Raw genomic sequence first — 72,089 nt, forward strand, 5'->3', positions numbered from 1 at the left:
CCATTAATATTATACTCTATAGCTTAGTTGTACACAATAGTAGTGAAAAAGCGTGCATCGAAAAATTTTCTACTTCACTAAAATGCAATGTATTTGTCGAAACTTTTTATTTAGAAATTGTATTAGCCTAAAATAGGAAATGTTTTCAAAATTTCTTAAACTATTCGGAGTCCGCCTGTGAAGTTTGAAAAAATTGCAAACCCTCTGGAAATTAATCTATCCTAAAATACCTTGATTTTGTTAAACAATAAGATTTATTCATTTTGTGATTTAATTAATGTATAGTTAGTTTCAAAGATCGCAAAACAATGCAAAATAAGTAGATATAAAAAATTGTTGGCAAAAGCCTAAGTTTTATTAGACTTAAGTTGAGCGGCAGTCTTTACAATTTCAGAGGGCAGGTCTTTAATTTCAATGTCTAGAAGCATTTGGGCAAAACTTTTTCCTTGTGGATCTGTTCTTAATGAAGCTATTCCACCACCACCAAGGCAATTTTTCAGGACATAATTAAAGCCTCCAATCCCTGGTAGCTCATATCTAATTACTTGATTTCTGTTGTCTTCATCAAATAATGTACGAAAATATTCAAACACAGACTTTGAAGTTAGGTGATGACGTATATATGGTATAAAAGACGGATGGCGAGCGATAACACCAATATTTGCATTGTTACCTTTATCACCAGATCGTGCCCATGCAAGATCTTCTAAACATAATTTTTTATTCCCAGTTTTTATATTGTCGAAACTTGCCTCTTCTAAACTCTTATTAGCTTTTTGTTTACCGCTCTTAGATAAACGATGGTTTACTGAAAAATATTTTCTTTTTTTAGTAGAGTTGATAGTGGTAACTTTAGCAGGTATTTCTGTTTTTGGGTAGAGAAATGAAAATAACTTCAACACTGGAGATATCTTAGGCCTACCACCAACAAAAGCACACAAGCCAGGAGCCATACCTGCAAATATTTCATTTATAAATTGTAATATACAATAATTAAATAAGTCAGGGTTGCCACTCGTTTTTTCAAATTTTTTTCCAGGTTTTCCAAATTTCTTCCAGGTTTTAAAAGTAAACATTTTTAAGTTTATTTTTAGTTTTAGGTTAATTTTTATATAAAAAACTGTATTAGATAGTATAAAAACATTGAAAAGATACTGTGAAGTTACTTTAATTGTGTTTTTAATAAAAAAATGTTTGATGATGACAAAGAAATTTTATTTATATGATAGATTTTTTGTGTCAAATCGAAATTTTAACACTGATAATGTTAAAACTATTAAAAATTCCAGGTTTTTCCAGGTTTTATGATAAAATTTCCAGGTTTTTCCATGTTTTTTTCAAAATTTCTCAAAATCAAGGTTTTTCCAGGTTATTTTCGCCTAAATTGTCAAATTCCAGGTTTTTCAAGGTTTTTCCAGGTAAAGTGGCAACCCTGATAAGTACAGTAAAGTTAAATGTTTAGTTAGTGAAACTCAAAATTTTCTTATTTTAATCTAAATACTTACATATTAGATCTAAAACTAGGTTCATTTAAAAATTAATACAAGCATTCATAAAACCGCATTAACGAACCACTGATATAAAAGACTTAGTTATAGTTTTAAAATATGTGTACCAATAGATATTAATAATAATCGATTTAAAATTATAACTTCAAAACTTTTCAAGCATAATTTGTAACAAATTTGAATAACCAAAGCTAATATATTTGGTGCAACAGCTATGAAATTTCAGCAAGCTCAAATATATTATCGAAATTTCAGGTATATGTAAATACAGTGCTTCCTCACTTATTCGGTTCCTCGCTTATCCGGCCGGCTATAGTCAAGAAATTGATTTATTAAATTCAGCTAAAATCAATGTTTTTGTATATTCTAAACTTTTAAGATTAAAATAAAATTTCCGAATTTATAAGTAAGAAGAATAATATCTATAACATTATATTTAATAGTTTCTATTTGAAAATATATTATTAATAACTAAAGATCTCGCTTAAATTTTTAAATGAGTTAAACATTGTTTTGATAGTATAATTTATAGTTATTTGTTTTAAATAAAAATTATTGCCTAATTTACTGGAATTTAAAGAGCTTATTCAAATTTAAAATTAGTGCAAATTAAATATTTTATTCAGTACCAGGTTTCAGTGACAAAAAAATTTACGACCTTGTCAAGTATAATAAAATAGTTAACTTCTTTCCTTTTCTTAAGTATACACTTCAGTTTGTTACATAAAATACTAAACTAACTGCTTAATTATAAAGAACTCAATTATTTACTTAAACAAAAAACACTTTGATTCTAAAATTATGCTAGATAAACTTTTGTGTATATATCACAGTTTCACTATGGAAATGTCCTTGCTACAGATCATCAATACTAAAATGCTTACAAAATCTGCTTGTTCAAGTAGGGTACTTGTTCAATATATTAATAGAAAAATTTAACAGTTTTATAATGGATGTTTATCAATTTTTACCATTTGAAGGCTTTAGAAAATAAGGAATTTTGTAAATTTAAACTGACAAAATCTGACTTTTTTTTTTAATTTCAAATTTCCTGACTTTTTTCAAAACCCTCCATTTTCTCCTGACTTTTGTCATTTGAAAAAAACTCCTGACTTTTCCTGACCATGTGGCAACTCAGGAGAGGTCTTTTTGCATATCCAGGTCCTTGAACCAAAAAATTTGAGCAATTTTTCGTTTTTGTTTAAAAAACCGCTATTAAAAAAAATACAATGTTTGTATTTATGCGGCCAAAATTACAATAAAAGCTTGCCCAATATTGCCGGATAAGTGAGGATGCACAGTACAAATAAAAATACTACTTAATTAAGTTAAGAAATCTTTAAACTAAATTTATTATTTTTCATTCACAACTTTCTAATAAAAATAAATAACTCGAAGAGAATTTTAATTAAGTAAGATCTAATTAAAAACAAAAAAAAAACATTTTAATATAAAGAAACTTTTTAAGTAATACGGTAGTAATTTTTGTTTGTTTAAAATTGTACAACTACTAAAATTCTAATTTCTAAGTAATTCATTAGTAATTTATGTTTCTTGTCAAATCACACAACTATTTAGTAATTCGTCAAAGTAATAGAAGCTAATAAAAATTTAGCTTAAAAATTTTATAAAATAATATTAAACGATTAAACCTATATTTTTGAACAGTTATAAAATATTATAACGATAAATTACGGTAATTTTCTACTAATGTATTGTGCATAAGGCATGTATCATTTTATAGTTTCTATAATGAATTAATTTTAAAATATAAAAATTAGCATTTTTTAAGTTTTCAGACGTTTCGGCAAATAAAAACATTTTTTTTTTATTTGAAGGAGTTAAAATTGGTTGAATGCGTATATATCGGCATTGTCTTTCGAATACGCGTTAGCTTTAACATTCCGCTCTGCCTTGTGCCGCTTTTAAGTTACGATCATCGCATCATCAAATGAAGTTTGCATGATCTACACATATTAAAATGAAAAGCAACTACCAGTAAAGCAGCTGACCAACTTAATAATATCGATCTAAGAACCAAACGCCGTTAGTTCCTTCGTGTAACGATCTTTTCGTTAAGACTGTTAGTCTTCTACTATTGTTAATACTTTTTATAGTCTTTACTTGTGTAGTGTTTCGAAAGAGTTTCTTTCACATTAATTATAGCTTTTATTTTGTTTTTAAAGTACTTCAAATTGATTTTAAGATTAGCTTAAGTGCTTGTACACCAGGTATTTAATCTCATAAACAAAACCTGTGTTTATTTTAAAAATATCCTTGTGTTTATACTATTATAACCTCACATGTTAAAAAAGCTGAATTTTATATATATTCATCTCGTTGATCAATTGAACTTGCAAGGATTAATTTAAACTTATCAAGCATATACAGCATTTAATAAAACGAGGTTGTATATAAAAAATATTACTTAAGTGACCTATATCTGTTTTTAAGCTTTAGAAAGCTAGATAAAATTAAAATGCTATAGATATTCGAGTTTATTAAAACGACATGTTAGATATAGCGTTTAGACATATGTTGAAAAACTAACGTTTATTTGGACCAAAACCGTGAATCATAATTTAAAAAGTACCCTCTATGTGTAACTAACAATAAAAATTACACTGTAAACATTTTTATTTATAAAACTTGGCACGTAACTACCACATGCCTGCCGACCCCTATACTAAGCTGTTTTTTTTTTTGCTTTAAACAAGCTAATGTTACTGTATATATTTTATTTTATTTCGTTTGACTAGCTTAAATACAGTGATAATTTTTATGGCCAATTAAGTATTGTATGCAAAACTGAAGCTTAGATCGTAGTGTAAATTTTTTTTTTTAAGTAAGCCCTAATTTCAACTAATATTTAACTTATAATTATAATAAATTTTAGCTTGCTAATAAATAGCTTTTTTAGTTCAATAAATTTAGTTTGTAGAGCTAAATTTTATCTTTTAAACTCATCTGACAATTCACTTTTTAAATATTTCTTGTTTTACTCATTGCAATTTTTTAAATTATAATAAATTTTCCAGTTAACTAAATCTAGTCTGTGAAGCAAAAGTAGTAATCTAACATGTAAGCTCTCACGGTTTACCAAATATTATCGACAAAGGTTAACTATTAGTTGCAAGTTTATGTTTATTCTTCATTATAAATAAATGTCTCTATAACGATATGTTTTAAAAAAATTTAAGTTTCGATCAATAATGCTCCATGCATAAAAAAAACTCATTTTTAGCAAAATTTAATCCAATTAAATTTAAATCAAAGTAAAATTAAGCCGCGCAGATGAGAAGTTTAAAAAAAAAATTAATATAACTTTTCCCTTTCGTACTTTACAAGACTTTTATTACCAATTACTATTTTACTTTACTTGAAAAGGTCGCAATTTTTTGCCGCCGAAACCAGGTTGTAAATAAAATATTTAATTTGCACATCTTTATCTAAATAACCCCTTTACATTTCAGAAAATTGAGCAATCTATTTTAGTTAAGACAAATAACTATAATAGCAATTACTAAAACTTTTTCAGAATGCATAAGTTCTTAACTAAATAACAATACTAGAATCAGCGTGGATTTCAAACTTAACTTACTGTACAAAAATCTTCAATACCATTACTACGTCACAATATTTATAAAACTTGTAAATTCATATTCTGTAAATCTTATCTAATAAACTAAAGCTTTTCTGAGGGTTATGTGAGATATTTCTATCTGACATATAAAATAATTGTAAAAAACTTTCCTATATTGTATAACTAAATATATAATGATATATATAGTATTTTAGTATGTAAAACTAAAACTTGATTTGTTTTTTGTTAGATAATAGCTTTACTCTTTTGGGTCTCTACTTGCTATCATGCATTTTTCATGACTTTAACATTATTTTAACTTAATCTATAATATAATAAATATAATACATAAATTGAACTACCATAAATTTGATTATGTTAAACAATTTATGTTTTTCATATTCAATTTTTTTTTACTTTTTAAATATTTTAGTTTATTCTAAGCTTAACCATTTTTAATAATTAATTTAATTTAAAATTGTTTTAATAGCATATGAGAACTTTTCTTTTACGCAACAACATCATAAACTGTTTTGCTTTTCCACGTTTTTCCAAAAACAAACAAAAGTTAATCAACAACTATTTTTAAACAATTGTGTGTACATGTACTTGGTTTTGTAATTAATTTAACTAAGTAAAGCTGCCATTGGGGTAGAGTATAAGTAAATATTTAAATGCTGTATATTACAACTAAAAAATCTAATAAGACTAGAGTCAAAAAATTAAAAAAAAAACGTAAAATTACCAATTTTATACCAAATAGAACGAAACAAAACTGATTTTAGTTTATCAGTAATTTATTTTTAAGGTCGTTAACTAAATCACTTTGTTTTTACAATAACTTTAACACTTTAACTCCAGCATATCTTTTCACATTTACAAAAACAGGGGAATAGTTTTAATATAATAGCGAAATTTTAACATAAAGTACTAGAAAAACTATTGTTTTTAAACCCCGAATAAATTACTTTCTAAGTAATTATTTTAACAACAATTTAAAAACCTTAAAAATACTGAAGAAAGAAAATTATGAGGAATGATCATAGTATCTATTTAGTCAAAGTCTTCACACAAAAAACTTAAACAAGATATTTTATGAAATAAAGCTACACAACTATACATAAAAAGCAGGGTAGCCACTAGTCTTAGAAAAAGAAGTATGAGTCAACTTTTATTAGGTTAAGTTTTTTCGTCTTTAGTAATTTAACTTTATCTAAAAAAATATATAACTACATATTCTTTTAAAGAGTAACAAACTTGATATTGATAAATACCCTAATGTTTTAAATATTTGAATTATAAAAAGAAAGAAGCAATTTTATTTGTTACGTTTTTACATAATTATTACTATCTCTAAAATCTTTCAAACAACAAGTTAAGGTAATACGCACTACTACTTTTATCGTCTTATTTATTATGATTATTTACTCTTATTTATTTTTGATTTTTTAACTTTAACCAACAATAAGCTCGATAACTATTTTTATTTTCTTTATAAAGTATTATAAAACATTAAATCAAACACATCAAAGTTTAACAATTTAATTTCATTTAGTCCTTTGTCTTTGATTTGATTTTATTTCTTTTTTTCTTTTTTTTTTTATTTAATTTTTGCGAGTTTAAACTAGAGATACTAATAAGATTTACTATTTGAAAAACTTTTCAAATTTTCAAAGCCAGGCGTTTTAAAACAAAGTTTACTTTAAAACTTGATTTATAATTACGTCATAATATACTTTTTTTAAACTTTTTATATGCAAGAAAATTTTGAATTAATTCAGTTCTTATTTAATTGCCTACTGAAGAAGAATTTTTGAAAGTACTCTAGGCAATATAACGAGTACTTATAAACTTGTAGATTTTTTTGTAAAATAAAAAAGACTTTTTTACTTAAAACGATTTTGATAAAGACAAAAAAATCACGAAGAACAACACACAACCAAGGGAAGATTTGAGATACTTAAAACTATAATATTTTTACAGCAAAATCTTTCAAAAAATATGTTTAGAATTTTGGACACCTTCGGTTGAGTTATTCATTTAATAGTACTAAACCTATATAAAACTTTAAATACAAACTTATTAATTAAAAAGAGCTTATAAAAAAACCTTAAGTTATGAAAATCAAGTTAATTTAAATTCTGGTATCTTAAATTAAGACATATCAAGTTCCGATACCTCAAATTGCAAGGTATTAAAATACAAAAGTTTTTTTTTACAAAAATTAATTTTGGCATTTATATAAAAGCTTTAAATACAAACTACAAGCCAGTTTTTATAGAATTCAAAAATATCGTTTAACATTTTGAGATGTTTTATTTTTTGTAAAAAGTTTAGTAAACGAATAGACCGCAAATTTTTCGGAAATTTTTTCGGAAATTTCAAAATTCACTAAAAATCTATCTCCTCCTTCATTTTTTAAGCAATCTTCTTCAAATTTTCAGGAAACGTTCCTTAAATTAAAATAAAACATTATTTTTGAGTTTTGATAATTAAAAAAATAAAAATCTTATCACAAAAATCTAAAAAAAAAGTGCTTTTTTTCAAAAAAATAAAAAAAATTACATTTCCAAAGTAACGTTTTTTTGTTATTGTATAGAAATTAGACTGTAAAAGTTTGAAGAAGATTGCTTGAAAATTGTAGGAGGAGATATATTTTAAATAAAATAGTCTTTTTTCGCTGTTTTAGTTTTCCCTTCCCATAGGGAACCTATTATGCGGCCCGACTTTGACTGGTCATATCTCAAAAAATAAGTCGATTTTTTTTTAACGATAAAAAGTATCTTGAAGTTTAGAAAAAATTCTATAAAATAATATCAACTTGTAAAAAACATGGCTTACCAAAAATAGTCAATTTAGAAAACTCAAAAAACTTAAATGTTTTCTATTTTTTAAAATCTCAATTTAAAGCAAAGCACAATTTCTTTTCTTAAAAATCAATTTTAGTTTATAAATTCCATAACATTGTTATTTGTTTTAAATCAAGCATTTAAAAGTTCTCGACTTAATTAGCTTTAAGGAGATTTTTATATATTTTTAATTTTTACAGTTTATTATCAACAAAACAATGGGATATAGGAGATCATCAGTTGTAATAAACAAACCTTAAAAAAATTGAACAAAATAAATGGAATTTATGTAAAATACATAACTTCTAAAAGTTTATAAATTCTATAATAAAAATGTCGATAAAAGATTGTTTACTTAAAAAATATATAAATAAACGAAAATAACCTGTTCCGGCAGCTGCTATTTCACGAGTAAATAACTTTAGTGCCTCTTTATCATCATGCTCAACAGCTAGCCAAATCATAGTTTCTCTCATTGGTAATTTTTTACGATGAGAACTATTAAAAAGACTTTCATCACCGATAGCTTGCACATTCACTCGTTTAAAGTCGTTGAAACCAATAGATTTATAAATTCTTCTCACTCGTTTTAATATGCTTTCTGAGGTTCGATAACCTAACATTTTAAAAACATATTGCAAATTTAGTCATGTATAATTGTATTTTGTATTATCATTGTAATTTATTTCTAAACTTAACAATAAAAAGTTCAAAACTTAAATACATTTTTATTAAAAATTTCAAGATTTTATTTAACAGATCTTTGATTTGAGACACTATTTTCTCTACGTTCATCAGAGCTTGTCAGCTGTAAATTAAATATAATTTAAATAGATATTTTCAATTTTTTTAAATTCAAAAAGTTGATACATGTTATTAGAATTTCAATTAAGTACAAAAAATTACTCACAAATATTTTTTAACAAAATAAGGGGTAGAAACAATTTTTATGTCTCCTAATAGTTACAAAAACTATCAGTAAAAAAAAGAATTGTCCTACAACTAGGAGTTATAAATTTTTTAATCAAATGACTTTTTAAAGTATATTCTTTCAGTTGGTTAGAACTAGTTTGTCGAGATATTTACCAAGGCTATAGGGTAGAGTAGGCAACATTTTCAGTCAGCGGGCCAGATGTGAATAAAAACTAGTTCTTGGAGAGCAAGAGCATTTCAATTTTAGTTAATTCGCGATAATTACTCAATTATCAAATTCAGCTTTAAAAACCATTCAAACTTTAAAAATATAAAATCTATTATATATAAATAATGAACTTTAATATATATTTACTAAAACTAGGGTAAGTTTTGACCCTCCCGTAAACTGTACCTAATACGTTTCTTTGCTCTTCATTTTAAATCCAAAAATATTAGTGTAAGTTTCAAAATTTGGTTTATCGGACCAGATTTACATGCTTGCCGCCCACATTTTACCTTTTGAGGACCGAATTCCAAATAAATTGTATTAACATTGGCGGGCCGGTCATTTTCACTCCGCGGGTCAGACTTGACCGCGGGCTTTAAGTTGCCCATGTCTAGTTTACACGGTTGCCACAGATCAAGCTGAGAAAAACTTCCTGACTTTTTACCAAAATTTTCCTGACTTTTCTAAATCAAACTCTTAATTTAAACTTATTCTAAAATATGTAATCTAACACTAAAAACTATACAAAGCTTTCAATCTAATTTTAATACAGGTTAAAACAACAGTTATTTTGCTGAATTCAATCATCAAACTTCCATTACATAACTTGAACCATCTGTGTATGATTGATGAATTTGCAATAAACAGCTCTATCAGCAAAATACTTATATTATTACCTTATAAACACAGCTTGTCTGAAAAAACACAAAACTTTTTAGAATTTTCTAGCATAAACGTATCTAAATAAACGATCTGAAATACTGATCTGAAAAAAATAACAATGGTTAGTCAGAGTATAAAAACCCAATACAGTAACCTCTCGGATCTTTACGCACTCGTGACGTTACGCACTCTCGTTTAGTTACGCATTTCAGAATTCTATAAAATTCAGAAAATAAAAATTTTAATTTTTTATAATATTGCACAAATTAGGTTTAATGTATATTTTTAAATTAAAATATGTTTTTGAATGCTAACACACCTCTCTATACCTTTGGACTTTGTAAATTTATGTTACTTGACTAATTGATAAACATTTAGTTATACCTCAGTATATCAGAAAGTTTGTTAACAATAAGAGATTAAATCAAAATTCTGAATTAAACATGACTGTGTTTAATAATGAAAGTATAATGTAATAATGAGAGTTTAAAACACAAAGAAATAATACAGCAGTCTTGCCCTATATATTAATAAACACCATTTGATAATTGTAAAGAAATGCTTAATTATAAATTGAATTTGCTAAGTTGAATAGAATATAAATGTCACATATAAACAAAGATAAAGATAAGTTCTACTTATTATTAAAATAGTAAAATTATTTTTACTCGTATTATTATTATTTTATAGAAATTCTAATCCTTTTTTTTAATATATGAATAGTTTCATCTGTTGTTTTCATATTTATAAATGAAGTAAACAAATAGTTAAAAGTGGGAAAGTGCCCAGTCTGCTTTTAACTAGAAGCAATATTAAAAACATCCATTATTTTTCATAAAACATTAGTATATTTGGTACCTCTCGTTTCTTTACGATCTCTCATATCTTCACGCACTTTTTCTGTGGACACAATGTGCGTAAATAAGCGAGAGGTTACTGTACATGAAGTAAAAGTTTTCTGTACAAATAATTCTAATCTGACACCTTAATACGAAAAATAAATTTACTTTCTACCAGTAATAAGCTATTTATCTAACTAAAAAAGTAAACTTTAGTCAGACTTAGCATAAAAGTTGTAAAACAACCTAGAATAGGGGTGGGCAACAAACGGCCCGCTGGCCGGATCCTGCCCGCAGATTGAAAATGACCGGCTTCCGACCGTTCTTTAAACTTTAATGGGATCCTACCCACAAATGAAAATGGCCGGCTCGCGATAGAAATGACAGGCCCGCAAAAGAACTGTTTCACAAAATTTTTATAAAACTTTGTATCTTATTTTTACAAAACAATAGTGTAAAAACTTGACTTTACAAACATGCTAAAAATTATTTTTATAAATTAATGTGCACTAATGAATTCATTATTTAGTCCTAATATTTTGTGTTGTTCTAACTTAAATGGAATATCTTTTTGTCAAGTAACCCAAAGCAAAGTTATTTTTAATTACGATATTTAACATATGTACCTTTGTCAATTCTATTTATAGACGTTATTTAAACATCTGATATGTCTCAATCTACATCTTATGTTGTCAGAGCTATTAAATATTTCTTGAAATTGAAGGATTCAAAAAGCGATCAACTGTATCATAAAATTAGATTCCAGCCCGATCCAAAACTTTTAAACAAATTAAAGTCTGGCCGTATCCGGATCTCGACTTAAAATTAGTATCCAGTCGGATTCGGATCTAGTTAGTCATGATTCGGCTAGATCCGAATACTGGATCTGGTATATCACTAATTCGAAATGCTTCGGCCCGTAAAAGACTGATTTTTTCCGAGTCCGGACCGTTGATTTAAAAAGGTTGCCCACCCCTAACCTAGACGGTAAAAATATCTAATAATAAAAAATATTTACTTAAAACATGTTTTACTTATATAAATTGTTCTGTTAGTTTAACAGAATACTACCCAAACTATTTAATATAAACTCTTTAAACTAAAAAGCAACTAAAAAAGAATATACTTAACTAACTGTAAAAAAATACATAAAAAAGTAAACTATATATCTGTTGTATAAAATATTTCCTCTTATCATTTAGTATAAAATTTGTAAAAAACAAATATACTCTTATTTATTTTAAAAACATAAGTTATTCTACAAAAATACAAATAATAAGTAAACTTTATCTTGACATATACATGTCTTTTAACTTATTTTATAAATTTAAAGAACTTTTAAAAAATATAAATAGGTTAAGTATACACATCAGTTTGTTACATAAAATACTAAACTAACTGCTTAATTATAAAGAACTCAATTATTTACTTAAACAAAAAACACTTTGATTATACAATTATGATAGATAAATTTTTGTGTATATATCAGTTTCACTATGGAAATGTCCTTGCTACAAATCATCAATACCAAAATGCTTACAAAATCTGCTTGTTCAAGTAGGGTACTTGTTCAATATTTTAATAGAAAAATTTAACAGTTTTATAATGGATGTTTATCAATTTATACCAGATGAAGGCATTGGAAATTATATAATTTTGTAAATTTCTAGGAAAATTTTAGAATTTTTTCTGACTTTAAAGGATTTTTTATCAATTTTTATCATTTGAAGGCTTTGGAAAATAAGGAATTTTGTAAATTAAAAATGACAAAATCTACTTTTTTTTTATCAAATTTCCTGACTTTTCCTTACCATGTGGCAACCCTGAGTTTAATACATACTTTATTGAATGCGCAAACTAAGAAAGCAAAAAATAACAATTGATTTAAAATCTAAAGACTCCTACAGTTTTCAAGCAATATTTTCTAAACTTTCACTGTTTGTATGCTTTTAGTTTTAATAGCAACAATTGAAGTTTTGAACTTGAGTTCAGGAAGGTAAATGCAAATATACTGTTTCAGAAAACTCTGTTATAAAATAATGTTTCACTCTATTAGAGGTCTTCAGTTATAATTAGGTTCTGAAAGTTAAAAAAAACATAAAGAAATTAATTTTAACTTAAATTTTAAACTATATTAAAAATATTATATAAAAATAATTAAAAGTATTTTGAATCAAAATATTAAAGAGTCTGTATAAAAAATTACATCAAATGTTCCAGTACTAGTTAAAACACTTTGAAGTTATATATATATATATATACAATAAATCATTCAAAAAGATTTACAGTTTAAGATTGTTAAAAGTTGTAAATAAAAAACTAATGAACACATGACATTATTTACAGAACTATACTGTAAATTGTAGATCGTATTTAAGATAAAAATAATTATGACTTAAATATAAACGACGTGGATTAAAATAAAATAACATTGAAACTTTGCAAACTTTGGATTGTTTCAAATTATTTTTACATTTACTTAAATATGTTGAAATATATTTATTTATTTAATTAGCAACGTTATTTTATGAATGCGCAAACTAAGAAAGCAAAAAATAACAACTGATTTAAAATCTAAACACTTCTACAGTTTTCAAGCAATATTTTCTAAACTTTCACTGTTTGTATGCTTTTAGTTTTAATAGCAACAATTGAAGTTTTGAACTTGAGTTCAGGAAGGTAAATGCAAATATACTGTTTCAGAAAACTCTGTTATAAAATAATGTTTCACTCTATTAGAGGTCTTCAGTTATAATTAGATTCTGAAAGTTAAAAAAAACATAAAGAAATTAATTTTAACTTAAATTTTAAACTATATGAAAAATATTATATAAAAATAATTAAAAGTATTTTGAATCAAAATATTAAAGAGACTGTATAAAAAATTACATCAAATGTTCCAGTACTAGTTAAAACACTTTGAAGTTATATATATAAATATACAATAAATCATTCAAAAAGATTTACAGTTTAAGATTGTTAAAAGTTGTAAATAAAAAACTAATGAACACATGACATTATTTACAGAACTATACTGTAAATTGTAGATCGTATTTAAGATAAAAATAATTATGACTTAAATATAAACGACGTGGATTAAAATAAAATAAATTGAAATTTTGCAAACTTTGGATTGTTTCAAATTGTTTTTACATTTACTTAAATATGTTGAAATATATTTATTTATTTAATTAGCAACGTTAATTTCTTTACAACATTCTCTAAAACAATTGTTTATTGAACAAAAAAAAGTGCTCAAATATTTGGTCCAAGGACCTAATGTACGAAAAAACTTTTCGGTTATCGAGTCATACACCAGGATACAGTTTAAAGTCATGTCCAGGACAAAATCATCAACTAAAAATTTTCAACTATTCGCTAATAAAACAATAAACCTTAACTACCGAAACCTAAGTAAGTATAAGAAACTTGAAAATAATAACATAACCAAAGCTTACAAAACCTCCAAAAAAACTTAATCGAATAGGTAAATTATACATGATAAAAAGTACAAAAATAAACATCATAAATTCAAAACTCACATTCTCGGAAGTGATTATAACAATTAAAACCATTTACATTTTGATATATAATGCAGACAGCTCAACAAATAAGAAACGAATTAGTTAGAATAAGCAAAAACATATTAGAATGAGTTGTAACCGAAACAAGAAAAAACTCGCAGCTGTTCAGTAGAAAAATTCATTTCTTTTCATTAAAGGGTTTAACAACGTCAAGAACAAAACAAAAATTCTTCAAAAAAAACAAACTGTAGTAAATCTTAGTAAAACTTTTCCAGCATGGCAAATCATTTTAAAAAAAGCTCTCTAGCTACTAGCGAATTTAACCTAATAGTATATAAAAATTTCGCTTTATTGGTATTTTCATTAAGTATTAAACCAGATCAAATATCATTTTTTATAATTTTCATTCAGTTTTCAACATTGTGCTTACAATAGTTTTAAAATTTGCTCATGTTTTTCTAAAAATTATTGTTATTTAGAGTTTTGTCTGGTATAAAAAATGCAATAACCACAAATATTCGTTGAGAGTTGATTTTTTTTTATTAAAAACGAATAAAAAACAAGTTGATGAAATTGTTTACACATTAGTGGTTATTAATTTTGCTTTATCCTGAGGTTTAGCACTTCCTTTCTATCCTTCTCAATAATTTGTAGATTGTCTTGAAACATTACTCCATTTCTTGAAGAATTTTATAAAACGCTACCCAGTTTAACATCTTGTTTAGCAACATCATTGATAACACTCATATAATTTACAAAAGATTTGCCCCTAAATATTCTTTCTCCTTAATCCATTATTCTAGAGTAGGGGTGGGCAACGTTTTTCAATCAACGGGCCGAATCCAGAAATATTTAGTCTTTTGCGAACCGGAGCATTTTGAATTAGTTATTTACCGGATGCAGTGTCAGGATCCAGTCGAATAATGACTTTTTAGATCCGAATCCGACTGGATACTAATTTTAAGTCGAGATCCGGATCCGGTCGGACTCTAGTTAAAATATAAGTTTTGGTTCCAGCCGGAATCTAGTTATATTGTTACAGTGAATCACTTTTTTAAATCATTAAAATTCACAAATCTTTCTCAATTCTGACAACTTAAGATATATATTGAGACATGTCAGATGTTAAACAATGTCTATAAATATAATTGACATTGTAATTGACATATGTACATATGTAAAATATCGTATTTAAAAAAAACTTTGCTTGGGGTAACTTGACAAAACGATATTCCAACTAAGTTAGAACAACACAAAATATTAGGACAAAATGGTATATTTATTAGTACACATTAATTTACAAAGTCATTTTTTAGAATGTTTTTAAAGTCAAATTCTTACAGTTTTGATTTGTAAAAATATGATGCAAAGTTTTATAAAAACTTTGTAATATTGACCCTTCGCGGGCCTGTCACTTCGCTTGCGGGCCGGTCATTTTCATTTGCGGGCAGGATCCCATTAAAGTTTAAAAAACGGTTGGGGGCCGGTCATTTTCACTCTGCGGGCAGGATCCGGCCAGCGGGCCGTACGTTGCACGTTGTATTCTAGAGATTTGATTAGAAAAAAATGACTGCAGTCTAGGATTTTTTTTTAAGCATGGAAACTATTTTAAACTAGTGATCTACCGAATCCAAGATTTTGACTCGGATTCGGTCGAATCGTAATTTCAAAATGAGACTCGGATTTGGATCCGGTCGAATCCTAACTTCAAAATAAAATTCGGATCCGGTAGACAACTTTAAACTTTTTGAATTTAACTCAATTGTTTGTCAAAAGTTAAATGAAATGTAGGACTAATTAATAATTCCACACTTAAGTTGATAAAACAGTGCTTCTTTCACACTTATAAAAGCCTTCTCAACTTTGATTTAGAGTTTTGCACACAGTGTAAAAACAATAATAAATTATTTTTGTCAGATTCTGTAAAAAAATTAAGTACATAATTAAGGTGTTTAATCTCAGCTTTTTGGATAACCGCTCTTACTTATTCATCATATGTTTAGTTTTTTATGTTTGCTCCTGAACCTATTTCAGTTCAAATAACATTTTGGATTTTTGAATATACTTGTAGGTAATTTAATTTATTTCATTTTGGTAAGATTAATTTTTTATTTAAAATTTGTCACTTGAGAGTGAAACTCAGTTTTGAAAAGCTTTGTGTAATAAAATATAAAACAAAATGAACAATCTAATGATATTAAGTTGAAAATGGTATATAAATACGTTCAAAAACCTTCCTAAATTAGTAATTAAAAATAAAAACTAGTTAATAGTAGTACTGGCTAGTATATTTTAAAATCAGTCTGATTTTCATATCTGATGAATCAGCAAAATAAACTTTTTTATGTTTAAAGAAATTTAAAATAAAACTTAATTTTTGATTAATTTTTGGTATGTTTAAGTAAGGTGGGTTAGGGATAAGGGTCTAAGTTTGAAAAATAAAAAAAAGCTTTAACAAATTTGCTGACTCAGCAAATGAGCAACTCATACAGATCTTTAAGTATACTTTCCGTAAGTACTAGACCAAGGTTTCCCAAAAAGGGCCATTTCAGAAATTTAGGGAGCCATAAACTGCAAAGGGCCAAAGGGGGGTGGGTAGTAAAGACGCCATGATGTGACAAATTGAAATTTACACCAGGTATTCTGAAGTTGACGGTGAAGAGCAAAAAAATGTCCTAGGCGTATCTATGGGTAATACTAAAATTCAAGTACTAGATATTATATAGTTGATGATGAAGGTCAAAAAAATAAAAAAGGTCTTAGGCGTGTTTAATGTAAATTTTTTGAGAGAAGGGGCTTTTTTTAAATCTTCAAAAGGGGCCTTATGAAAAAAAAAGGTTGGAAACACTGCACTAGAATGTCTGTTCTTAGTGTTTACTGTATGATGGCGAATACATCTAAGCTTTGCTGACGATAACTGAAATATTGTCACTAGTTACAATCAACAAAATTAAACTCCGTAAAAATGTTTTACTTTATAATTAATTAGTTAATGGGTCATTATTAATTTTGGTACATAAGTTGTTGTACCCTTTTAAAGTTTTCAAAATTTGTGCAGCTATACTATCATTTTTAGCTAAATAATGAAGTTATAATAAATTTGCTTGGACGACTAGTTAATTGAAAATTATTTTGTTTTAAACAAATTTCACCAATATATCTAACCTTTTTCAATGGCATTTTTTCCGTTTAAAAGAAATACAGCCGTACACCTCATTCCATCGAGATAGGTGGCACAAACTTTGAAATTGTTAGTTGGTGGATTTCCTTTGACACCAACTACCTCAACTCTATCTATGCCAGATTGACGAATTTTTACATTACTAAAATCACAAGAAACATCAGGTAGGAGATATGCGGACGGATCATCGATTTCATAAACAAGCTGTTCAGCTACAGTTCCTACAGAAACTTTTCCTCCTGTAAATGTTATTGATTGTCTAATACGGTGTATATTTGTTTTATTCTTTATATACATTTCTCTATATGTGTACAACTTTATACACCTATATTTTTCTCAAATCAAATTTATTTCATTAATTTACTACTTATGGTTTACCATCATTTCCGACCCGATCATATTCAACCCGATCACTTCTAACCTGAAGATTTCTGACCCGATTACTTATAACCCGATCTTTTCTGACCCGATTATTTCTAAACCGATCATTTCTAACCCAATTATTTGTAACCCGATCATTTTTAATCCGATCAGTAAAAATTTATTGCGTTGTAGTTTTTTTAATCGGTATTTATTTAAAATTTACCTTAACAAAATTGTTCTTATATCAAAATACAATATACGTTGTTTTAACAAAAACGTAATGTTTATTTACTTTTATTTGAAATAAATTTTCAACAATCATTTTATTTCAAGCAATAATATTTTCAAACAATTTTATTTCCTTGTTTTTACTTTGTTTTCATATCAATTTGCTCCAATCGATTTTTTTTGACGGAATAGATTTACTAGATTTTTTTTTGTTTTAATTCTGCTTTGTTGAATTCTTAAAGTAAGCTTGTAAAAATACATTTAAGTTAAACCTTCTTGTCATTTACATAACAAAAATATATTTTAAATACAAGTAAATTAGAAAAGTTAAACCTTTACAAATGTAATATTTAGATATAAATATCTGCATATTGCAGTCTATAAGCTATGGTGTAAGTCTAGCGCAAGCGTTGTATAGTTGTTGACTAATCTCTTACTATCGATAGTCGGTAAGTTTTTTCTTTAAGCTTGAAAACTTGCACAAAATGGTTTACAAGTGGAACAGACCTTATGAAAAAGAATTTTTGCGAGCTTTTGCTCGTAGTTATACATAATTTAAAAAAAAAAATTGTTTTCTTTTTAAAAGTTCTTTATTTTCGTTGTTATTTCGTTTGTGCTTCCGTTGTTTTAATTAATGTTAAGAAAATGAAAATTAATAAATATACTAACTAAGTCGTAATTTAAATGTAAATAAAATAAAAAAAGTAAATTGAAACACCATAATTTTCATATATTGTATAAACTGAACAGAAAAATTTAAAGATTAAGTAGAAGAGATTTGGTCATCCTAGCACGTGTTGCATTAACAAACAAGTCTGTTCAAATGTCATTGATTTTATGCTCTAGGTGTAGGTAGATATTCCTTAATGAAATAAAAGGTAGACGGTCAGTCGACATTACATGCTTTTTCGGTTTGTTAGATGACATAACTGTTTTATACGTTTTGTTTAGAAAGATTTTATCTAAAAATTAAGATTTTTTTATATATAGAACATAGATTTATGCAAACTATACATTTTATTCGCGACCGGTTTCGATGGCAAAAAATTGCAACCTTTCAAGCAAAAATAAAATATTAAACGTAAATTTAATAAATAGAACAAAAATGTTCAGGTTCGCTTAATGTTCGTTTTAATTTCATTGTCTAAATAGACCTGGGTAACTTGTAAAACAATTTGTGCAAATTTTTAAGCTAAAAATGGAAACTAATCGATTATAAGTAGTAATAGATTAGTCATTAACCATAGAAAGTTTCCACTAGACTTACAGCATAGCTTATTGACTGTGCCTGAATATGTATTTTAGAGATATGCTACGCAGACTAAAAAGAGCTAAAATATTCTACATTTACTGAGCTCTAGCACTGACCCAATAAACCAAGAGTAAAAAAAGTATAGTTTATTTTAACTGTATCATTTAGCTAGTAAACTTTATTAAAATTTTCTTTAAGAACAAAAACATGTAGTATGTTGAAAATTTCTAGTGGAGTAAAATTTCTCAAATTTCCCTTTTTTTAAATGATTGTCGTATAATAAATCTTTAGTAAATAAAGTAGAACTATATAAACACCTAATTTTGTTTACGACTAAATAAACTTAAACTAAAATATATGAACAATTTTGTAAAGATTAGTTTATTTTAAAACGAATCCTGATTAAAAATCTTAAAATAAACAAATTTTTACTGATTGAGTTAGATATGATCAGGTTAGATATTATTGGCTTACACTTTTTATACATACCATTTTATTTGTTTTGCAAGCCTTTAATACAACCTAAAAATAAAACGGTTTACTCTAATTTCTAACCCGCGATCATTTCTAACCGAATCTTTTCTAACCGGTCTTATATAACCCGATAATTTCTAATCCGATTAATTCTAACCCAATCACTTATAACCTGATCATTTCTAACCTGATCATTTCTAACCCGATCATTTCTAACCCGATCATTACTAACCCAATCAGTTTTTTTTGTTTTTTAGATTTATTTTATTTTTGAAACCAAAGTTATGTTAACAAAATTGTTTTTATATCAAAGTATAGTTTAGTTTGTATTAATAAAAACTTATTATATTACGCTTTAACTTAAATTAATTTTAAATAATCATTTTATTTTAACTTATTATAATTTCAAACTGCTTTTATTATTTTTGGTTTTTCTTTATATCAACCTGCTTAAATCGAACTTTTTTTTTCGTTAAATAAGATTCACTAGATTTTTTTTATCATTCTTTGCTTAATTCTTAAAATAAACTTTTTTTATTACACCTAAGTTATATATTCTTGTCATTTAGGTGTCTAGAATATTATTTTAACACAAGTAAATTTAAAAAATTAAACTGTAACAAATGTACTATTCAGATACAAAGATTTTCATATTACAGCTTTGTTGTAAGTCTAGCGCATGCGTTGTATGGTAGCTGACTAATCACTTAGTTTCCACTTTAAGCATAAAAACTTGCACAAATTGTTCCACAGCTTGCAAAGAACTGTTTAGATAATGTAATTATAACAAACAATAATCTATTTAGTAAACTTTTGTTTTATTTAATGGAAAACCATTACTTTTATAAATAACCACTTAAACAGATTAGTCTCTTAATATAACAAGTCCGAGGGTTATCAAACTTTTGTAGTTAATCTTGTTAAAAACTTTTACTAAAGTTTATATAACATCCAAAATATCTTAATTATGACTTGAGTTAGTAATTAATTTGATAAATTAAATTTTCTTTTTAATAAATTTACTTTATAAAAAAAGAGTTCTTACGACCTTTTGCTCGTAATTATAATTATTTAACTATAAATATTTTTTAATATATAAAACTTTTTTTTTCGTTGTTATTTTGTTTATGCTTACATTTTTTTTAACTCTTTTAAATAAAGTAAATAAATATATACATATATCACTACAAGTTTTGATTTAGTTGTACTTAAGATAATTAAAGTGTCTTAAAAGAAATACTTTTCATATATTATATAAATTTAACTGAAAAAGTTAAAGAAGATTAACTAGACGAGATTTGATCATCCTCGTACTTGTTTCATTAACAAAAAAGCCTGTTTTAGTGTCACTGATTTATTTCCTCAAGGACTAGGTGGATATTTATTAAAGAAAGTCGACATTACATACTTTTTCGGTTTGTACTTTTTACAAAAACGTCTATAACTTAAAAACTAATTGAAACTAATTCATTCTATAAAAACTGACTTGTACTTTACAGTTTAAGCTTTCATAAAAAAGCCATTACTAATTTTAGTAAAAAAATAATGTTTGACCCCCATCTTTGCCTTTAATAGCAACAAAAGAATTAATTACTTTCTTACTTAATTACCTTAGAAGATTCAATTTTTTCCGGAATACTGCTTAAAATTCTTACAATTATTAAAAATAATTAGTAACTCATCAAACTTAACTTAAACAAATAATACGTTTAGTTTATTTGTTTATATAGATCACAGGGTTTTCCAAAGTGGGCGGTACCACTCCCCTGGGGCGATTTTAGTAAGTTGGGGAGCAGCAATTTAAAATTTTGAAACTTACACTAGATATTCTTGAGTTGCAAATGAAGAGCAAAAAAAGGTCTTAGGTGTTTTAAATGGTAGTCTTATTGGAGGGTGCAATAGTCTTCTTAATTTCTTCAAAGGGGGCAATTTGAAAAAAAAGTTTAAGAAACCCTGATATAGGTATTATTGTCTACTATTCAGGGTTTCCACGCAAAATTTTGTAAATTTAACCTGAGTATTATCTTTCATCTTATGTACGCATTTTAAGTACACATTTTCAGTTAAATACGCATTCTCAGCACGCATATTTTGATAAGTATATACTTTGAGAACACATATTTTGACAAGTGCGCATGTTAGTACGCACTTCTTATTCAGTACACATTTTTGAACCAAAATAAAAATTTCTATCAGGTTTCTTTTTTATTTGAACTAGTAATTCCTAGCTACAAAATTTCTATTGAGTAGCTGCTGTGTTTAGAAAGTGTACTTCAGCGAAAAATAATTGTAATGTTAAGTTATTGAAATGTAAAGCTAAATAATATAAACTTAACTATATAAAAAGTTTGCATTGAACTAGGTATACTTTTTCTCACTGCTTACCTCTTTGCAAAAAAATCTCTAAGTGTCACAAATGTGAAGTTAACTACTGGCAAACATTGTTTAATTAAAATACTCAAACTAAATCATAATTAATTCAGCAAAACGAAAAATGGTATTAAAATTTAAACATTTGTAATAAAATTTGTTAAAACTTATGAAAAATATATCATGATGTATCATGTATACTAATAAAAATAGCCAATATTTTACATAAAATATTTATTAAACCTTACAAAAACAAACGAAAATAAAGAAAACAACACATGTAATGAAATAGTAACCATAATTAATTAAAAAGCGTATTGCTCGTTTTAAAAACTTTTTTTAAATGCAAACTTTAAACTAATGTATACATTTATGAAATCATGATCCATAAAAATAAAACTCTAACTAAAAAACAGTTTTAAGTGTAAATGTCCTAAAAAAGATTTATAATAGAATAAACTGTAAACTAATTAAGTGTCCTTGCCACAAATAATCAATACTAAAAAGATTAAATACACAAATACTTGTTAAAATAGGGTAATAGTTCAACATGTTTCTAGGAAAATTTTGCAATTCTAATCTGACTTTACAAAGTATTTTTTATTCAATTTTACCATTTGAAGGCTTTGGAATTTAATAATTTTGTAAGTAAATTTCTAGGAAAATTTTGCAATTTTAGTCTGACTTTAAATATTTTTTACTATTTTAAGGCTTTGAAAATTAAGGAATTTTGTAATCTAGAACTGACAAATTCTGACATTTTGCCATTTTAATCTAAAAAAAAATGACTTTTAATCAATGTTTCCAAAAACTGAAATAACCTGACATTTTCAAATTTTTCCAAAAAACTGACTTAGATTGACCCGTGGCAACCATGACTATTATAAATTTAAATCAATAACAACAATCCTTAAAATCATTAATAAAGATAAGCTTTTAAGTTGTAAATTGTTATTTAATGACTGAATCTTTTAGCATAATATTAAACAAATATCACTTCAAAAAATACTACAAAACATATTTCATTTTTTTCTTAAATTTTCTTTCGTAGTGAGTTATATCAAAAATTGTATCTTACTAAATTAAACTGAATTAAAATTAAAATTAAATTATACTGTAGTTTAAAGTTTTAAAATATAAAATGACTTAATAATTAAATGTAAAAATTAACTAAATTCTTATACTATAGAGCTTTGCTGTAATAATAAAACTTGTTAAACTAAAATAAACCAGTGATAAAAGTGAAAATAAAACTACACTTTTAAATTTTTTTTACGAAAAATCATTTTCTTTAAACTATTCAATATAAGGATTTAAAAAGTCTAGTTTGGTATACAGACTCTTTCTGCTTACATAAACTGGGTCATAAAGATTGAATGCATAAGGCTTCTAGAATATGTAGCTGAAAAGAGTTCTCCGCTCTCATTAAAACTGAAAAGTTCTCTTTTTTATAGTTTTTAGCACACTCATGATTGTCCAACAAATGTTGCCCAATCGCCGAGAAGTATTTTTTGGTAGATTTCTCCGAGCGACCATCAAACCAGCTTTTCAAGACCTTCGGAACATTATGATTAATTCTTACGTGAAACCTTTGAGATGTTTTCCCACGTAGTCACTACCACAGTGACAACTAAATTTATAGATGATGTTACTTTTTTCTTGGGTGGGAGAAACTTATTTGTAAATTCCACTTAAAGGACGATCAGTATACAAAATTGTTCTTAAACGAACAGAGCTGAAAACATGGTTTATTTCCTCAGAAATTTTCTTAGAAAACCTCTGAGAAATATTTCCAAGGTAAGGAAGTTTAAAGTATACTGGACATTTTTTGGACAATCATGAGTGTGCGAAAAACTATAAAAAAGAGAACTTTTCAGTTTTAGTGTAAGCGTAGAACTCTTTTCAGCTACATATTCTAGAGGCCGTATGCATTCAATCTTTATGGAATAGTTTAGGTAAGCAGAAAAAGTTCGTATACCAAACTAGACTTTTTAAATCCTTATATTGAGTAATTTTAAAGATATTGGTTTTTCGTTAAAAATTTTTAAAAGTGTAGTTTTATTTTCATTTTTATTGCTGGTTTATTTTAGTTTAACAAGTTTTATTAGTACAGCAAAGCTCTATAGTATAAGCATTTAGTTAATTTTTACATTTGATTATTACATCATTTTATATTTTAAAACTTTAAACTACAGTATAATTTTAAATCAATTTCAATTCAGTTGAATTTAGTAAGATAAAATGTTTGATAAAACTTACTACGAAAGTACTCAAATAAATTTAAGAAAAAATTAAACGTGTTTTGTTATATTTTTTAAATAAGTTATGCACCGGAAAAAAGCTGTTCAAATATCATTTCAATTATTCTAACTGAAGGTATGTGTAAAAAAAAATATTTTTTGAAAGAAGCTTTTAATTGCTAATGTTTGTAACTAAATGTAAAACTTGAAACTGATAAGTTGTTCAAGATTTTTTACTTAACAACTAATTAGATTTTAATATGAAATTCTATGTAAAGCTTAGATTCAATGTAAATTTAATATAGTAAAATATTAAATTGTTTCAACAATTGACAGAAAATTAATTTGGTCATAACACTAAAAAACAAAACATATAAAGAGAAGAGAGTAGGTAAATGAATTACAATAAATAAATAGTTAAATTACAAATTAAATATAAAACCTATAAACTTAATCAACAGAAAAAAATTACAGAAATTTATACAGTCATAAGCAGTTACATGACAATTCAAATTCCGATAATTCAAATTTTTGGAAAATTTTCAAAAGGTAACAACTCAAAAATTTATGTATATTTAAATAAAATTAATAAACACGTATTTGGGTATATTAATACCTAAAAGCCATTTTTGATTTATTGAAAAAATTTAAATACAATTGTAGATATGGCTAAATTGAGTTTTAAAATACAATTATTTAAAGTAACTTATAAGGGCATTAGGGGGGTCCGACATTTATTTTTACTAAAAATAACATTGTATATTAAATGAAGGCTTAAAGTACAAACTACAAGCCAGTTTTTATAGAATTGAAAAATCTTATTTAACTTTTGAGATATTGTAATTTTTATAAAAAGTTTCCAATACAAACGTATGGACCGCAAATTTTTCGGGGTCAATTTTCTCGGAAATTTAAAAAATCACTAAAAACCTATCTCCTACTTCATTTTTTGAGCTAGAGACCTCAAACTTTCAGGAAACGTTCCTTTTGTAATTTAGAAGACTTTGAATGTTGGAATTTCGAAAATAATAAAAAATTAAAAATTAGGTGGTTTTTTTTAATAAAAATTTTATTTCTCAAAATTAAAAAAATTCCTGCATTCAATCTCTTAAAAATTTAGTAATACACCTCCTGTGAAAATTTGAAGAAGATTGCTTAAAAAATAAAGGAGAAGATAGATTTTTAGTGAAATGGCCTTTTTTTCGCATTTTTAGTTTGCGCCTTCCATTAGGAACCTATGGAGGTCACCGACTTTGATCGCTCATATCTTAAAAATACTTTAAATTTTTTTAAGCGGTTAAAAATGTCTGATAGCTCAGATAAAACTCTATAAAATAAGATCTACTTGTAAAAATCAAGGTGGACCCCCCTATGCCCTTAATTAACTTAAAAAATATATAAAATTTTACAAAAAATAAAAAATGGCTTGTAGATATTAATAAGACCTAAATACATACTTTTTTTTATTCAAATATCATTACTTTTTGAGTTGTGGTCTTTTGAAATTTTTTCCAAGAATTTTAATTGTCGGAATTTGAGTTGTCCGAATTTGAATTGTCGTGCACCTGTCATAAGCATACTTGTTGAAACGAATTGCATTTAATTACAAAAATCATTTAAGCGTGAAAATCTTAACAATCAAACATTCTTTTAAATATTTAGTATTCAGTTGGTATAGCAACAATATCATATTGCTAATCGTAAGTTATAGAGCTGTTGTTTACATAATTTGAAGTTAAATATCTTATTTTTACAATAACTAGATGATTTATACGAAACAGGCTGTGAGTAAGAGATTAAAAATGTAGCTTTTTGATATTGTAGCGCAATAATCAAACCTAAATTAGGTCTTGTCCAGGGGTCACCAAGCTGCGGCCCGCGAGCATGTTTTTATTTTAAATGGGATGCGGCCCATTTAAGATAAAACCTGCGACTAGCAAACATGTAAATTCGCCCCACAAACGAAAACTTAACCTACACTAGATACTCTGGGATTCCAAATGTAAAGCAAAAAAAGGTCTTAGCTAATTTCTCAGGAAATTCAAAACTTACATTAGATATTCTGGAATTCGAAATGAAGAGTAAAAATATAGTTTTAGGTACATTTTACAAAAAAAATGAAACTTACTCTCTAGGTATTTCGGGTCTGTTATGAAAAGTTAAAACTAAAACTACAACTGCGGTCCGTGAATATTTTTATTTTAGAAACTTGGTTCGCGACCACCAAATGTCTGCCGACCAGAGTCAGACAACATTCTTTATATGTTTTTGGAAATCCATAAAGTTCAGGACATTATGTTGGTCTTATCAGTTCATAAACTTTTATAATAGAAAATATTTGGTGTTTATTTGTATTACTTAAGTGGCCGATTCAATTTTTACTTTGGAGTCAAATTTCTCCTGTGATTTAAAAATTTATTTTCGTCATTTAGGACAGCTTTTATTTTGATTAAATTATCTGTCTTATCAATTATTACAAATGATGTGCATTTCCTGTTTTTAAAGTAAAGATGTTAAGGTTATAATGGAGCAGTAAATGTTATAACTTATAATATCTATTTACTGCATAAAAATTTCCTTTAGTCTTTTTGATAATCTACCTAACAATATGTATTACTCAATGTGATGTCTTCTTTTTACATTTAAGTCTACTTACAAATGTGCTTTGTGAGCAAACCATTAGTATTTATTTGGAGTAAATGTATATCCAAAATTAATTCTACGACAAGTTTCAAAACATGTTTGTCGTAGTTTATTAAGTGTGTCTATCAAAAATAATGAACCTAAACTTAATAATGTTATGCATAGTCAAACTGATGGCGTGGAGATAGGCAGTCTTTTAGGGGCAGTTTAAGCTAATACATTTGTAGGCAATAAAGCAAAACTTTTATAAAGCATTAGCTTATTTCATACATTATATACGTAGATTACATTTTGATAGCTACATGAACAGTTTTACCATAGAAATGTTTAACAATAAAATCTCAAACTTTCATAAAAAATTCTATCAATATTTAAAAAAATTATACAGGCTATTGCTTTTTAGACGTTATCTGCGACAAACATCTAACTCTCCAAAAAATATGTCTATCACAAAGTATGTGTATTGTAAACCAACATTCGTTGGTCAGTAAATTGACATTCTGTTAGTCGAAAATCAAAAAAAAGAAGGTTATACTTAGTTTCAGTTTTAAGTGCCATTAAACTTTATTCTGAAACTAAAATAGAAAATGTGTTAAGTAACATCAAGAAAATTTTTGGTTTGTTAGGCTATCCACTTGATATAGTTGATAAAATTTTAAGAAAAACAACTTAGTCTTGACAGCCAAAAAAATATAAAGGATCAGAAAAACTTCAATTATATATTTGCCTCCCTTATTTAGGTCGTGTCAATAGTTTTCTTTAAGACAAAGTAATATACAAAGTGAGAAACGCCTTTGTTGCGGTTATGCTAAGAGTATTTTGACAACTGTATAGAATCTTAAAGGATGTCACTCTCGTCCAAGAAAAACACAATATAAACTATCATTTTTAATTTAACTTTGATAGGGCTAGTATACTTAAAGGTCAGTTTGATTTGCATATTTTCTGAGTCAACAATAAAAAAAAACTTTTTTTCATGTTATTTTTAATTATAATTATTAAAATTTTATTTTTGATTAATTTTAATATGTTTGAGTAAGGGGGGTTAGGGATAAGGGTATAAATAAATAAAAATAAAACAAAGCTTTAAAAAAAATACTGACTTAACAAATATGCAAATCAGACTGATACTTAAGTATACTTTTACTTTGATAGTGATAATGTCGGAAGGAAAATACGGATATTTTATATTTGGAAGGACAAACCTGTGAATAAGTTTTTCAGAAACTAGTTGCTAAATGGAAGTTAACAACCGGGAAACAGTCCTTTTTCCATTGCTGAGCATCTACTTGACAATCCGTGATGTGCGAAACATTAAGAGGACAAAAAATTCTTTTTTTGGCTACAGAACGAAATGCATTCCATTCAAATGTTCTCAAGTCTCTCTCTGTATATTTAAGCTTTGAAGTCCAAATTAGATAAACAATAGCTCGTATACAACTCACGACTATATAAGCTACTGTAATATTAGTTGACTTAAGGCCATAGAGGGGGTAAACCATGTTTTTTACAAGTTTTTATTTTATAGAGTTTTTTCTAAGCTTCAAGATGCTTTTTATTGTATTAGAAAATTCAAATTATTTTTTGAGATATGACCAGTCAAAGTCGGGCCGCATAATAGGTTCCCTATAGGAAGGGAAAACTAAAACAGCAAAAAAAGACTGTTTCATTTAAAATCTATCTCCTCCTACATTTTTCAAGCAATCTTCTTCAAACTTTCACAGTCTAATCTTTATATAATAACAAAAAACGTTACTTTGGAATTAAAAAATTTTTTGTAAAAATATGTTTTTTTTGAAAAAAAAACACTTTTTTATTTTTTTTATGACAAAATTTTAATTTTTTTAAATTACTAAAATTCTAAAGTAACGTTTTTTCCTTTTATTATAAGGAACGTATCCTGAAAATTTGAAGAAGATTGCTTGAAAAATGAAGGAGGAGATAGATTTTTAGTGTTTTTTTAATTTCCGAGAAAATTTTTACAAAAAATTAAATATCTCAAAAGTTAAATGATATTTTCGAATTCTATAAAAACTGGCTTATAGTTTGTACTTCAAGCTTTCATATAAAAGCTAAAGTTAATTTTAGTAAAAAAAATGTTGGACCCCCCCCCCCCCCCCCCTATGGCCTTAATTGTTGAGTGTGTAATTTAATTATGAGATGAAATGATTTTCAACAACTTATTATAAAAAAACTTATATTTCAGTTACTAACATAAACAATTGAAAAGCATTTCATTTATGAATATCTTTTCTTTATTAAACTGCTTTTTTAAATTTAAATATGCAATAAAGTAATATTCTTCAATTTTTAGATTTGATGAGCACAACGAATAAATTATAATATTTAAATTATACTACCGATCTAAAACAACTTATAGAATATAGAAAATGTTTAAAAAATAAATCTTAAACTTATTAACTTACATACAGAACAACTACAAAATAATACAACTTAATTGACAAAAAACAATTCTTTTATTGCTGAAAAAATAATAAATAAACAAGATGAATTTAAAATATAAGCAGGTTTTAGTAATTGTTGATGTATTTATTTTTTCTCTTTTATGCTCAAAAAATAATAATCCTACCCGTATTCTTTGGTTTCGTAATAAAAAAAGTTCCATTTTCGTAGCATTCAGCTATTGGAAATCCTATATTTTCCCAGTTTAAAACTTCTTGCCAATCAGTAAAAATTCCACCAGTGCTTTGTGCTCCACATTCAAGAAGATGACCTGCTAAGCTTCCACATGCTAACCTAGTAATTTAAAATCTACCTTACACTTAACATAGTTATAAAATAAAAGATAAATACAAAATACTTAGGTATTCGCTTACAAAACTTACATGGTGTCACTTATTTTTGTAAGGTAATTAAAATAAATCTGTTTATAACTTGTACTTTTTGTGATAATTACAGAACTACCATTAAATTTTTTTAAATAGACAAAGGCATTGAGAGAAAGAGATAATACAGGTCTTCTTAAAAAGGAAAATAAAATTTTTTAAATTATACAAAATTTTATACACTTTTTTAACCATTTTTAACCAATGTGTACAGCATTTGTTTTATTTATACACGGGTGTACGGACAAGTTTTCAATAATGATTGTAACGAAAATTGTTAGATACTAAAATCAGCTAGTTGTACTCAACTTAATTTTACTTTTAAGGACATAGGATGCCCACTTATTTTTTACAATTTGTTTTATTTTGTGGTTTACTCAGTTGCTTTCTCAGATACTTTTTACAGTTTAAGAAAGCTCAAAATAATATTTGAAATATTAGGGATAAAAGATTAAAGAGTCCAAATAGTTTTGTATACAATACAAACTTAAAATGATCAATAAAGTCTATTTTACTATAAAAAGTTATACTTCTATAGTTCCTTAGCAATCATCTTAAAGTTTTTACATTTTATTCAAATGTTGAAAAAAATAATTATTAATACTTTTGTTAAAATATATCAGAACAAAACAAGTTCATTGGAAGATAACTAAAACAACAATTTGCAAAGTACTTGCTTTATCAAAATGATGTTTATTTCTTTCACAAAAAACTTTGAATTAAATTAGAAGGATTAGATATGTATAAATATATACTTAAAATAATGTGTGTGTTCGAGTAAAATAAAACTAAAAGATAAACGTATTATCTAAAAAAAGAATATTTTAAGAAAATAATTAGAAAAAAAAATGTTTTTAACTACTTTAGAGCTATTCAAAAGCATAATAAAACTTTAAGCCTATAGGGGTTATAATGGTTAATGACATGGTTATAATTCAAAAAAAATATCACTACAATTATTTCAAGTTAAGCACTTAAAAGCTTTATGAAAGTTAGTTTATCATGTTTAATTTTTTATTAATTAACTGTTTTAAATTGGTTTAGTAATTGTTTAAGGTTTATTATATAAGTATCATACAATACATTTTAAGTGCATAGTTAAAGATTATCAATCAATGTTTGTCAATTAACACTGTTTATGATTAATTTATATATATATATAAACATATATATTAAAATTATTATTACTAATACTCTTATAGTTAATATAAGAAAATAATAATAACAACTATTTGGACATAGAACCATTAAATCACCCCTTTCATTATTTAACTTAAGTAATGTATCTTCCTCAAGAAAAAAACGAATACTTACAGTACTTTATAATACAATCTAAATACTTAAAAACTTATAGAAGTTTACTGTACATACATAAAATTTATTACTTGTCATAGTCTTCCAATGACCAGTTAAACTCATGCAAAAGCGGACCAAGTACTAAAGCACTATCAACACATCTTCCAGTTATAATAACATCAACATCTTCATTTAAAGCTTGCTTTATAGGATAAGCTCCAAAATAAGCATTCATACTCATTATTGTTTTAGGAATTTTTTTATTATTGTTCATATCAACTATATTTTTATTCTTTAAAATATCAAGCTTGGGTACCATATCATCACCTAAGTTTTGAATGTTATTTATATATTTCTTAAATATCTATAATCAGGTCAGCTTACACAACTTATTTTTATTGTCAATCCTTGTACCAAAAAAATACAAAGTCTAAGTTTAAAGGTCTAAGTTTATTACATTGTACACTAGGCAAGACAGCTGCTACGCTTGTATTAAATACAATCAACGAAGACACAGGCAAAAGTCTACAGAGCCTTATCCTAAACTTTTGTATGCTGTGAGGCAAGCTCAAATTAACATAAAATTTGACCATACTATATTTAACTTAATCTTGAGTCATGGCATACAAAATTCCAGGCTCTGAAGACTTTCACTGATGTTTTTGTTTAAAAACTCAATAACGGATATACTGAGAAAATTATTAGGTTCTACCTAACAATTAATTTCTACTTAGCTTAACTAATAAAATTAGAGAAAACTCATCAAAAACTTAAAAAACTGCTCATACTTATGGCTTGAGTTTAGTTTGTGTTTAAACTTAAGAATTATTGTTTAAGATCTTACTATAAGAAGAATTTTTAGTAATGGATGCATATGTTATGTCTTTCTAAACTTTTGTTTAATTAAAACGTATGATATGTTTTTTTTCTATTTATATCTATTTAGGTGCAGTGCATTACAGCAATTTATATGAATTTATCTCTTGTTCTTCGTATAACGACTCATTTTATGTTAGTATTAATTTTTATCTTTTAAATTGCATAAAAATTAAGATAAATATGTTGCATTTCTTTTGTTTTCTTTGTGATTGTTGATTTATGATTCCAGATTTCAATTCAAGCTATCAACCCTACAACATAGTTCGTGCGCGAAATTTTTTCATTTAGCCTGACTGAGACCATTTTAGTCTGACATTTTTCAAAGTAAGGAAAATTCCTTTTAGAAGTCATTTTATTAGTTGGGGGTCTTGATTAGTTATGTTGTAGTCTCCGACTTCAACCAGCTTTATCTCAAAAATATTTTGAGCTTTAAAAATCTGTAAAAAAGAAACTCATAGATTAGTTACAACTCAATAAAATAAGACTAAATTGTGAAAAAGGTGATTGACCCCCCTATGCATAACAAATTTAGTGATAAACTTCAAAATAAGTGTTGTATCTAATCTATTACTAGTTTAAAAATTTAATATATTAATAGCGAATTAAAAACATTATAACCAGAAGATTTATAATAAACGACGTGCATTGTTGTGTTTTATTAAAATTTAAAATGAAATGCTTACACACCAGTATTAAAATAAGTGTAATATTAATAAAAAATGTTTATTATAGTATTTTGACTAATACTTAAAATTGATACATAATTATAAATCCTAAACTCTAAATAAATAAAGTCATTGTTGATGTCATATCAGATTTAAAAAGCTTGCACTTAAATTATTAAAAAACCTTTAATATTTTGTTCTTGTAAAGAAAAATGAATTGTACCTAAAATTTGTACTCCCACAAAACTTGTACTTATATCTTAAAGCTAAGTTTTAGTGTTGTGATTATCTTTGATAACTTTAAACAAACAGTAAAATATATGAATAAACTGTAAAGAGTTTTAATCTTAAAAGTATTTGGTATAAAGCCTTTAAATTAGAAAATAGTTGAACCAATCGAGCTCTAAAAAACATAGCTGATGTAAAAAAATTTAAAAAACAGCTAAGTTGTTGAACTAAACTGTAATGTTTAAACTGTAATTTTTTTATGATTTTTCATAATTATGACGTATATAATCTACTCAAAACAAAATAATGAAGATTCTTAAAAAAAATTTAGAGATTCAACATAAGGTTTTAAGCATTTATTTTTACAAATACTGACTGATTTTGTCTTTAATAACTTAATCTTTATTTAGAAATAAATTCACATCCCAATTTGATCTTAAAAAGATTTCTCTATTTTTTTATCAATAATTTTCAAACATTTGAACTGAGAAAAACTGATATTCTCAAATATTTAAATAAAAAAAACTGATTTAACCTGACTTAGCCTGATTTAACCTGACGTGCACGAACCCTGCTACAATAAACCAAACTCACAAATTTTTTAAGTCAACAATAGTCTTTATGACCACCCAAAACTGTCAGAAAAATCATCCTTAACAACTAATTAAAGACTCATATAACTTTCAAACTACAAGAACTCTTTCAGTAACTTCAAATAAACATACAAAGATAACTTTACTTAAATTTAGCCAACTACATATACAATTTAGTCTTTAATCAAAAAAATTACAGCTAAGAATATTAATTAAAAGCAAAAAATAATTTATCTTAACGCCAGTTTAACCTTATTGTCGTAACAAAAACAGGAAAACAGTTCATAATCCTTGTAAATATGTTTGTTGGCGACAACCATTCATATAAAAAAATACTTCAATAGTAAGACATAAAAATCTGACAGCTAACAGTTTCAGAAACAATATAAAGGATTGCCAATTACTTTTTAAAAATTTGTTCCAAGTTGAAAAAAAAAGTTTTTTGGTATTTTTTTGTATAAAATAAAATTTTAAATCGAAGCTAAAAAAATTTGTTATATAAATGTAAAATTATTGTTAGCTGTATGAGCTACTTTAAATGTTTTTTTTTATAATAAAAAAATTATAGTAAGAGCTTAATTTTTTTTTTTTATATATTTATGTACTATTTGCAACTAAGAATGTAGAGATTACTCACTTTATTTTTATTACACAAACGTTTTCAGAACTACACTGAGTTTCATTTTCAAGTGATAAATGTTAAATGAAATTGAAAATATTTGATTTAAAACAGTTAAAAAAAATCAAACTATGATGTATGGATAAGGAATAAAGGATTTAAACAAATACAAATTTTAGAGTTTAGCAATCAAAACGTAAGTAAGGATATGTTAATATACTAATAAATTGTAAATAGTTTTGCATTTCCATTTAATGTTATTTGTGTATTTAATTATTCCTCATTCAATATTAATTCTAGACTGCAGAGTTTGCTCTAATTACATTGTTTAAAAATTTTGAAGTTTCATACTATGTCAGAATTTTGGCAGTGTGTGCAACTAAAAAGGTGGTCAAATATCGCGCTGTTTTTATCTGTTTTTACAGTAATCTACAATTTGCAGGAAGACTTAGTGTAATGTCGCTCCAATGGAGATGTTCTGATCTGCAGAGCAGTATAAATGACATTTGCATCAAATATTTTCGAGCATTTACTTTTGTTGCTGAAATAGTCAGAAACTTTTTTTCTGGTGTTGGCCGCCCTAATAACAATTATATGCTTTTGAAATATAGATGCTATGTGTTTTATATATATATGATAGACTTTTTGTATCTTATCAAAATTTATTAACTTGATATGTAAAAACTCTTTATAATAACAGGTTTTTACTGATTTTTGTTCGAAATTCCAGGTATTTTTACTTGATTTGTAAAATTCTATGTTTTTTTAAGATCCTAGGTTTTTTTAATATCCTAGGTTTTTTTTAAACCGTGAATATAACAATAACAACAGAACATAACAATATAATTTAAAACAAATAAAACAATACTAATACATCTCAAAAATTACACAATTGCAAAAATAAATATCCCTGATAAACAACCATTGACTACGGTCAACCTTCATCAATAGGTCTACAGTTAAATAAAATAAAAAATAATTTTTATATATGGTCAAAAGAAACATATTCAAAGTAAGTTTCCACAATCATAAATCAACATTTAAAAACAAAAGACATGCAACTAAACAATGTAATACATCTAGAATTTAAAAGATTTAAAACTTATATTAAACAAAAAATTGATTCAGAGTGTGCAACTTTAATAAACCTTTATTGGCTTTTTATTGTGTACCTTTTTTAGTTAAGTTTGTTATAATTTTATGTAAAACTAAGGTTTGTTCTAAAAATGAAAGAATATAAAATATAAAAGTAAGTCTGTTGCAGTTAAGCTATTGAAATAAGCAAATTATCAAAAGTTTGTACAGAAAAGTAAGTCTAAAGTACAGCAATCATTTTCAAGATGGTTTTTAAATAAATAACTTATTTTCTTAAGTATACTTAAATTTCAGTTTTAAAGTTGTTATAAAACTTAAAAGTAACTGGAAGATCAAAGATATATAAAAGCAAAAACTGTAAAAATTCAAAAATTCATTCTAACAAAAAAGGATTTTTATATTAAACATATTTTAAAGGCCATAGAGGATACAACATATTCAAATATATGGTTAAAACAGAATAAACAAAGGAATTAATGCAAGCTAATATACTTAATACTAAAAAATATTTATTATATATTAAGGCAGCTACTAATTTTTGGATTTTTTTTTTTTAATTATCATTGGCCAATACTTGAAAGTATTATAATATATATAATAGAAAATGGTTCTGGTAGATCAAAAGAGTTTAATAATTTTTGAAATATTGTCAGTTTTGTACAAAATTTTAATACAAACATATAGAACATAAAATTTTCACTTCTAATTTTCTCAGAATCTTATAAATTTACTATTAACAATCTTCTCCTGTATTGTATATTAAAAAATAATCTTCTTTAACTTTTAGCAAAAAATCGTTCAGGATTGCAAAAGTTTTTTGTAAATTTCTTCAATATTTAAAAAAAAAGTTTTTGGTTAATTTTTAGAATAAAATTAAACTTGAGATTAGAAAAAACTTAGTTAAATAGTATAACTACATTAAAAAGATTCTGTAGACTACTTTAAATGTAATTTTTAATTAAAATCTTTTAAGTAATAGAAATTGATTTTGTTATAGACTTTTTGTATCTAATTGATTTTTTTTTATTTGACATGTAAAAATCATTTTAAATTCCAGGTTTTTAATGAATTTTGTTCTTAATTTCATACTTTTACTAAATTTCTCAAACTTAAAATTTTTTCAGGTTTTTTTGCATAAATTGTCAAACATCAGGTTTTCCAGGATACCAGGTTTTTTGGTAACCCTGTAAATATTGTAATAAATTTTTAGGGAATAGGTTTTTGATATTAAAATTTATAACTAAAATAAATAAAATTCTGTTAATTTATAATTAAATAATAATTATTTAAAATATTTGGTAATTAACTAGAATAATATTGCACCAATATTGAACTGAGATTATATTGATATTCTAATTATTATTTAGGCTGTAAAGTTTATAGTCAATACTAAACCATAATTTTAAAACGTGCTTTTAACAAAATAGAAAAAATGGTAAGATGCGCATCTTATGAAGTACGAACCAGCGTAAAGTAAAAGTACATAATAAAAATTATTTACTACAAGGTTTAAAATAATGCATGCACACTTATTTTTTATATTTAGGTGTTTTTATGAACTTAACAAATACCCAATACATATAACTATTTACAGATTGAGATTAAGACAAGCTTTTTAGAGCAATGATAGAACTCTTTAACTTCTGCATACCTTCAACTTCAGTTGACATTTCTTCCACATGCAAAATTTTATCTTGACATAAAGAGAAAATTATAAATATGAAAGAGTGTATTTATTTTAAACTAAAGTTGCATTAAAAAAAAAACAAATTTGTAACATTCATAACTTAAACAACATATATATTATTACTTACATAAAATTTACTTATCTTAGTACACAAACTAAAAAAAAATTAATAAAAAAACTTTCTTATTAAATCAATTTATTATGGAATTCAAAAAAGATCACTAACTAATATCATAAACTTTGCAAATTGAAATAAAAGTTTATTATTTTGTTTTAATTAACATATACATGGATTGTATATTGTTTATTTAAGGACAAAAAAGGGTCAAAAATTTTAAACCTAGGAACTGGAGCACAAAGAACCTTTTGGTTATTGAGTACCACAGATACATTTTAACATCTTGTCCAGGATTAATGCTTTTCAAAATTCTATCCTTTTAATTGTAACAAGAAATAACATGTAAAGAATTAAATTAAAAGAATTATAAAGATTTTGTAACAAAACACACTTGTATTATAACATAAACTGGAATAACAAAATCACCACATGAATAACTTACCTATAATTACTTATTTAATTTTTAAAAAAAGTCTATTTGATAAATAAATTAATTGTATAATCATAAAAAGAAATATTGTTAAAAAAATGAAAACAACAAAAAATACAAAGAAAATAATCTACTTTTCTTTATAACTAAACCATAAGTTGATTAAAATTTTGATTAAGTTGTTATTTTATGATTACAAATAGACGAACAAACAGTTATTATGCTTAATAAAACAGTCAAACTTTGAATGAATTGTTTTATTGCTTAAAAATAGAAACATCTAAAAAACTAAGTTATGTTAAACTTAGATTAAGGGCATAAGGAGGGGGGGGGTCCAAGATTTTTTTATACTAAAAATAACATTGGATCTTATATGAAAGCTTAAAGTACAAACTACAAGCCAGTTTTTATAGAATTAAAAAATATTATTTATTTTTTGAGATATTGTATTTTTTATAAAAAGTTTCCAATACAAATGTATAGACCGCAAGTATTTTGTGGTCAATTTTCTCGGAAATTTAAAAAATCACTAAAAACCTATCTTCTACTTCATTTTTTGAGCTAGAGACCTCAAACTTTCAGGAAACGTTCCTTTTGTAATTTAGAAGACTTTGAATGTTGGAATTTCGAAAATAATAAAAAATTAAAAATTAGGTGGTTTTTTTTTAATAAAAATTTTATTTTTCAAAACTAAAAAAATTCCTGCGTTCAATCTCTTAAAAATTTAATAATACCCCTTCTGTGAAAATTTGAAGAAGTTGCTTAAAAAATGAAGGAGGAGATAGATTTTTAGTGAAATGTTTTTTTTTTGCGTTTTTAGTTTGCGCCTTCTATTAGGAACCTATTGAGGTCATTGACTTTGACTGCTCATATCTCAAAAAATGTTTTGAATTTTTTCAAGCGGTTAAGGCCATAGGGGGGTCCACTTTGTTTTTTACAACTTGATCTTATTTTGTAGAATTTAATCTGAGCTATCAGACACTTTTAACCGCTTAAAAAAACTCAAAGTAACTTTTGAGATATAAGCGATCAAAGAAAGGGCGTTCAATAGGTTCCTTATGGAAGGCGAAAACTAAAAATGCGAAAAAAGACTATTTCACTAAAAATCTATCTCCTCCTTCATTTTTTGAGTAATCTTTCTCAAATTTTTACAGAATGTGTATAATTAAACTTTAAAGAGATCTATTGTAGGAATTTTTTTAATTTTGAGTAAAAAAAAAATTATTGTCAAAAAACTACCCTTTTTTTTAGTTTTTTGTGGATAAAATTTTTATTTTTCTAAATTTCAAAAATTCCAACATTCAGATTCTTCAAAATATTAAAAGGAACATTTCCTGAAAATTTGAAGTCTCTAGGTCAAAAAATGAAGGAGGAGATAGGTTTTTAGTGAATTTTTAAATTTCCGAGAAAATTGACCCCGAAAAATTTGCGGTCCATACGTTTGTATCGGAAACTTTTTACAAAAAATAAAATATCTCAAAAGTTAAATTATATTTTTGAATTCTATAAAAACAAGCTTGTAGTTTGTATTTAAAGCTTTCATATAAAATCCAAAGTTATTTTTTGTAAAAAAAAAAAGTCGGACTCCCCCTATGGCCTTAAAAATGTCTGATAGCTCAGATAATACTCTATATATTAAGATCAACTTGTAAAAATCAAGGTGGACCCCCCCCCCATGCCCTTTAACATTACATATAAGCCGAATAAATACCATTTTAATGTTATTTTTTTATCAATTTCATTTTTTTGCAAACATTAATGTGAAGGATTACAATACAACTCTTGGTAAAAATAAGATATGTGCATATACTTGTAAAGACAATAAAATAAGATAATCAAAGTGTTTTTTGTTAAATTAAAGCCATAAAAAACAATTTAATCAATATTTTTTAATTTTAATGTTAATAAATATTGTGAAAGCGTTTCTTTTTACTCATAATAAAACAACTTAATCAAAGTTTTGCTGTTTTATTAGCATAACAAATATGCAGGTGTCTATTTGTAAACATAGAATAACAACTAAGGCAAAATTTTAATCAAAATACGGTTTAGTTTTAAAGGAAATTAGATTATTTTCTTTGCATTTTTTGTTATATTTTAGTTATTTGAGTTGTTTAAAAATATTTCTAAATAACTTCTTTGGATTTCAGAATAATAATTAATTATAGGCAAGGTATTCATGTGGTGATTTTGTTTTTTGATATCCTAGCTTATGCTATAATACAAGTGTTTTTGTTATAAACTCTTTATCATTTACTTATTTACTTCTTTACATGTTACTTCTTTTTACAATTAAAAGTGTAAAATTTTGAAAAGCATTAATCCATGACTAAATTAGTTAAAAAAAAATATTTAAAACTTAAAAATTCATGATATTAGTTACTGATCTTTTTTTAATTAATTAAACAGTTAGTTAAGAAAGTTTAGTAGTTTTAGTTTATTTAATTAAGTGTTAGATAAGTAAATTTAATTTAAATAATAAGGCATATGCTGTTTAAGTTATCAAAGTTACAGTTTAGGTTTTTTTATTGAACTTTACTATAAAATAAATACAAACTTTCATAGTGATAGATTTATTTAAATTAGATTAACTTTTGCATGTAGAAGAAATGTCAAACGTAGTTAAAAGGTCTACAGAAGCTACAGAATTCTAACTTTGCTTTAAAAAGCTTATCTCCATCTCAATCTGTAAATAATTATAGTTATTTATTACTAAATAAAATTCCTAAAAGCACCACTAAATATAAAAAATAAGTATGCCGCATCATTTTAAACCTTGTATAGTAAGTAAATTTTATTAACTACTTTTACCTTATACGGGTGCATACTTGTTAAAGACCTTTAAATATAGAAGACAAACTTATTAAAAATTTAGTGAGTACCTAACTTGGATGCCTACAACATCAACGTATTTATTTTGTTAAAAGCAAATTCTAAAATTATGGTTCAGGTTAGAATTAGAACCTAAATTAAATAAATATGAACATAATTTCAGTTAGATATTAGTGCAACATCATAATAGTTAATAACCAAATAATTTTAGTAGTACTTACTACTTATAAAAATTACTATAAGTTGTATATATCACATCTAAGTTTAAGAATGTTTAAAAATAGTCTCTAAAAACTGTAGGAGATAAATTTTTAGTAAAATAGCATTTTTCCGGTGCATAACTATTTAAGATATATAACAGAATACATTTCATTTTCTTTAAATATATTTTAGTACCTTTGTAGTAAGGCTCATCAGAAATAGTTTCTTACTGAGTTGGAATAAATACAAATTGAAATAAAATCATACTGAAGTTTAAAGTTTTAAGATATAAAATGATGTAATAATCAAATGTTAAAAATTAAATAAGTGCTTATGCTAAATAAAGTTGGTATACTAATAAAACTCGTTAGAATTAAAACAATCTAAATAAACAAGCAATAAAAATTAATAATATTAGTAATTTTTAAGTAATTAGTTTCTTGTTAAATTTTAATTTTAAGTATAGTTTTAATTTTAGTTTTAATTTTTATCACTTGTTTATTTAGATTGTTTTAATTCTAACAAGTTTTATTAGTATACTAGATTTATTTAGCAAAAGCACTTATTAATTTATTTTTTAACATTTGATTATTATGTCATTTTATATCTTAACACTTAAAACTTCAGTATGATTTTATTTCAATTTGTATTCATTCCAATTCAGTAAGACACAACTATTTCTGATGAGCCTTACTACAAAAGTACTAAAATAAATTTAAAGAAAAAGAAATGTATTCTGTTAAATAACTTAAATAAAATAGCCTTCTTTTACCTTTTTACTTGTCTCCTTATAAAAGAAACTTGTTTAACTTGATACTTATATTCAAATATTATTTTTTGATTGTTACAAAGGTAAGAAACAACTGTTAGGTTAGTTATTTAGTGTAAAAACTAATTTAAAGTAAGAGATTTAATAACATTTCTTAAGGTCTTAATTTTATCTATTTTTTTTTACTCCAAGATAGTGTGGCCAACCTGATTATGCTAGTATAAGTTTTATAATAAAATTACAAAACACTTTTAATATTTGAAAATAAAATGAAAATGTTATCTTTAAAATCTTATTAAATAAAAAAACATTCATATTAAATGTTCATAAATCTTTTAATTTTAACTTTTTCTTAATAATTTATTATAATTGGTATTTAAAAATGTTAATGTTTATTGGCCAGTCAGAGCACAGCTGATACTAATCTTTATAAACTTACTTTTTTTTTTTGTTTATAATAAGTTTATATATCTAATAGTAAAATATTTCAAATTGTATATTTTTTGTTAATGAGTTCTGATTAAATAATTATTTAATAACCTTTTAAGATTTCTAAAAAAACTACAGTAAATATATAATTAAGACAATTACCTTTAACAACTGCAACTTTAATATCAACATTTAGACTTTTACTGAACCTTATAAGCTCCTCTGCACATGCTTCTGGGTTTATACCTCCTGCATTAGTAATGACCTTTATATTTTTAGCTTTAATAGTTTGCAGTAGTGGTCCTACCGCAAAATGAACAAAGTCAGGGGCATATCCTAGTTTAGGATTTTTCTTTTTAGAAGATGTTAAAAGTGACATAGTGATTTCAGATAAGTAATCTGACACAAGATAATCAATATCACCATACTTAACGAGTTGATGGCTAGATGTTTGAGTATCCCCCCAGAATCCAGATGCACATCCAATACGAACTGCTGTTGAACTTCTTCTTATAACAAATCTTACATTTTTTGCTTGTAATACTAATTTTAAAAGTATTTTCATTACGCCAATATATAAAAACCTGTTTAAGTAAAATTAATATGACACACAATTAAGCACTAATTATTTATCTACAATTAATAACAATTGATACAACTTCAAAAATTATATTAATTATTCAAAATAAATTAATATAAACTCAGTGAAACTTATCGATATAGTTCTAAAAACTACCTTAAATTTATTGGGATCTGTTTAGGCTAACATTTCTAGGCTAAGGTTATGCAAAACTGAACATCTAAAGTTCCACATAAATAATTATGCTACTACTAAAAGGGTGTCTTGCCAAATAGGTGTACTATTTCTGCAAAAACGGACCTGTTTTTTATGGCTCACTGAGTATAAAAAAGACTATAAAATACTAACTTTCAAAGTTCAACAAAAAATAATCAAAGACAATATGTAAGCTAACAAGTAAATTAAGCAACACAAAAAAGAAAGTCAATAATAAAAGATCGTTAAATTTCAAACTTACAAAATTATATTAGCCAATAACTAAATAAGGAACTAATTTGAAATTAATTATTTTTAAGTTTTGTCCAAAATTGTAACATGATTTTTTTTTTTTTTTCACTATAGTTACAGTTTATTGCTAGTTTTTCGTTATATTTAATGTACTAAAAATGTATATATTCTTTAGCGTTGTTTTATTTCTAGAAGAAAATACATTGAATCATGAAAAAAAGAATTATTTTCATCCTTTTTACCTAACATTTATTAATGTAATTAACACTTTAATTTTTCTCATTAAAAACTAAAACAATTTATGACTAATACACTAATAACTTATTTATAATATTAATAATTCGTAGATATTTTTTTTTTAATACTTTCTTGAATAACTAAAAATATATTAGTTTTGTAAAAAATGTATTATTTTTAACTGTATAACAAATTTTTGTCAATAAGATTTAATTTTAAATAATCGTGCGAAATAAAGCTCATAATAAAACAAATAAACTTTTAATTTAATTTGAACTATGACTAAAAAATTTATAAGACTACATACTTTATTATAAAAAATTAAATAATGAAACTTTTATACATAACAGTATTTCATTTAATAAATTGTTAAAGTATCTAAAAAGGCTAAATACATATGATCTGAGTAGACTTTCTAGTTTTTGTTAAAATTGTGTTTTATTGACAGGTTATTGATATTATTAGAATCCGTATCTAAACTATGATTTTGAAAACTTAATCAATTAAAGCTAAAAACAAACTATCATTTAATAAAAACGAATTTATATCCTGTATCGATTTCCTTCAACTCATATCTTTTATTAATTGTTTCTATTCAATTAATAAGACTGTCGAAATGTATTTACAACTCATTAAAGTTTTTGAGAACAGTAATATTATTAAACACGCAATGCCTACGGTAAAATACTATACATGAGTTAGTTTTGATAAATGCAATCTAACAATGAACTTTAATATTATATTTTACTTTATTAAATCAACCAAATTGCATTTAACAAAACTTATTTAGTAACTGTATATTATTTTTTTTACATAAAATTAGATTATTAACCAAAAAGAGTAATAATATTTACTGTGTTTTTACAGAATAAATTATAAATTTAAGCTGAGTGGAAAGAAAAACTCTTTAAGTTTATGATTAATAAGTAAATTTAAAAATAAATAATTGAAACTAAGAATGGAGTAATTTATTTGTACTCAAAACTTATAAACAGATATAGAGCTTGTAAGTGGCAGATTTTAACTTTTTGTAAGTTTAAGTTATAATATTAACTTTATATTTCTTCATGACACCTTAAGTCAAAGAAATTAATACTTATATAAGGTTCGTGAAATTTACTGCTAGTTGTATTGTTTGCTTCTCGTATTATTTTTATGGTGTATCACAATTTTTTTTGTTTACTAATCAGTTTCAATAATGTACATATATTGTAGTGTTGCAAAAAACTATTAACTGTTTTGTAAGTTATAAATTATTAAATCAATAGTTGTGTATGCAATAACTAATTTTTGGTTAAAAGTAAAATATGTGAAATATATAAACCCTGAATCGGTATATTTAGTCAAACTTGATAGCCGAAAGGCTAAAGTCGTCAGATAATTATTACAAAATTAGAGACCGAGTTCAAAGCCTCCCAAGGGAACATTTTTATTTGAAGTTATAATGGACTATTATTTAATTAAAAAAAATTAGTTATTTATAATCATAAGAATATAAATTAAAAAGCATTAATTGTTAATTAATTTTTTTTAGATTGAAAGTAAACTTATTTTGTATTTATCAAAATATTTTTTTATCTTTATATTATATGGTCATATTATTTTACAGGTTTATTAAATACTAATTTAAATATATTTATAGGTCATCTTAAATAAAACCAAAACAATTTATAACTTTCAAATATATTTAAAAATTTTTGAGGCATATAATACTTGTATTTCTGTAATAGATTTATATTTGTGGTTCTAAATTGAACAAAAATAGTTCTCAACTTTTTTAAGTATAAGGAGACAAATATACAAGATTAATTATTCAAGATTTTTATTTGCAAAACTAAGTTTAACTTTTTAAGGGACCTTTAGTTACAATTTAAATTTGAAAAATAAGAGTTAAACAGAACATGGAAGATACTATAAAGCAAAACAAATTTGAAGTTCTAAATTGAACAAAAATAGTTCTCAACTTATTTAAAAATAATAAGATAAAATATACCAGATTAATTGCTCAAGAGTTTTTTTGTTAGAAAATTTTTATTTTCTAACTTTTTAGAATTTTGTTCTATTAAAATTTTCTAAATATTTAAAGGAACATTTCCTGAAAGGTGGTTTACCCCCTCCCCCCTTAAAGTTTTTAAATAAGCTCTTATAACATAGAACAATTGATTATAAATTGTACAAAATAATTAAATAAATTTTATTATTATGCAATCATTAAAGTGAAATATACTTCAAACTACACTGAAACTAATATCAACAAAAAAAAGTAAATGCTACTTTTAATGGCATAGGGGGTAGGAGTTAGTGTGCCTTATTTTTTCAAGTTGATCTTTGACTTAGCTTTTCACATTTTTTAAAATTCTCAATTCCCTTTTGATATTAAGGTATGTACAAAGAAAAACAGTCCAATAGGTTCTATATAGGGTAGGACCATACAAAAAAATTCAAAAACTTTTTTTTTTAATCTTTTTTGTCCTCCAGAATTTAAAATTTTCTGAGTTCAATGTGAACTTAATACTAATCTTTTCTCTGGTAAAATTTGCTTATTATTTTAAGTAAAAAATACTTTTTCTCAAAAGAAATAAGCAACTTCTTTCTACTTTTGGATACAAAATATTGTTGGTTGTGTGTTTGTAACTGTATGACCGTTGAAATTTTTTTTTTTGATTTATTTAAAATACTATTTACAACAAATCAAATAGTTACAACCACAATACAATGGATACTTAAAAAGTTAGGAAAAACATCAAGAGTTAAGGGCTTAGCAAGGTAAAGGTTATTTTTTTTACAAATGTACAGACATAGGAGGATAGACTTTGAAACTGATTAATTAATATAATTTTGTAGGGTTGTTGTAATGATGTATTAATTTTGAAGATATAGTATTTTTTGTAAAAAGTTTCCTGTACAAACATATGAACTGCAATTATTTCACTGTCAATCTAAATTAATAAAATATCTACATTTTCCTTTATTTTTAAGCTTTTGACTTCAATTTTTTACAAGAAGTTGCTTGAATTATAAGAAAATATACTATTGTATTTATAAAAAAAACTTATTGCAAATAAAAATTTATCTTTATTAACATAAGTGCACTTTGGTTTAAAATTTACAAAAGTATTAATATTATATGTAAATATTCTGCAAAATTGCAAACAAACTTTTGTGTAAACTAAAAGTTCCCCAAAAAAACTAAACTATCTAGTGTACTAAGCAACTGTTCTTAAAATAACTCTTTTTGTAAACAACTTCACAGTATTAACACACATGTTTTACAGTCAAAGGGGGTCCTATCCTGTTTTTGACTAAATCCTTTTTTTGTTTTATCTTAGCTACCTGACATATTTTTTTCAATATTTATACATTTGTCACTTTGCCTGTTTTCAAGTTTTTTATCTGAAAATTTGAGGTATTAATGAACTGATAACCATATTTTTTAAATTGTATATATATATTTTTTCTGAAATAATACATATCATATTATTTTGTAAATAATTCAAATTTCATAAAACTAAAAACAAATATTTTGAACTTCCATGCTTTATATGGTTTTAATAAAAAATTGAAGGTTTTTTGACTGAATTTTAAATTTATGATTTGAAATTTAAATTCCATATTTTCTTGTTTCTAAGTTTTCAGGTAAAATGACCAACTTTTTTTTTTTTTGTTGGAAAAATCTAATTTATTTTCTTCATTTTTCATATCAAATTTTAAGTTGGTTTACAACTTAGCTTGCTTTGGTTGTTCTTAGTGCAATTCTAAAACATTGTTATTTCATGCTCAGTGAGCCATAAAAAACATGTCTGTTTTTGCAGAAATAGTACACCTATTTGGCAAGACACCCCTACTAAAATAGGTTATGTTTATGAACAAGAAGTTACTACGAAATTCGAAATTCAAAATTTCGAAATTTCAGTGCACTGGTCTTCTAATATTTTAACATACTAAACCTTTACTTAGAACGTTGAAACTTTTTATTTGTGTACTATTAGGTCTTGTCCACAATAGGTGTCAATAAAATTGGTCATTTGACCATTTTCGTACAAATGGTTAAGTACCCGAAAATTACTATAAAACTTAATGGCTAACAAAAACATAACACTGGTCTTCTAATATTTTAACAAACTAAACCTTTACCTAGAACGTTAAAACCTTTTATTTGTGTACTAATTGGTCTTGTCCCCAATAGGTGTCAATAAAATTGGTCATTTAACCATTTTCGTACATATGGTTATGTACCTGAAAATTACTACAAAATTTAACGTCTATCCAAAACATAACACCTTTTAACGTACTAAACACTGGTCTTCTAATATTTTAACATACCAAACCTTTATTTAGAACGTTGAAACTTTTTATTTGTGTACTATTAGGTCTTGTCCCCAATAGGTGTCAATAAAATTGGTCATTTGACCATTTTCGTACAAATGGTTAAGTACCCGAAAATTACTATAAAATATAACGTCTAACCAAAACGTAACACTGTTCTTTTGACCTATACTATCATTTCACCTATTACATGTACTATTATTTTACCTAATACAAAGCATATTTAATATTTATTTTTTTTTTAAAGGTAGAAAAACATCAGAAAATACTCACTCTCCCCTCTGCAACGATAAACGTTTTCTGAAGGTCAAGCAAGTGAGTTTGAGCTCATCACATGTTATTCCACCTTCCCTATCTTTAAATTTACTAAGAAAAAAAAATTACCTTTTAACTAAAAATAAAAATGTCTATGTAATAATAAAAGAAAAAAAAATTAACTAACTGAAATAAAAACTAATCCTAACCCTTTATTGAAAAAAAACCTTTGGTGACACGTCATTTAATATATATAACTATAACATATATAACTCTTTGACATAAAATTTTTGACCAATTTTATTGACACCTATTGGGGACAAGACCTAATAGTACACAAATAAAAAGTTGCAACGTTCTAAGTAAAGGTTTAGTATGTTAAAATATTAGAAGACCAGTGTAATGTTTTTGTTAGCCATTAAAATTTTTAGTAATTTTCTGGTACTTAACCATTTGTACGAAAATGATCAAATACCCAATTTTATTGACACCTATTGTGGACAAGACCTAATACTACACAAATAAAAAGTTTCTACGTTCTAAGTAAAGGATTAGTATGTTAAAATATTAGAAGACCAGTGCACTGAAATTTCGAAATTTTGAATTTCGAATTTCGTAGTAACTTCTTGTTTATGTTATATTTTGCAAATTATATTCTAGTACACGCATGGATGGACTTTAATTGATATTAAACTTTATTTTAAAAAACTAAAGCATGTATCAATACGTTTTTTAGACTTTTTAGTTACTGAAAACTACGTTTGTTTTTAAAAGCAATATTTTAGATATACTTTTTTAAGGCCTCAAAGGTCTACTAATTTTTTTAATAATTTTCTAAACAAAAGTACACTTGTGGGACGATTGGATTTTGATCGAAATAAAACTTTATTTAAACTAACTAAAACATATATCAATTCGTTTTTCAGGCTTTTTAGTTACTGAAAATTGCGTTTGTTTTTAAAAAAAGAATTTTAGACATACTTTTTTAAGACCTCAAAGTTCGGCTAAATATTTTCAAAAAAATTCTAAAGAAAACTACACTATTGTGACGATCGGACTACAATCGATAATTAACTATATTTAAACTAACTAAAACATATATCAATACGTTTTTTAGGCTTTTTAGTTACTGAACATTGCGTTTGTTTTTAAAAAAAGTATTTTAGATATACTTTTTTAAGACCTCAAAGTTCGGCTAAATTATTTCAAAATTTTTCGAAAGAAAAGTACACTTGTGTGACGATTGGATTTTAATCGATATTAAACTATATTTAAACTAACTAAAACATATATCAATACGTTTCTTAGGTTAATCAAGTTATAAGATAATTAGAACAACACCCGATAATCAAAAACAGCAGGGTAAAATAAACAAGCATTGTTTTTAATCTTTAAAAAAAGATTGTATTGTTGTAAAGCTAACCAAAATTTAAATACTAATTTTTATAATATTGAAATGCTTTAGGTTGTCGAAGGATTAGACCAAGAGTTTTGTTTAAAACTATTCCGAATTATAACACATTATGAAACACAAATGAAGATTGCCAAAGAAAAATTAAAGAAAAACCCCTATACAGTGCTGCATATAGACAGCATTGTAGGTTTTTTTTGACAAGATTGATGGAAAAAACATTTCATTTACAGTAATTAGCTTTTGTGGTCGGTAGTAGTTTAATTTATTTTAGTTTTATCCAAACATTGAAAACTTTTTAAACGAAAATTTTAATAAAGGAAATGATAAATCAACTGCAAAAGTACCAAAGTCGAAAAACTTTCCTGGACTTTTAGTGAGCGACATGATATCCCAGAAAGTTGAGCAATACAATTATGGGCCATGGCTTAACTTAATTAAAAGGGACCTAGGAAAAGTTTCTTCAGATTTTTTAAGTTTTAGTACTGGTTTTTATAATTTAGTAATATTATATATTTTTCAATAAATAGCTTTCCTATTATATCCCTTAATTTTGTAGCTGTCTCAATTAAACGTTTGGAGTGCGATTGTTCAATTTCTATATTAAACGCAGCAGCACCTGCTTTTAATGATACAAGCACCAAAGTGTACCAAAAAATGGCTTATAAAATTATGAAGGTTGTCGCTATCCTAGGTTTCTACTTATACACTACTATTGGCCTGGTTTATAACGCAACGTGCGCTCTAACTTGTATAGTAGATGCCCCAAGATAAATTTTAAATTATAATTGACTTAAATAAACTAATATCACTTACTTACTATTTACTAAAGGTTTAATAAATCAGTTACTTATACTAATTTAAACTTAGTTCGAATCTGTGATAATGATTATATTTACAATGAATTTGCGAAACGAAAAGATGATAAAATACTGCACAACATTACACTAATAAATCAAATTATCAATTCTTTTAAAAGACGATAATACTAGAATCAAAGAAACTAAAACCTAAACGTTTAAATCAAACTCAAAAAGTGTTCTAAGATCGAAATAAACTCGACAACAAGATTGAAACCATTAAAACTTAAGTGCAGCGAAGAGCTGCACTGACTTCAGTCCGCTGCAACGAAGCAGAAACTAAAAAGTCAAAATTACGCGCGATTGTTGAATTTATACTCGCTTGAGAGAAAAGAAGAAAGTAAAAAAGAGACAATTACCACTAGAGTGGCACAAGGCAAAAGTTTTAAATCAGTTTCAAAAAAGTAAATATTAAAATAGCTTTTATTAAAAGTTTAAATCATTTCTTCAGCCAAAGAACAAAGAAAACTTTTCAATGCAATGATAATGTGCGTAATCCACAAATTGAAACTGAACAAATTAAAAGCAGCACAACAGAACTAGGAATGATGTGTCAAACTTCTAGAGATGTAAGTTATAGCTATATTTCATTTAAAAATTTTTTTAACCAACTGATATTTTTAGAGAGCTCATTTGTGGAGATGTCAACCGTCTTCAGTTTTAGCAAGTGTATGCTTAATTTCAAACTTCTTAAAGTTTGACATCTTTTTTGATCAATTAAGAATTTATAAAAGTTTACTGTGCTTAACTATAAATAGGAGCAATGATACAATTAAGTTATTTAACTTAATGAATTAAATTTTTTCACACTGAGCCCACCTTGAGATCTTTTTTAATAAAAAAGTTTATTTAAAGATGCAAAACTCAAAGGACTCGAGTTTCGTGCCTATGCTTTCATCAGCTTCAAAACAAGTTTAAAATAAAGCACAAAACAAAATCACAAATGAAAGTTAAAAAGTTTTTGCATAAATAGATCATGACGTAATTTTGAAACTATCAAAAATCATGCAAAACGGCTTGTGCAAAAATTAATTTACCAATCGACAATAAACTGGCAAAAATTCATAAAACTTCAAAAATTAAACTTTTCTAAAATTTGATTGTACCTTCAGACAAAACTGCAAACTTTTATGAAATTTCAGTGAGTGAATACAGAAAATTATTAGTTAATAACATTACTAAAGACTATGTAAAATGTAATAAAACAACTTTAAATGAAATAAACTTAGAAGCTAAAAATTTAACAAAAGAATTTAAAATACACGATAGAATAAAAAAACTACCATTAAAAAGTGCATATATAACGGTTAAAGACCACAAAGAGAATTTTTTAACACACCCTAAATGTAGATTGATTAACCCCACTAAGTCTGATGTAGGACGTATATGTAAGGTCAAAACCGACCGCATCAACAAAGCTGTGCGTCTAAAATCCAAACTTATGCAGTGGACCAACACAGACCAAGTCTTAAGTTGGTTTATTGGATTGGAGGAACAGAAGTACAGCTTTTTTAAGTTCGATGTGGTCGATTATTATCCTTCTATTAGTGAAGAGTTGATGATTAAATCACTGATCTTTGCTAATAATTACATTAGCGTACCTGCCGAGGACTTAAGCTTGATAAGAAATGCCTGCAAATTGGTACTCTGCGAACAAGGAGCTCTGTGGCGTAAAAAGGGAGTAAATACCACCGACTCACTTTTTGACGTAGCACAGGGATCTTACATAGGCGCAGAACTATGCGAACTTGTTGGACTTTTCTTGTTAGACGGGTTAAAAGATATCTTTGGTCTACATAGAGTTGGGTTATACAGAGACGATGGTCTAGCTGTATTGCCCAACTCTTCTGGCTTTAAAGTTGAGAAGCTAAAAAAACAAATTCATGCCTTCTTCAAATCTATGGGGTTGAGAGTCACTGTGGAATCTCCACTAGTGATAACTGACTTCCTAGATGTGAAGCTCAACTTGAATGATATCTCTTTTATGCCTTACAAGAAACAAAACGCTAAAATTATGTAAGTCAACAAACAATCAAGCCACCCTAAAAACATCATAAAACAAATTCCTAACATAATAAATCAACGCCTAAATAAACGATCAAGCAATGAAGAAAATTTTCTAAAGACTAAAGATAAATATGAAAAATAATGAAAAAATGCGGATACGATAACAAACTAAAATTTGAAAAACCTGAGCAACAACCAAAAAATAATCAAATACACAAAAAAAAAAGAAATGTAATCTGGTACAACCCTCCTTTTAGCAATTGAGTAAAAACTAATATTGGAAGTAGATTTATAAGTCTAGTCAAAAAACACTTCAATAAACAAAATCCGCTAACAAAAATTTTAAACAAACATAATATGCGAATAAGTTATTCGTGTACGGCAAATTTAAAGAATATCATTAAGGCACACAACCAAAAAATTTTAAATCAAAACTCAGGAATTCGAAGTCAATGTGGCTGCGCTGGTAGCTGCAAATATAATTTGAAAGGGGGCAATTGCCGTTCAGAGGACATCGTCTACAAGGCCACCGTTAACTCTGGCGTTGAGACGAGGTTCTATGTCGGCTTGTGCTCGACTCAGTTTAGATTCAGGTATGCAAATCATAAAAAATCTTTAAAGGCGGCATATATGAAAATGACACTGAACTTTCGAAGTATGTTTGTGGCTTAAAGCGCAGCGGCATTGACTTTGAAATATCCTGGGAAGTTATAAAAAGAGCACAGCCTATAGCTGACGGCAATAGCCCAATATGTAGGCTGTGTCTCAAAGAAGCATCAGCCGTTGTATATGCACTGAAAGACAAGAGATGCCTAAATAAAAGAAGCGAGTTTGTATCGTCTTGTAGACATATAAAAAAGTCGCTTTTAAAGTTTAATAAATTTTAATTTCATCTTAAAATAACCTAAATTTCAATTTGTATCTTAATTTTATCTTCATCTCTTTCAATTATCTGTCCTAATATATAGTTACTCACTGAAGTTTTATGAATTTTTGCCAGTTTATTGTCGATTGGTAAATTAATTTTTGCACAAGCCGTAATGCATGATTTTTGGTAGTTTCAAAATTACGTCATAATCTATTTATGCAAAAACTTTTTAACTTTCATTTGTGATTTTGTTTTGTGGTTTATTTTAAACTTGTTTTGAAGCTGATGAAAGCATAGGCACGAAACTCGAGTCCTTTGAGTTTTGCATCTTTAAATAAACTTTTTTATTATATATATATGTATATATATACCACAGATGTTATTGTTTAAAACTTTATTCCGACTAACGGCGTTTCACTTCTCTCAAATAAATTTAAAAACAGATCCACGGAGTCTCAAAAAGCTTTACAAAAAGCTTTACGTTACATCTTATGTAAATATATATATATATAATGTAAATTGTGTAATGCGGAAAAAATCGAAATTTTAAAAGTTAATAAATCAGAATCTCTAAACAAAAGAAACGAAATACAAACTGGCTGCATACATTATCGTAAACAATTTATATAAAAACTATGTTAATAATTTTGTCTAAAATCAACTATCTATTATTACGTAATACCTAATTTTGTATAATTTTATTGCTGTACTTACAAGTTTGCTTTTAATTGAATAAAACTTGGCTGAAGATGCGTATTAAACGCAGAAACAGCTGTACCAAGCAAAAGTTTATTTTGTGTATTTTAATTTTATACATTTATATATATATATATAAACTTGTTAAAGGTTTTATAAAAAGTTCTGGTCGATAGTGCTCGACAAATTAAATTGGAGCTAAATATTTATCTAATTATATAAAAACTACAATTCATACAGCTGTTTCACACATCAAATATAAAGTTTTATGTGCTCCTCAGTAAGTTACAGTTTATTATAATAGTAAACAAAAATTTAGATTTTTTTTATGCATTTTATGTTTTCTAAACTATTCTATTTCTAATCTATCTTAAAATGCATGAATTAACAACTACAGCGTATTATTTTCAAATTCAGCTAAACGTAAAATAAACTGTATAATTACTACGTCACAATTATCATAAAAATTTCAAAATCTAAATTTCTGTTTACTAACATAATAAACTGTAACTTACTGAGGAGCATATGAAACTTTATATTTCATGTGTAAAACAGCTGTAAAAATTGTAGTTTTTATATAATTAGATAAATATATATAAACTTATATATTAACATAAAAAGCAATTTCTTTAACCACAAAATTATACTTATTTACGCTTCGATGTAAAAAGATCAATAATGAAAATTCTAAATGCGTTGACTGACAACAAAAATATTCTAAAGATGTTATTTTAAGTTTTGTTAATCTATAAAGGAAAGACGTATAAGGCAACGTTTCTATAGTTAGCTCTAAATTTAAAGGCGAAGTTTCTACAAAATTTGATTTATTTTAATTTTTACTAATAGTATCTTTCTAATATTTCGTACAGGTAATCTAACAAACCTCTTAATTTTGGGTTATAAGTTTCAAAATATTAAAACTACTATTGACGTCATAATCGGCTGTTTAAGACGAAATACTTATATAATCATTATTGATCGTACACTATTTAAAATATTTCGAACTTACTAACAATATGCTTCTAATATTTCGTACAGCTAATATAATAATGTAACTTGTTTTAAATTAAACAGTTTAAAGTTCTCGACTTAAGTTTCTTTAAGGAGATTTATATTATATTAGCCAATATAATATTTTATTTCCTTGGTGATGTTATCGTAGCTTTGTAAATTACATTTTTTATTAAACAATTGTTATCCAAGGGGCATGAGTTTTTTTATCGGCAGTTGCAGGATGGGGTATTAATGGTGACGTTTTGTTCTTTAGGTAATAATACAAAAACATAACAAGAAAACTCTAAATAAAACCAACAAAACCGAAGAACAAAACGTCACCACTAACACCCCATCCTGTAACTGCCGATCAAAAAACTCATGCCCCTTGGATAACAATTGTTTAGTAAAAAATGTAATTTACAAAGCTACGATAACATCGCCAAACGAAATAAAATATTATATCGGCTCGATCGGAAACACTTTTAAAAATAGATGGTACAACCACAACAACAGTTTCAAAAATTATAAAGATAACGGGACCGAACTAGCAAAATACATTTGGCATTTGAAACATAAAAAAATCACCTACGACATAAAATGGAGCATCCTTCACCAAATCGGGGAAATTAAAAGCATACATAGCATCTGCAAAACCTGTTATTTAGAAAAAATAGAGATAGCCAATGCTAAGAAAAAAGTCAACTTAAATAAGAGGTACGAACTATTTGCAAACTGTCCACATTTCCAAAAGCTCTGCTTTAAAACTTAAACTAGCACCCGTTGATTAGTAAGTTAAATTATTTGTAATTGTAAAGAGTTTTTATTGCCCAAGTAATAATTGTTTTCTTTTTTTTCTTTTTACACCAAAACACGATACCAAATTAAAACTTTTGATTACATAATCTTTATTCAATAAGGCAATTTAACAAAAAAATTTCTAAATTTGTTGCTAAAGTATATTAATTCAAATTGTGCGCCAATTTAAACAACAATATAATTACGTCATAAATCTTAGTTAGAAATTTTGAACTTTAAGTTTTAACAGTCAGTTTGTAACATTATCAATTGCAAATGTTGTGTTTAGTATTCTATATGTGTTTTTTTCTAACAACTAACTTCAATGTGAGTCATGTTTTACTATTTTAACGTATATAGCGTTATAGTTTTTTTCTAGTTTATCTTACCAACAAAATTCTTAAAAGCGAACCACAAACTAAAAAAATTTTTACTCAAGTTTAATATATTTAAGATTTATTTTTGTTTTTAAACCATTAGTTTTTATTTTTGTTTTACTTCCATTTATCTTTGTTCAAAAAAAAATTTTCAGACCTATTTACAGCAACTGAGGATCTCCTATATGCAAGTATAGGAATGAAACATTGTTTTGTTAGTAATAAACTGTAAAATAAATATTGGGTACAGCTAATATAATAAACCTCTTCGTTTAGGGTTATAAGTTTCAAAATATAAAAACTACTATTGACTATGTCAGGGTTGTCACACACTCAGAATAACTCAGGACAAATTGAATTTTTTTTAAATCTCAGGATTCAGGTTAGCGAGAAACTTTTAGCTTAACTCAGAATAACTCAGTCTAGTTTGGTTGTATTATATAAAACTTATCTATTTTTAAGTTTTTTTTTTAAACTCAGCTGGCTTTTTCCTAGATCTTGATTGACATTTGATTGTTCTAGTTTTAACATTTTTATGTGTATATAAGTTTTTTCTTCATTTTAAATAGTTTACTAAACTTTAGAAAAATATTTCAAAAATTAAATAAAAAAGTAGGAATGACTTAGAGCTGTTTTTGGGCACTCAGGTAAGTTTTTTTTTTTGTTTGAAAGATGACAACCATAAAGCTTTATGTTACAATAATATTTATTTAACGTTGTTTAATAGGTAGAAAGTTCAAGAGAAAATTCAACAAGGAGTATTAAACAACGCACAAGTGGCTGTGTTGATGCGAACAAACTTTAGCTTTATACTGTTTTCCTTGCATATTGTTTGGTGGTGAGGATGCTTTGACAAAATCAGGTTTTAAAAATTTAGGAAAAGATGCTAAAAGAACTAAAAACCATTCCAAGTCGCCAAAGCACGTAGACAATATGGTATCATTTAATTTACTCGGCAAAATTGTATACAAGCTCATTTGAGCAAAAGCTACCAGATTAGCATTGATAAACACAATCAAAAACTAATTAAAAACAGAAAAGTATTGTTAACTATAATTGGTAGTGTGCTTTTCTGTGGATTCCAAGAAATAGCTTTGAGAGGGCATAATGAAATGGAAGATTCTTTAAATCCTTGTGGCTTTAGATCTTTGCAAAAGTTTGCTAGCAAACTTGACAAAGATCTTTAAACGCATTTTGAAACAAGTAAAGCATTTTCAGGAGTGTCTCCAACAATACAAAATGAAATTTTGTTATGTGCCTTGGAGGTTTAAAGGAAATTATATCTCAAGTACGGCAGGGAAACTTTATCGCAGTAATTGCAGACGAAGCAACAGATGTGAGCGTGCAAAACCAGTTGTCTATAGTGTAAGGAATACCAACAATGACAGTGTCGTTGAGAGGTATTGGGGTTTTTTTCAGCCAAAAAGAGTAAATGCAGAAGGTATTTCAGAAATTATTTTAAATGAGCTGGAGAAAATCCTGCATGGTGACAAAAAAAAATTAATTGCTCAGACTTATGACGGTGCTTCGGTCATGAAGGGATGAATAGGAAGGGGTTCATGTGAAAGTAAAGGAAGTATATGAAAACGCTTATTACGTACATTGTGCTGCTCATCAGATAAATTTAGTGCTTTCGATGGCTGCTAGTTGCAACCGAGAGGCAAAACTTTTTTTTTCTAAATTACATCAGATTCCTACTTTTTTTCTAAGTCACCAGAAAGAAGACGTGTAGTTGAAGTGAATGTTTCTTCTGGATGCAAAACTAGATGGAACTACAACTCAAAAACCGTTTGCAAAGTTGCAGAAAGAAAAAACGAGTTACTTACAGGGTTTGAATATTTTGTTAGTAACATTAGCTGTTACGGATATTCCAGTATAGCTGCGGCAGAAAACTGCATAAGTATATTCTTAGATGATGAAAAGTTAAACTTTTGGTTGAATATTTTTTCTAAGCTTATGCCTGAAGTAGATGTTTTGTATAATGTAATGCAAAGCACTAATTTAACTGTGCAAAAAGTTGAACAACATATGAAAAATTTTCAAGATGCTGTTAATGGACTTCGTAATTCTAGTGTTACAGATCATGCAAAAATATGCCTCTCTTCTTCCGCAGAAGAAGTTCGTGACAGTGTAAAAGTAAATGTTGCTAAAAGGAACTTTTAGGACACTTAAGAATATCCCAGTTGTTTTTAGAAAATTTGTATTCTTTTTGTTCAAAATATTTTCCTTCTGACCTTAACGAAGCAGTGAACAACTTCTATCCTGTTTTAGATTGTATAAGGCTACAAACCGATTAATGGTTATTTACAATTGACAAGAAATGCACAAAGGGGGGTTAGTAAAAACTCGCTGTTCATAAAGAATAACCATCTGCAACTTTAGTTTTCCTGCAACTATAAAACTTCTAGAAATTCTAATAACTTTACCTATCTATGTGTTCAACTGAAGCTGAAATGACATTTTCATCTATAAAGAGAATAAAAGCGTATTTAGGAAATACCCTGGGTCAGAATAGATTAAACTCCCAAAAAGTTATTTCTATTGGTAGAGACTTAATTAAAAACTGTCGCGGTTTTAATGAGGAAGTTATGAGTTTATTTATAAACAAAAAAGGTAGAAGGATGTATATTCATTACAAAGGTTAAAAATAAGCATTTAAGTTTTGTTTAGGTTTTTCTTTGTAACTACTTTAGCTTTTGATAAATATGACATGTTTCATATATATTTTTATTATTATTAGATATTTCATATTACCATCTGTAGTTTGTTTTACAAATTCTATGTTTTGTCTGACTTAAATTACTTTTTATTTTTTTATTATCTTCGAAAATATTTAGCTATTGTATATAAAAAATTTCACTTTTGTTTTGTTTTTCAACTTACTTGCAAAAAAATATTTCTCAAAATATAAAAGTTTTTGCATATTATTAACTCTTTAAAAACACTTTTTTATGCTTATTTCATGTTCTTTAGATATTCAGTTTTATTGTCATTGAGTCTTACGTTTCAAACTTGCCACAAAACTGTTTTTCATTATGTTTTGTGTTCTACATTTTTCATAAAATATTTCTTTTTAGACAATATTGGTTTGTATTACATTTAAGTTAAAAAAAAAACAATAAGCTAAGTCCATTTAGATTTTCATTTTCATTCACATTTGTTCATTGTTATAATTCAGATTTAATTTTCTAGCATTAATACTTAACTTGCATTAAATAAGCAAGCAATCTATTCTATTTATAACATTTCACTTTTTTTTATTAAAAAATAATTTTGTGTAATATATAATGTACAATGAGGTGTTGTTATCACTGTTGTATTTTATATTAAAGAGATTGATAATTTTTTTGTAAATAAAACAGATACTTTAGTTTTATTGAATATATTCATTTTTAAAGATATAAAGTTTACTGTAAGTAGTAAAAACAATTTTTATTTAGTAAGTTTACATTTGTGCAAGTATAAATAATTTTAATGATAATAATATTTTTTTTAATTGTTTAATTTTGTAACATATAAGTATTTTTTAAAACAGTAACTTCGAATTTATTTTATTTAATGAATTTATTTTAATTATATTATTTATAAAAAGATCTTTTTACAGTTATTTACAAAAGTCTTAAGTAAGGAGATTTTTTGAAAAAATAAAATTGCGCACCCCCTGACCAAAATACCACACTAATACCACACTAAACGCCACTGGCACAAAAAACCTTTCGGTCATCAAGTTGGATACCACAGATATCTTTATAGGTCTTGTCTAAGCTACCTTTTAACTTCTTGTCCAGGATATCTATAAGTAAACTTTTCAATATTTAAGATCAGCTTTTTATTTTAAACTAAACTTTTAACTAAATATAGACAAAAATAACATTTGGAAACTCTGAAAAGATAAAACAGATTTTTGGGGTGGATTCAAAACTCGTTTTTTTTTTATTAAGCCAATCAGAACATAGCTGCTTTTATCTTGTTAAAAAAACTTACTTTTGCTTCAGTTTTAATATTTAATTGATATAAAAACTACAAACAAGAAATGCACCACAATTCAAATTCCGCCATTTCAAATTCTAAAAAAAATGTAGAAGGGCACAACTTAAAAAGTAGTATTTATTTGAAAAAAAAAAATGTATGTTGGTCTTATTGATTATTATTTTTTTCTCTTTGTAAAATATTAAAAAATTTTTTTGATCAGTCTAAAATAGTTTTTAAGTATACTTATTTTTATAATTTTTTCAATATTATAAGAAATATCTAATATTTGACAAAAAGAAAAAAATGGCTTGTAGATATTAATAAGACCAACACACTTTTTTTTTTAATATATAATACTTTTTAATTTGTGGCCCTTTGAATTTATTTTCAAGTATTTGAATTTTCATGTAACCACAAACGAGATAAGCTACACTTCAAGTGAAAACAAATATAATAAGAATAAGAAAAGGTCAAAATTGCACAAGTGACAATTTTGCACGGAGGGTCAATTTTGCACGAGAGTAAAAATAAATATTAAAAATATAGTTGAAAGATAAATTAATAAAAAAAAAAGCTACCGATCAAGGGTTAGGGGTCACAGTGATAACAAAAACATACACTTTCGTTTTAAGGACTTAGAATTTAATAATGATAATTTTAAATGAAAGCACCATACTAATTACAATTACTAAATTTTATTAACTGTATTTTTTCGAGTTACATATATACTGATATTAATATTCTTAAAAAGTTGTATTTCATATAAATTCGCCCTTTGTTTGCATGCAACTTGCCAATCTGACCTTCATACTTGAAAAATATATATTAACCATATAGAATATCTTCACAGAAAAAGTACGGACTACGGAGTAGCCTTAATTGCTGCAATACTCATTATAATTTTTGCATTGACGACTTTCAAATATTTAATTTTTAGAATTCAAAAGACTTATACTTTTCCTAATGCTTTTTAAAACTAATTAACTAGAATTAATTTATAATCCATTTTTGAACCTTTAAAAATAACTAGTTACCACGAAAATAAATCAAAAAGTTCATGCAGTCATAATTATCTTTCAGTTTAAATGTGGAATTAGTTTTCAAACAAAACTAATTTTTACAAAAAAAATTAAACAAATTTGATTTTAGTTAACTTTATTAATATAAGATACTTTATATTAGAAACTATCAGTAATCTAACAAGTTTTAACCTGAAATTTTTAAATAAACCATTGATTTAATATGTAGAATTTGATTCATTCTATAGTTTGATTTTATTAGCAGCGCCTTTCCTCTGTAAAAAATAAACCGTTTTTCGATATTTTTGATAGATATTTATTTGGGGAACGGGTCTAAATTACACGCAGACAGAATCGCACGAGGTTACTAAATTGCACGATAGAACTAAATTGCCCGAGAACAAAATTGAACAAGTGCACAAAATTGCACGAAGTCAAATTAGCAGACAATTTTGCACAAGTTAAATTTTTGTTTTTTTAATTTTTTTATTAATTTTATTAATTAATTTTTTTTTTTTTTACTATCACTGTTACCCCTAAGGGAGCGGGTCAGAATGACACAGCGACAAAATAACACGGTCGTCAAATAGACACGGTGCGTCACTTTGGCACAGCGACAAAATGACACGGTGCGTCACCTTGGCACGGTGCGTCACTTTGGCACAGAGGGTCACTTTGGCACGGCGACAAAACGACATGGTGCGTCTATTTGGCACAGCGACAAAATGACACGGTGGGTCACTCTGGCACGGTGCGTCACTTTGGCACAGAGGGTCACTTTGGCACGGCGACAAAATGACACGGTGCGTCACTTTGGCACAGAGGGTCACTTTGGCACAGCGACAAAACGACACGGTGCGTCACTTTGGCATAGAGGGTCACTTTAGCACAGCGACAAAACGACACAGTGCGTCACTTTGGCACGGAGGGTCACTTTGGCACAGCGACAAAACGACACGGTGCGTCACTTTGGCACGGAGGGTCACTTTGGCACAGCGACAAAATGACACGGTGCGTCACTTTGGCACGGAGGGTCACTTAGGCACAGCGACAAAACGACACGGTTCGTCACTTTGACACGGAGGGTCACTTTGGCGCAGCGACAAAATGACACGGAGGGTCACTTTAGCACAGCGACAAAATGACACGATGGTTAATAAGGGAGGGAACGATTTGTTGTGAAACTTCAATCTTCATTAGTTGGACAACGATCTTATTTTTCTAGGAAACTTTTTGGTTTCCTGTCTTCTAACCGGTTTTGTAGAATCAGCAACAATCACGTTGATTAACTTTAAAAACAAAGACCGCAGGAATTTTTGATTGTGACTTCATAAAGTAAAGTGAAACACGTAATGTTTATACCTTCTATTGTCCATCGTCGTACTTATAAACAACATGCTCATTTTTAAGCAGTAGCAAGGTGTTAGGTGTGCTTAAAAGCTGTGCTTAAGAAACGACAAATAATTATTTGTACCAAACAACGATCACAAAGATGCAAAAGCAGCAACTTTTTTAACAAAATACGACTGCCAAAATTAAAGGGAATTTATTTTTGATTTCTTTCGAATGAAAAAACTTAAACACAGTTTTGTACTAGAACTTGAAACGAGTAATAAAAATTAGAAAATGATTTGCCATTTTACGAATAGAAAGATAAAAACTCATATAAACATATTTTTTAAACTTCAGAAACATTCTAATTTGAAAAATAAAATCTACATTTTAGATCAATCATTCAGCACATCAAAACAATAAAGTAGTAGATGTAAACAAAGAGGAAAACTTGTTTTATAAACTAAACTCAAACGTTATCGAAAACAACTTTTCTGCTGTTGTAATTCTAAATTCTAATACGGTTCTTATTTTACGCTTTTATGCCTAAAAAAAGTAATTACTTGCGCTCTTTTGGCGACTTAAAAGGTTGCAATTTTGAAATAAAATACTGCGTTCCCTGACGATTTACGTTAGTAGCCACATCTTCAAAAAATCATTGTGCACTTGACTTAAAAGATCGAAATTTTGCGCCTCTGTGCGACTTATGTTAGTTGCAACATATATCGTGCTTTTAGAAGTAGAAATATAATGCTCTTTCGCAAATAAAATTGAGCATCTAAGCACTAAAAATGCATAGATAAAAGTATAAGTACAAATAACCGCAAATAAATTAGTTTTTTAGCAAAACATTCCCTACATCAAGCATCTCTTTAAATAAAACTCAATAAACCACTACTACACACTTGTAGACTTGCTTTAACAAAATACAATTTTTTGGTTAATGCCAGACAAATGCTATTTGTCTGGCGTTAACCCCTATAATATTCAGATTTGAATGAGCCCCAATGAATATTTTCTACAACAGTTCTACCCTCTAGCTCATATTAATTGCATAAAATTTTTCCTAATTTTTTCTTAACATAACAACTAGACTTACCAGAAATGATTAACAATGGAATACAAAAGTAAGTTATAAAACAGTGTATTTCTATTTTTTAATTTTTTTTTTTCAATTTTAGAATAGGATTTTTTTTAATATAAGAAACTTAAATTGCTATTACAACTAATTTTTAATTTTGATTTTTGAAATTTATTATAAAACTATGGTGTTATATTCATAAAATAATCTATTACCAAGACCTTTTTTGTTCAAAATTACCTAAATTAATAAACTTATTTTAAATAATCACTTGATTGTACTTATTGCTATTTTATACAAATAGGCTTTATAATGAGTGAATGGTACATTTTACTTTACAAAATATTTTGAATGTTTTAAAACCCTTAAAACACAGTTTAATACTCAGAGAAAAGCTATTTTAGAATATTTATATTTAAAGGTGTTCTACTACTTAGAAATAAAATCAAATTAAAAGTAGTAATGATAGATTAAAAAAGACTTAGAATAAATCAATAAACAAATAAAATTTCAAAAACATGTTGATTCTAGGCCTGTATAACCTCTAGTGCTTAATTTTCTTAAAAGTGATAAATATATAAATGCGCATGAATAGTTGCATCAGACTCTTAATTTTCTCTCAACTGTTCATAATACTATTTTAACTTTTTCATAAATTTAGCCTCCAGGACCGTTTATTTTAATTATTTGCTTTTAGACGAGTTTATTATACAAATTTCAATACAGAGTTTTAAGTAAACATCCTAACTTATTAATTTTTGTTGAATTTTTTTTTTGTATGTTTTTAAAAATTTAGGACTTTACATTAAAAAAAATTATTTTTAACTGCTCGTAATAGATTGTTAAATTATGTGATTTACAACTCGATAACTGAAATGTTCTTTGGTATAACTTTTCGAGCGATAACCTTTTGTCGTTTAAAAAACAGTAATGAAAAAACTTTTATGTTTAAACAAACTACTAGGTTAATACATTAAACATATTTAATATAACTGGCTAGTTACAACAAAAGCAGCTTAACTCTGTATTTTAAAAAATAGAGTTAAAACACGCATGACTTATTCAAACAACAAAACAACTCTGTATTAAATTAAATCTTAGTTATTTTTTATCACAATTCCTGATAATAATTAGTTAAACGTTTAACAAAAAGTACTAAATTTTATTCATTACATAAATATGAAAAGTCGTGAAACGTAAAAAATAAAACTTAATAATATTTTTGTTTTTATTCAATGACTTAAATTTTAAAGCATTGTATCATATATAGTTTCAAATGTACCAAGCTACTATAGTTTGGAAAAAATGTAATAAATCCTTTGTTTAACTAATTACTATCAAAATTTTACAATTAAAAGTTATATTACTGAAGAAGTTTAGTTTTGCTTATAAGTTTGTTAATCCATGCTATAGTGACGCACCGTGTCATTTTGTCGTTGTGTCAAAGTGACGTATAGTGTCATTTTGTCGCTGTGCCAAAGTGACGCACCGTGTCATTTTGTCGCTGTGCCAAAGTGACCCATTGTGCCAAAGTGACGCACCGTGTCGTTTTGTCGCTGTGCCAAAGTGACCCTCTGTGCCAAAGTGACGCATCGTGTCATTTTGTCGCTGTGCCAAAGTGACCCTCCGTGGCAAAGTGACGCACCGTGTCGTTTTGTCGCTGTGCCAAAGTGACGCACCGTGCCAAAGTGACGCACCGTGTCATTTTGTCGCTGTGTCTAAGTGACGCACCGTGTCATTTTGTCGCCGTGCCAAAGTGACCTTCTGTGCCAAAGTGACGCACCGTGCCAGAGTGACGCACCGTGTCATTTTGTCGCTGTGCCAAAGTGACGCACCGTGTCATTTTGTCGCCGTGCCAAAGTGACCCACCGTGTCAAAGTGACGCACCGTGCCAAAGTGACGCACCGTGTCATTTTGTCGCTGTGTCATTCTGACACCCACCCCTGTTACCCCTAACCCTTACCCTCGATCGGTACTCGGTAGCTTTTTTTTTTCTTTTAAATAATTTTTTTTTATTAGTTTCACTATCACTGTTACCCCAACCCTTACCCACGGTCAGTAATTTTTATTTTTTTTTTTTATTAAGTTTTCTTTGTTTGAACGTACTCTTAAAAAAATAAAACAACTCAACTTAATTTTTTTTATATGTGTTGACCCCTTGGTTTTGATGTTGCATCATTCAATTCAGAGAGTTTTCAAATTTGTCATTAGGGCATTTGTGCATAACTACTAACATTACACCATCAGACCACACATTTTAAGATATCTTTGAAGAAATGTTTTTTTTTAGAAATATTTTAATAAAGTTCATAGTGTTATAGGATTAGTTAAATCTTAAAAAGTTTTTGTTGTGTCAGTAAATATTTGCTTGGGGACTTTTGCTTATAGTTTTCCACACTTAATTAACCAAGCAAAAGTATAATAATTTTTTGTTATAAGGGTTTTCATTAAAGAATGTTTCTTTAAGGATAAATAACATTTTTATTTAGTAAAATACATTCACTAGTTTATAATGATTTAGTTACCAGTTTTTTCTTGTATATGTGTTAACCACTGGGTTTCGCTCAAACTTGCAACGCTCAAATTACGAGTTTTTTAAAGATATCCTACACTACCATGCTACAAATTTTTTTAACCAAAGCAAAATTTACCAGAAAATGATAATAGTTTTGTTTTATGTTGGTAAAATGAATTTTTGAAAAATAGGTTGTTTTATGTTAATTTTTTTACTTAGAACCATAAGAGGAGTTAATCACTTTTTTATAAGTTATCTTAAATTTGACATAAAAAACTGTTCTAGTGTTTTTTTACTTGTTTTTTAAGTTCAAGTTACTTTTGAGAAATAAGCAACCAAAGTTGGTGAGTTCAATAGGTTATCAAACAAAAACATAACAACTACTTTGCTAAAAATCTATCCTTTAGTTTTTTAGGAATTATTTTCGAATTTAATAAATGTATTTTTTATAGTTTAATGAAAACTTTAATGACTTTACTCAAGTAAAGTTCGACACACATTCGAAAAGAAGTTCTATATTCGACTTTTCCCTTTATTACTCATTTTACTCTTTAAATATCTTTTTAATATTTCGTACTTACAATCTAGAACACCTCCTCTGTTCGATAGTATAAATATCGAGAAAAAATTAATTTTATTGACGTCATAATTGACTGCTTAAGACGAAATACTCGTAAAAATACCAAATTATTAGAAATTCCCCTCCATTACTCATTTTTCTCTTTAAATATTCTTTTAATATTTCGTTCGAAATACTCATAAACTTATTTTATTATAATTAGTGTACATGTGTTGCTGTTTTTACTTGTTTTTTTAATTAATAGCAATGTATATATCGTAAAATCGAATATTATAAATGAAATAATTTTAGTAATACTAATTTATTGTTCATAAGTACCTAATTTTTAGTAGTTTTTTAAAAATAAGTTTTTAATAGTGTAACATACTTCAACTAATTAAAGAGTGCCATTAATTAATATGTCTTTTTCGCATATAAAAAACCGTCAATCATATTAAAAGCCAAATTTATTACAAACAAAAAATATGAACTCGTAATTATTTACTATTAAACAAGTTGTATGTTGTTAAAAAAATTCCTTAAAACAATCTTCGTCAGAATTTTGGACGTATCCACAAAGTGCGCAATACCACTTCTTTTTATTAAAAGACTCAAATATTTAGTTTGAATTATTGTATGGAAGGCAACAGAAATAAAACCATTTTTGCAGTTTGAGCATCCTAACTGAAGACATAGGTAAGTTTCTAACACAAAAACTAAAAACTGTTATTTATTTACTATAAGATAGTACGAACGGATAGTTAAACAAAAGTAAAAATAAGCTACTAACCCGTTTTACAATTTCATTCTAGTTTTGTTTGTGCATAACAGGGTCGGCTCCATGGCATTTATAGCAGAGGGCTTGATTTATAACTAGAAGTAGGTATAACTAGATTATTTTTTTCTAAATGTAACGTCGTTTAAACTTTTTTTTTACCTAGTAGTAATTTATATTTTATTTAACTTAGTTTTACCTCCGTCCTTTATTAGGTTTGTTGCAATTTTCAAACGTTTACAAATACGGTGTTTGCTGTTAGTCTCTACATGTATTTATTTTAGTGGGAGAGCGAAGCGAAAAATAAACTGTTCGGCAGCCTAAAACGTAACAACAGCATTTAAATAATAGAAAACTATCAAAAAACTCTAGGGAGAATAACTGCTCCTTAAAAAAAAAGCTACTTGTTTAAACCTCAATGACATGTATCCCACAGCTAATACTGTCATTTTGTCTGCCATGACTAAAACCAATAGCTTGAAAATGTTCTGCTTTTTCAAACAAACTGTTGTCTTTTTTTAATTAATGTCTCTTAAAAATTAACATATATAAGAAAAAGATGAAAGTTTAAAACTATAAGTCTAACTACCACTAAATATGATAATGAGCTTAAAAAAAACTTTGGCTATAACCTTTTAGTTGTTGTCTATTTACAATAAATGCCAATAAGAAAATATTCAATACTTAAAAATATAGATTTATTTTGTAAATCATGGATTTTTTTTAGATTTTTCTATAGATTTTTACTGATAACAGAGCAAACTTACTTTAGGTTTTGTATTAATTCATTTCCTCTACTTATCTCTTGTTTGTTACTTGTAATGAGTCAAAAACGTAGAGTTTTTGTTTTCTGACACAAACTTTACAAAAATGTAATTTAGTTACTTCTTAAATGAATTTAATTAAAATGATACTAATGTTTTTTTCCGTATGCATGGTTAAAATAAGTTTAAAATAAAATTGATTCGTATTTAGTAAAAACATTAAAACACATACTACCATTGCTGTTAAAATACTAATATTACGATTAAGATATCTAAGTATAATCAAATCTAAGTAAACTTTGTTATCCCTATTTAGACATAGGAAGATTTAAATCTTTAATTGAAAACTACTTATTTGTTACAACATAAATCTTTACTCGTTATAAATAAGATGAAAACACAAAAACCAAAAAAAAAAGTTCTTTTTAGACTAGATAAATAAATAAATAAAAAGTCTTTTTTTTTTTTAGATTAATAATCATTAAATTTTTAGTTTATCAAATAAAAACTACTTACAACGCCTATCCAGTGATCTAAGCCACTTATATGAGCAAAGCTAACTAATCCCCCTTCCATTCAATTATATAATTTAGCTCATTGTTTAGAAATTTTATTGAAGTTATATAGGTTTTGTAGAACGTTACTAACTTATTTTAATAAATCTTTATCTACAATTTTTCCATACAACAACTTTGTCGTTTCCCGAGAATCAACAAATTTTAAATTCTTATTGTTCTTTTTGTATAATAACAATTGAAAAAGTCACCGAATTATCTGCAAAAATAAATCTTAAATTAGTGTTTATGTACTGCAGTAAGTTATTAATGATTAGGCACTTACATGAACCTCAAGTTTTCCTTCAGAATGGCCAAAAACATTAATTCTCTGAACTTCTTTAACATAAACTGGTACATATATTCCTGTAAACATTTTAAGTGAAGTAATTATTCTTAAATGTTCTCTGAAAACATCATTACTTTCATTTTTCCAAAGGTATTACACATGTGAACTATCAAATTTGTTTTCTAAAAAAAAAAAATCTAAATTCTAAATAAAGACGTATTAAATTTTTAAAAGAAATAAACTAAGTAAAATAAGGTTCAAATAAACTAAAAACGCCAATACATACCTGTTTTTCTGGCTGTTGTGCTTCATTGGGTATGTAATCGCAATCAGATTCAGAACTAACATCGCTCTATTAATTTATTTCAATTAATTTCAAAGTTAAACTAAAATAAATAAAATAATTTAAGTATGCTAAAACACGTTTATACTTGTTTTCTCTGTGTCCAGCTTTATTTGCTTTATATTTGCTTTTAGATTCCAAACTAATGTCCTTCTGTTATTATAATTAGAATATAATTTACGTGTAACTTTAAAACTACAAAAAGTAGTTTAAGTTTATTTTCGACTTTTATACATACAATCCCAGTTTTATTTTACAAGTAATTTTAGAGTAGCTTTACTTACAATTTAAAATATTATCATTTTTAAAGTAGTGTTTACATTAATTTTAGTATAATTGAGATATAGTTTTTTTTAAAAGGCCTACAAGACGATCTTTCTAATCAACACTTACATTCTTTTTCGAATATAATACAGTCGGTAAAGTATCGTTATCTAATAACTGGTACAAAAATAGTTAAGGGTATAATTCTTTTTATTAACAACCTGGAATTTTTAACAATTTAAACATGTTAATTAGTAAAATTTCTATTTGAAACGAAATCTATCATATGAATAAATTGTTTTTGTCATCATCAAAAAAAAATTATTAAAAAGCTCATTTAAAGTAGCTTGACAGTACCTTTCAATGTTTTTTTACTATTTAAAACAGTTTTTTACCTTAAACTTAACTTTAAACTAAAAATAGACCTAAAACGTGTACCTTTAAAAACCTGGAGGAACATTTGAAAACCTGGAGAAAATTTGCCAAAAACATTTGGCAACCCTGAATAAACTAGTTTAATACTTGTAAAATTTAATAAAAATATACTTTATCTAATATTATATTAATAGAAAATACTAGTTTTTAAGTTTTTGACAACTGTTTCAATGCTTTACGCGTATCTTTTAGAAATTTCCGATTAAAGTTTTACTTTTGTTCTGAAGATATGCGTAAAGCAAAACAGTTGTAATCAATTTGAAAACTAATTTTTTTATTAGAAAATATATTTCTGCGCTTTTATTGAGAACTTTGACTTTTGTCAATTAAAAAAAAAATCGAAATACTTAATCTAATATATATAATGTTTTTGTACATATTGTATTAAGTTGAAATGACCGATAGGTTTTTTTTTAATGCATCCAGGTCTTTATATATTTTATTATAGTTTATTTATTGAACGACAAAAAAGACGCTAAAAATATTTGGTTCTAGGACCTGGTACACAAAAAAACCTTTCAGTTATCGAATTGTACACCACGGATACCTTTTAACGTCTTGTCCAAGACTATAACTGACCATAATTGTTTTGAGCACTTTTTTGTGTTTTTTCGATAATCTACTGATTTTATTGTTATAGCTTTTGTTAAAAGTAATTAATAATTTCACCCTTTTAATTTTACTATACTTATTTTAAATTAATTATATATACAATTATGAGTTTTATAAGATAATTGTCTTTCAAATTTAAATTTTAAAATAGATTTACATTAGACCTTTAAGTTCATTAATTATCAAATATTTAGGTTCATTAATTTATACATATTTTATTAAACAACAAAAAAAATAAGCGTTTAAAAATGATGGTCTAATTACCTCTTGTACGTAAAAAACTTTCGGTAATCGAGTCATACTCCATGGATAAATTTTACTTAGGATACTGTTCAGGACGTAGAAAACTAGTTTAATAAAAAGCTACTTCATAAACATCAAAATAGATATGTACATTATTCAATTTGAAAATAGTTTAAATTTATTAATACTACTAATGTAAATAGTTTGATAACTACTTATCTATATGTCAAAATTTAGAAAGAAAACCTGGTTAAAACTTTCAAACATTTTTTTTAATATATACTAAGCTATAAGATATAAATTTTAATTTAATTGGTTTAATAAATGCAAACAAATTGATGGCTAGAAAGACTAATCTTAGGGGTATGTTTTTGTTTGTCGAACAAAAAAAAAAAAACGCTTAAAAATTTGGTCCAAGGAACTGGTGTACAAAAAAACCTTTCGGTTATCGAATCATACACCAGGATACAGTTTAATGTCATGTCCAGGACAAGTTTTCTTGTAACTTGTTCAAATATTACGGCTAAAACGAACCCTCTTTAATTTATTCGTCATATTGTTAACTAGTTTACAAAAACTTATAAACAGCTATCATAAACCACCTTATTAAAATACTACTTAAAGTTATAGTAAAGTTATTACATTCTTACTAAAATTTCTTAAAATAAAAATAAACCATCTCAGAATTCTTTGACCTTGTCAAAAAGTTATGTTTTTAAATTTTCTTAACTACTAAGTCTAAAGAAGTCTAACGTTTTAATAATAACATCAATGTTTTTTAGTACAAAACTTTAATAATTTGTTACTTTCTTCTAAAACAAAAAATAATTGTTATATAAATAATATTTAATTAATTTCCATATAGACTTGATTTACTAAAAAAAAAAATAAAACAATGTTTTTAAGTGTAATTCAAATAATTTATGTTTTTACACATACTATTAATAACTTTTACAAAATCTTTGGAAACATACTTTAAATTTAAAGGTTTTCATCTAAAATAAGTATTAAGTCAGTTAATTAGTTAACTTGGTTTATTTATTTTGTGTTTTAGTGGACTAGCACTAGGCTAATTACTTCATTAATAATATAGTTATTGTACATTAGTAAATATACTAAGATAAAAAAAAATAGTAGAAAGTCTTTTTCTTAGTAAACTTGAAACTGTAAACTTGGTTTAACGTTTTTGCGATATTTATTAAAAACTCTATTCACTAAGCTTTATAATTAACAAATATTTTGAATCGTTTTATTTCTTGTTAAAAAGCAATAAGTAAAAAGGTAATTTATATAGTGTTTACTGCTATCTATTTTAAAAGTTTTGCACTATTATCGAAATTAAAATTTGTTAATGTCTGTTTATTAAAAGAAGTTAAATTTAAACTGAAGAGTATACTTTATAATAATTATCTTAATTATGAAATTTTAAGTTAGAAAAAAAGTAAGTGTGGTTCAAGTAGTAACTTTTGTTATGATCAATTTAAAAAATTTAAGTTTACTTAAAAAAGTCCTTACAAACTCAAAACTTCTTTTATAATAAACGTTAATAACGGATTATACGATCAGTGTTATATTAAATTATTAATATAATAAATTGAAAAAAAAAATAAAACATATTTAAGTGCTAAATATTCAATACTACATTTATTTAGTTATTAGTTAATTGATCATTTATGTTAAAAAATAATTTAATAATTAAGAATAAATATATTGGTCGGATGAAAAATAGAGTTTTTTTTTTATTATTGGTAAATTTTTTCGGTTTTTTTTTGTTTATTAAATGTTTATTTAAAGTTTATGAAAACTGTTTAATCTATACTACTTAGTTCTGTAGTTTATACCCTGTTTAATGTATTCACAAATATTGTTGTGAATGTTGAGTTTTGACATATGTAAAATACACAACCTGAGGGTTATAATTGCTTTCCAGAT

General features: G+C 26.1%; 1 protein-coding gene across 1 annotated transcript; it reads right to left on the reverse strand.

Annotated features, from left to right (window-relative positions):
* Nucleotides 1-271: 271 nt before the first annotated feature.
* Nucleotides 272-42,124, reverse strand: LOC145833943 (uncharacterized). Its single transcript, XM_082941221.1, has 6 exons — nucleotides 41,708-42,124; nucleotides 31,090-31,327; nucleotides 29,449-29,615; nucleotides 17,273-17,527; nucleotides 8,326-8,556; nucleotides 272-955 (listed from the first exon to the last, which is right to left on the reverse strand). Exons 1-6 carry the CDS (start codon nucleotides 42,108-42,110, stop codon nucleotides 348-350), a joined length of 1,902 nt encoding a protein of 633 aa, XP_082797347.1. The 5' UTR covers nucleotides 42,111-42,124; the 3' UTR covers nucleotides 272-347.
* Nucleotides 42,125-72,089: the final 29,965 nt, after the last annotated feature.

Source organism: Thalia democratica, chromosome 4, assembly GCF_965202585.1.
Source record: "Thalia democratica chromosome 4, ktThaDemo2.hap1.1, whole genome shotgun sequence".
In the NCBI taxonomy this organism is placed as follows: Eukaryota; Metazoa; Chordata; class Thaliacea; order Salpida; family Salpidae; genus Thalia; species Thalia democratica.

What these genes read in the sequence shown, in the direction of transcription:
- LOC145833943 (XM_082941221.1), bottom strand. Translation starts at nt 42,110, where the DNA reads ATGAAAATACTTTTAAAATTAGTATTACAAGCAAAAAATGTAAGATTT. An exon ending in TAAAGTTGCAGTTGTTAAAG is followed by an intron (nt 31,328 to 41,707) that starts GTAATTGTCTTA and finishes TTCAAAACTTAG; the next exon opens with GTGATGATATGGTACCCAAG. An exon ending in AAAAAATGCCATTGAAAAAG is followed by an intron (nt 8,557 to 17,272) that starts GTTAGATATATT and finishes TTAAAATGTTAG; the next exon opens with GTTATCGAACCTCAGAAAGC.